The sequence below is a fragment of the Anomaloglossus baeobatrachus genome, chromosome 2, assembly GCF_048569485.1.
Source record: "Anomaloglossus baeobatrachus isolate aAnoBae1 chromosome 2, aAnoBae1.hap1, whole genome shotgun sequence".
Lineage (NCBI taxonomy): Eukaryota > Metazoa > Chordata > Amphibia > Anura > Aromobatidae > Anomaloglossus > Anomaloglossus baeobatrachus.
This window is the reverse complement of record NC_134354.1, coordinates 513,255,901-513,323,208: the sequence shown is the minus strand read 5'-3', so window position 1 is coordinate 513,323,208 and position 67,308 is coordinate 513,255,901. Positions and strand designations below refer to the sequence as shown.

The 67,308-nt window shown below is 47.7% G+C and overlaps 1 protein-coding gene across 1 annotated transcript; it reads right to left on the bottom strand.

Annotated features, from left to right (window-relative positions):
* Nucleotides 1-24,406: 24,406 nt before the first annotated feature.
* Nucleotides 24,407-43,476, bottom strand: RPL24 (ribosomal protein L24). Its single transcript, XM_075334295.1, has 6 exons — nucleotides 43,435-43,476; nucleotides 43,214-43,289; nucleotides 42,007-42,117; nucleotides 35,550-35,686; nucleotides 25,741-25,798; nucleotides 24,407-24,532 (listed from the first exon to the last, which is right to left on the bottom strand). The coding sequence occupies exons 1-6, from the start codon at nucleotides 43,437-43,439 to the stop codon at nucleotides 24,452-24,454; spliced, it is 468 nt and encodes a 155-aa protein (XP_075190410.1). The 5' UTR covers nucleotides 43,440-43,476; the 3' UTR covers nucleotides 24,407-24,451.
* Nucleotides 43,477-67,308: the final 23,832 nt, after the last annotated feature.

Genomic DNA, 67,308 nt, shown 5'->3' with positions numbered 1-67,308 from the left:
AAGATTGAGGGCACCAGCACAACGAGAGGGACAAGGTTTTTCCAGACACAGCGACCTACTAAAGTCCCATGTGCCAGCCCTTAAGAGCACGGCTACACTATACACAGTGAGCAGGGACCCCAACAGCTTCAAGCCACGGGGACCATCTATGGACAACAAATTGTGCACGGAGGCAGGCTCCGAATCACTAAGTGACACCGGTGAGACCGGGTACTTGGACGGGCTCCTGGCAGCGGCAGTTGTACGCAGAGAGATTGTTTTACCTACAGTGTGTGTGTCTCCTTTCTCCACCTCATCCAGCACCACGACTACCCGCAGTGAGCACCCTGCCCTCCCAAACCTACCAACACCCCTCAGCCCGGGGCCTTCCCTACCTGCGGAGGGACTGACACCTTGCTGCTTCACACCATCTGCCCCGGTCCTCCCTTCAGCAACGGCGGTACTCCTATTACCGAAACCCGCAGGTGGCGTCACAAACTTTTCCCCTGTAAATAACCCCTTTTACGGATCAGAGTGTCCGCCAAGCTGGGTCCGGACCCCTCGAGCCACGTTGATCCCACATCCGAGCATCCCGATTAACACCGTACAATAGCACAACAAAATTGACCCAGCAGTTTGTTCCCCAATTTCTTCTGAGCGCGCTGATATCACACATATACTAAGAGACCTCTGTTTGGACAAATGGGAGGCTTGGAACAGAATGAGCAATATTTGAATTATGGAACACACATTTGGCTGAAATAAATTGCAGGCACCATGTTACATTTGTAAGGTACCTAAACAGCAGAAATTCCCCACAAGTGACCACATTTTGGAAACTAGACCCCTCAAGGATTTCATTCAGGGGTGAGCATTTTGAACCCACAGCTACTTCACAGAATTTGATAAAAGTAGTTTGTTATGTTGAAACATTTAATTTCTTTTACAAAAATGTTGCTTTGGCCCCAAAAGTCTCACTTTTACAAGAGGTACCAGTAAAAAGTGGATCCCACAGTTTGTTACCCACTTTCTTACGAGCGTGATGATGCCCAAGCTGTACGGTAGTCAGAAAGTTCTGTTTGGACAAAGAGGAGAGCTCGGAATGGAAGGAGCAATATTTTAATTTTGTGAAGCAGCTTTGGCTGAAATAGATTGCGGGCACCATGTCGCATTTGCAGGTCCCCTAAGGTAGCAAAACATCAGAAATTCCACACAAGTGATCCTATTTTAGAAACTATACCCCTCGAGAATTTTATTTAGGGCTATAGTGAGCATTTTGAACCCACAGGAACGTCGCAGAATTTTATAATCTTAGGTCAGGGGTCTTAAACACGTGGCCCTCAAGCCGCATGTGGCCCCTCAGGCTGCTTCTTGGGGCAAGCCGGCATTTACCTACCTTGACGATTGTAGCTGGTACAGGGGCCGCAGCCATCAGTGCTTTATTTCAGGTGAACGTTTTACCGGTGGTGCGCAGAGTCAAGCTTTCTCTGCCTTACTATTCCAATGGCAGCTGCATATGACGTTAGGTGCTTGCCTTGGATTGGCCGGCAGCTGCCATTGGAAAATATCTGAATTTCAGACGAAGCGTTGACAACGGCTGCGATCGTCAAGGGAGCTCGTGCCTGCGGGCCACAAGCAGCAGGGAAGAAGAAGCCCAAGGAACAGAGGACAGGTGAGAAGAATGTTCTGGTGTGTGTGTGTGTGTGTGTGTGTGTGTGTGTGTGTGTGTGTGTGTGTGTGTGTGTGTGTGTGTGTGTGTGTATGTATGTATGTGTAGAATGGCACAATAGGGGACCAGGATGGGACATTACTACAAGACAAGGACCTGCATGGGCACATTAATAAAAGGGGACAAGGATGGGCACATTAGTAAAAGGGGACAAGGATGGGAACATTAGTAAAATGGGACAAGGATGGGCACATTATTAAAAGGGGACAAGGATAGGGCACATTACTACAGGATAGGGACAAGGATGGGGCACATTAGTAAAAGGAGACAATGATGGACATATTACTAAAGGATGGGCACATTACTAAGGGATGGGGACAATAATGGGTACATTACTACAGGATGGGGACATTAATACAGGATGGGGCAAGGATGGGGCACATTACTACAGGATGGGGACATTACTATAGGATAGGGCACAATACTACAGGATGGGGTACATTACTACAAGATGAGGACAAGGATGAGCACATTATATACGAGGGGCACATTACTGCAGGATGTGTACTTTACTATAGGATGGATACAAGGATGGGCACATTACTATAGGATTGGGACAAGGATGGGCCATTACTACAACAAGGGAACAAGGATGGACACATTACTACAAGAAGGGGACAAGGATGGGCAACTTACTATAAGAAGAGGATAATGAAGGGCAACTTACTACAAGAAGAGGACAAAGAAGGGCACATTACTACAAGAGGACAAGAATCAGCACATTACTATATAATAGGGAAAAGGATGGTGCACATTTCGTCAGGATGAGGACAAGGATGGGCACATTACTACAGGATGGGGGAAATTACTAAAAGATATTGGCCAAAATTACTATATGGTGCTAATTATTATAACATTGGGACATGTAACATTTTCCTGGTAAGAATTTAATTTATTGCACAATTTCTCCCGAACACGGTGATGCCCTATTTGTCATCAGAAACTACTGTTTGGCCACACGGCAGGGCTGAGAAGGAAGGAGCGCTATTGGGGTTTTAGAGCAGATCACCGTATAGATGGCGGTTCAGACTAGGATGTGTGGGGAGTATCTTTCACCCTCAGAATAATCTAGGACTTTAGGAACAGGACAGACTGTTATAAACGGTCTGGAATTGCATAGCCTTTGAGTCCTTATACATTCCATGTGAGGTGGTTTATTAACCTGATTTAGTCCATATGGACATTATCATTGCACTGAGAGAAGAAACTGTACTCTCTATAGGTGGTTATTGGGCATAAGCCATCGTTAGGTTTTTTCTATTACGGATTATGAAACAGCCTTCAATGCGATTCTAATATGAAGTTGATGGATTTATCTATAAAGAGGGAGTGAGGATCTTAGTCTTATGTCTTCTAGTGGATATAGGCATTCTTTCATCACGGGTACTATAGCTCGAAGTAAACAGACCTTGACAGTATTCCCATGGGAGCGGGTAGCACATATGTACCTCTATAGTCCTGTTCCTTATAAAGATGTAAAATATCTGTCATTGACCTTGTCTATTTGTACTACGACATTATTCATGTGATTATCGGTTATTGAGCATTTAGGCTAGAAAGTGTCCATTTTTTGCCATATCTATGTTGTTAAGAAGTTTAACAATGCATAGAATAGATATGAGATATGCATAGATGTTATGAAGTTTACATAATACACGTTGAGAACCTCTAGACACAGAGGCGAAACGCATCGGGTTTGGTTTCTTCATTGATCTGGGTTATTTGTTGTGGTGGAATGTTTTCCACTTCTGGACTATTTATTATAATTTTGATTGTGTATATTGTAGAGTGACAACATCCCACAGAGGGTTTGGTTAACTTATTTATTTTTTCCGCTTCTGGACTACTTATTATAATTTGATATATTCCAGAGACTGTACAGGTATGAAAAAACATATTGCTGCCCTCTTTACTCACATACCTGGACTCATTACATGCAGGGAAAGTCAGGGTCATTTAGGACCAGTTTTTGTTAAGTGGGGGGCACCAACCTATGCATATATCCAAAGGTGGTGACCCCGCTTAGAGGCATGTGGTCTATCAGAGGCATTTTTTTCTTGGGAAAAGACGGCTATTTGTCTATCTTGTCTTTTGTAAGCACTGTATTTGGATCTATACAATATTGACTTTTAGGTACTTTGTTTGTTTGTGGTATATATGGTTTGTGTATTCTGTATTTGTTTGGATTCAATTTTAATTGATAATAAAATATATGAATCTTTTATTTTTTCTGTGAGTCTATTTGGCTTTTAGAGAACAGAATTTGCTACAATAGTTTGTGGGTGACAGTTGCAGAGCTCCTGAAGTGCCAGAACAGCAGAAAAAAAAACCCAAAGTGACCCCATTGTAGAAATTGCACCTCTCAATTAATTTATCCATGGCTGCAACAACTATTTTACATATATGCCAGTTTAGTGCCCATACATTGTAATAATGCCACACACAAGGCCACTTACTGCGGTTTAGGCACAGGGGGGCTCAGGAGGGGGGCATTTGTATTTGAGAGCACAGATTTCACGGAATTTTATTTGGGGAGTGAAAGCCATCTCTTTTCCAGTCTTTGTTTTTTCAGTAGCATGGGACGCTCCTATATATGCAGTGACAGAAGATGGGCCTGAGTGGGGGCTCGCTTTGGCGTTTTATTGGTAACATTTTGGGGTACAGAATATTTTTTGTGTTCTGCGCTGAGCACTTACATCAGGTTTCTATGTAAATCCCCCAAAAATGTGATTCAGATGAAACCCCCAATGGAGCCACTTATTCTAATGATGCAGATGGAGACAATTTGGATTGTTTGCTGTCTGTTTTGCTGGTGTCCATCTTTTCAGTCACACACAGAGTTGGGATCGTCCACATTTGGGCGCTAAAAAGAAGCCTAAAATGATGGACCACTGCCGAAACAGAGACCAGACGAAGTCCAAAGTGTCTCCATCTGCCTCATTAGAGTGGTTTCAATGGGGGTTTTGTCTCAATCGTAGTTTGAGATTTACATGGAAACCCCATTGTAAGTGCTCAGCAGAGATAAATGTCAGCCGGGCCGTTTTCCAATGTTTGGGAGGTAGAATGAAGAAATAACAGTACAGGAATAGTTCTCACTTTTATTTTTGCACAGATTACTTTGTGGTATTAGTGCTAGGATGGATTTAGTCTGCAGATCGGTGCAATTACAGTAATACCACATTTATATTGTTTTTTTATGTTTTACTTCTATCACAAATAATATCTTTTCATAATTGTTTATAATAGTTTTTCTGTCACAGTATTCTGACAGCTGTAAGGCTATGTGCCCACGGGAAGAAATATCAGCGGATGTTCCAAACAAATCCCAGGTTTACGCAAGTACAGACACTCCCCATGTTATCCTATGGGATTTGGGGAGTGCTGTATCAATGCTGTGGTATTTACGGCTGCGGAAAATGCTGCGGATTTCCCGCAGCCGCACGTAACTGCATGTCAATTATTCATACGGATATTTCCGCACGATCTCTATACTTACCTTCCTTGATTGAAGACACCGGAGACTCTTCCTTCGATGTAGAAGATTGGGACGGAGCCAGCAGCGGGCTGCAAGAGGTGGGCGGGGCCTGCACGAGCTGCGGTCATGTGACAGCCGCAGCTCGTCCAGGCCCCGCCATCTTCTCCAGGAGTCGGCCGGAAACCAAGTTGCTGTGCGATACAGGTAAGTATGGACTCACCGATCACTCCAGCACTTGTTCTGCATTGAGGATACAGTGCCCAAGCCATGTTACTGTATCCTCAATGCAGAATGCCCGCACCATATCCGCACCAAAAACGCAGCACAACTCAGACAAAGCTGTGCTGCGTATTTCTGGGAGCTCCTGCGGATATATCCGCAGGACACTTTCCCCATAGGCACATAGCCTAAGGCCAGAATCACACTTGCTAGTGCCTCGCGTGTTTCCCGCGCGAGTCTATCATGGTAGAACCCGGCTTGGCCACACACTCCCCTGACAGGAGCGGGTCGGTTGCATGTATCTCTATGCAGCTCAGACGTTCCTGTATGCATAGTATGCGGCCAAGCCGGGTTCTACAATGAGAGACTCGCGCGAGAAACACGCGAGGCACTAGCAAGTGTGATTCTGGCCTTACTTTACTTTTTGGCAAACAGGGCTGTGTATAAAGGGTTATTTTTTTTTCTGCAACGAGTTGGAGCTTTTCTCTTTGGTGCCATTTTGGGGAATATAACATTTTTTGAACGCTTTTTATTCAGTTTTCAGATGATGAATGAACAAAAACCAGCATTTTTTTAATTTTTTTTTTTTCGGGCCGGTTTATTGTGCAGTAAAGGTGATAAGACCGATTCATTCTTTGGCTCAGTACAGTTAGTGATAGATTTATTTAGTTTTTTTTTGTTTTTGCATCGCCATATTCTGAAAGCTGTAACTTTATTGTTTTCAAAGTGAGCTATATTAGGGCTTGTTTCTTTTGTGGAACAGTGTTTTTATTTCTACCATATTTATTTACTTTTACATGGTACTTTTTTGCTTTACTCACTTTGTATGATAAAAAAAAGAGAATTTTGTTACTTACCGTAAATTCTTTTTCTTATAGTTCCGACATGGGAGACCCAGACCATGGGTGTATAGCTTCTGCCTCCGGAGGACACACAAAGTACTACACTAAAAGTGTAGCTCCTCCCTCCGAGCATATACACCCCCTGGATGACAAATCTAACCAGTTTAGTGCAAAAGCTGAAGGAGGACATCCACTCAAAAGTAGAGATAGAGTAAAACCCGGAATAACCGGAACCTCTGTCTACAACAACAGCCGGTGACAACACACGGAACAAGAACTGCCAACAGGCAACAGGGAGGGTGCTGGGTCTCCCATGTCGGAACTATAAGAAAAAGAATTTACGGTAAGTAACAAAATTCTCTTTTTCGTCATCGTTCCTTATGGGAGACCCAGACCATGGGACGTCTCAAAGCAGTCCATGGGTGGGAAATAAACAGAACTGAGAAGTAGGCAAAACCTAACTTCACAAATGGGCGACAGCCGCCTGAAGGATGCGTCTGCCCAAGCTCGCGTCTGCCGAAGCATGAGCATGCACTTGGTAGTGCTTCGAAAAGGTGTGCAGACTAGACCAAGTGGCAGCCTGACAAACCTGCTGAGCCGTAGCCTGGTGCCTGAAAGCCCAGGAGGCACCGACAGCTCTGGTCGAGTGCGCCTTAATCCCTGGCGGTGGGGGCACCTGAGAACATTGGTAGGCATCGGATATGGCCGACCTAATCCAACGAGCTAGTGTCGGTTTAGAAGCCGAGAGACCCTTGCGCTGACCTGTGGTGAGCACAAAAAGAGAGGTGCACCGCCTAAAAGCGGCGGTGCGTGACACATAGATTCAGAGCGCCCGCACCAAATCCAAGGTATGCAACGCTTTCTCAAAGCGATGCACAGGGGCCGGACAAAGGGAAGGCAATGAAATGTCCTGGTTAAGGTGGAAAGGAGACACCACCTTAGGGAGAAAGTCCGGAGTCGGCCGAAGAACCACCTTGTCTTGGTGAAAAACCAAAAAAGGTGACTCCGAAGAGAGCGCAGCCAAATCAGAGACTCTCCTGAGAGAAGTTATGGCCACCAGAAAGATCACTTTCTGTGAAAGTCGAAACAAAGGAACCTCCCTAAGAGGCTCAAAGGGGGGTTTGTGTAAGGCCGTGAGGACCAGATTAAGGTCCCAGGGATCCAAAGGCCGCCGGTAAGGAGGAATGATGTGAGATGCGCCCTGCATGAAGGTGCGCACCTGGGCCAGTCGGGCGATACGCCGCTGGAACAATACCGACAGAGCCGAGACCTGTCCCTTGAGGGATAGACCTAGCTGCAGACCGGACTGTAGAAAAGACAGGATGGTCGGCAAAGAAAACGGCCAAGGAGCATGGCCGGAAGAGCGACACCAGGACAGGAAAATCCTCCAAGTCCTGTGGTAAATCCTGGCCGAGGAAGACTTCCGAGCCTGAGTCATAGTGGAGATGACCTCGGAAGGAATGCCTGAAGCCATCAGGATCCAGGACTCAAGAGCCACGCCGTCAATCTGAGAGCCGCAGAATTCTGGCGGAAAAACGGACCTTGAGAGAGAAGGTCTGGGCGGTCCGGGAGATGCCACGGCATTTCTACGGACAGACGGAGCAGGTCTGGGTACCAAGCTCGCCTGGGCCAGTCTGGAGCAATGATTATAACCCGACGGCCCTCCATCCTGATCTTGCGCAGGACTCTGGGCAAGAGAGCTAGAGGGGGAAACACATAGGCCAGACGGAACTGGGACCAATCTTGAACCAGCGCGTCCGCTGCCAAGGCCTGAGGATCGTGGGAGCGAGCCACGTAAACCGGGACCTTGTTGTTGTGCCGGGATGCCATTAGATCCACTTCCGGAGTGCCCCACTTGCGGCAGATTGACCGGAACACTGCCGGATGCAGGGACCACTCGCCGCTGTCCACGGTTTGACGGCTGAGATAATCTGCCTCCCAGTTTTCTACGCCTGGGATGTGGACTGCGGATATGGTGGACTTGGAGTCCTCCGTCCACTGAAGGATGCGTTGAACCTCCAACATCGCCAGGCGGCTGCGAGTCCCGCCCTGGTGATTGATGTAGGCAACTGCAGTCGCGTTGTCCGACTGGACTCGAATGTGCTTGCCCGCCAACAGGTGGTGAAAGGCTACGAGAGCTAGAAGTACAGCCCTGATTTCCAGGACATTGATCGAGAGGGCTGATTCGGACGGAGTCCAAGTGCCCTGTGCTCGGTGGTGGAGAAATACTGCTCCCAAGCCGGAGAGACTGGCGTCCGTGGTGAGGATCACCCAGGACGGAGTCAGGAAGGAGCATCCCTGAGACAGAGAGAGGGGCCGAAGCCACCACTGAAGAGAGCTCCTGGTCTGTGGCGACAGAGCCACTAGCCTGTGCAAGGAAGAGGTCCGCTTGTCCCAAAAGCGGAGAATGTCCAGCTGCAGAGGACGCAGGTGGAACTGGGCAAAGGGAACCGCTTCCATTGACGCCACCATCTGCCCCAGCACCTGCATGAGGCGCCTGATGGAATGACGGCGGGGCTTCAACAGAGAACGCACCGCCAGATGAAGGGACTGCTGTTTGACTAAGGGCAGCTTCACAAGTGCCGGCAGAGTCTCGAATTGCATCCCTAGGTACGTAAGTTCCTGGGTCGGGGTCAGAGTGGACTTGGGCAGATTGACAAGCCACCCGAATTGAACAAGCGTGGCGAGAGTGAGCGAAACACTCCGCTGACAGTCTGCACTGGATGAGGCCTTGACTAGAAGGTCGTCCAGGTAGGGGATTACTGCCAACCCCTGGAGATGCAGAACCGCAACCACTGCTGCCATGACCTTGGTGAACACACGAGGGGCCGTGGCTAACCCGAAGGGGAGAGCCACGAATTGGAAATGTTCCTCTCCGATTGCAAAGCGTAGCCAACGCTGGTGTGAAACTGCAATTGGCACATGCAGATAAGCATCTCTGATGTCGATGGATGCTAGAAAATCTCCTTGGGTCATTGAGGCAATGACCGATCGCAGAGATTCCATGCGAAAGTGCCGCACCTGAACATGCTTGTTGAGAAGCTTGAGATCCAGGATGGGCCGGAAGGAACCGTCCTTCTTGGGGACCAGGAAGAGGTTTGAGTAGAAACCTCTGAACCGTTCCCGGGAACCGGAACAATTACTCCGTTGGCCTGCAAGGATGCCACGGCCTTTGAGAAGGCGGCGGCTTTGGAGCAGGGGGGAGTGGACATAAAAAATCTGTTTGGCGGGCTGGAAGAAAATTCTATCCTGTAGCCGTGGGAGATGATATCCCGCACCCACTGATTGGAGACGTGCTGAAACCACACGTCGCCAAAGTGGGAGAGCCTGCCACCGACCAAGGACATTGCTGGCGCAGCCAGATAGTCAAGAGGAGGCTGCCTTAGTGGCAGCGGCTCCTCCGTTCTTCTGAGGACGCGGCTTCGCGCGCCAGCTGGGTTTGCGATCCTTGGCTGAGTTAGTGGACGAAGCTGAGGGCTTAGAGGAACGAAAGGAACGAAACCTCGACTGGTTCCTGCCCTGGACAGGTTTCCTGGTTTTAGTTTGTGGCAAGGAAGTACTCTTCCCGCCAGTAGCTTCCTTAATAATTTCATCCAGTTGTTCACCGAACAGCCGGGACCCAGCAAAGGGGAGCCCAGCAAGATACTTCTTGGAAGAAGCGTCTGCTTTCCACTCTCGAAGCCACAAGATTCTGCGGATCGCGAGGGAATTAGCGGAAGCCACCGCCGTGCGGTGAGAAGCCTCCAGAATGGCAGACATGGCATAGGATGAAAAAGTCGAAGCCTGGGAAGTTAAGGCAACCATCTCGGGTATAGAGTCCCTGGCGAGGGAATGTATCTCCGCCAGAGAAGCAGATACTGCCTTAAGAGCCCACACTGCTGCAAAGGACGGGGAGAACGAGGCTCCTGCCGCCTCATATACAGATTTGGCCAGAAGGTCAACCTGGCGGTCAGTGGGATCCTTAAGAGAGGTGCCATCGGCCACAGATACGACTGTCCGGGCCGAGATTCTAGACACCGGAGGGTCTACCTTTGGTGAGTGAGCCCACTCCTTGACCACTTCTGGTGGAAAGGGAAAACGGTCATCAGAACTACGCTTTGGGAAGCGTTTGTCAGGACAGGCCCTGGGCTTGGTAACAGTGACCTGAAAACTGGAGTGGTTAAAAAACATACTCCTTGCTCTCTTAGGTGAGGTAAACTGGTGTTTTTCTACCAGAGAGGCTTGTTCCTCTGACGCTGGTGGATTGAGGTTCAGAACGGAGTTAATGGATGCAATCAAGTCACTAACATCCGCATCACCCTCAGATAAATCAATGGGGTACATAGAGGTAGCGTCTGAGCCCACAGTAAAAGTATCCTCCTCGCCCTGCAATTCAGCTCGTGAATCAGAGCCGTGGGACGAGTAAGGAGAAGAGTCCCTGCGTCTCCGTTTAGGAGGACGGGGTCCTAAAACATGCTCTGTTAACTCTGCAGAGCGAGTCGGAGCGGCAGAGGCGCCCTGAGAAGGGGGCTGATGCATGGTCAGCAGAGTCCGAGACAGCTGTCCCATGGAGTCGGCAAAAGACTGGGAGATAGCTCTGGAAAAAGATGCTACCCAAGCCGGGGGTTCTGCCACCGGGGCCGGAGCAGCCGGAGGGACCCCTGAGGAGGCTCCAGGCTGAGGCACCACCATGTTAGAGCAGGCATCACAATGTGGATATGTGCTCGGTTCAGGCAGAATGAGCTGACATGCAGTGCATATAGAGTACAGCTTTGCAGCCTTGCTCCTAGTGACAGACATGCTGCTGAGGTGGAGGCTCTGCAGTAAAGAATACACTCCTTTAGAATGACCCCCTGAGAGTGTATAATAAAGCCCACAACCAGAGGTTGTGGCTTACCAGACCGGTTTTTGTGTGCCCTCCGGATTCCACAGCTCGGACCCCCAGTGGATGCAGCTGCAGCAGCCAGCGCCGATCAGTGTGAGAACGCTGATAAAATGGTGCTGGAGTGAGGAGGGGGGGGGCGGGGATTAGCCCAAGAGCGGGAACCGGAGGGCCAAGGAGAGATACAGGGGAGGGAAACATCTCCTCAGAGAGGAGTGTCCTCCCCTCTGCTGAACGGCCGGTGGGCGGCGCCACACTGTTCCCCTGCATGAATGACATGCAGGGGAAGCTGAAAACGAAACTAGGCCGCAACTGAAGCCGGGGCCTAGATTTTTACATGCGGCCGACGAGCAGGCACCCTCGGCGCGGTTCTCAGGAAAAACCCAGAGAACCGGCCGGAAATCACAGCAAGGTTAACAAACACACTCCCCCCTCAATAAATGTACAAGGGACCCCTGAATAACGTCTCAATACTTAGCTTATGAGACGCAGGGCCATGTCCCTGGGGGGGGGTTGAGCGCTCCGTCCGGCAGGATCCTGACAGGGCTGCGGATGGAGACCGGTCTCCTGCAAAGCAGAGAGAACCGTGATGGCTCCCACTTCAAGCCAGAGCCTCAGGGGATGGTGAAGGAGCGCGGCATGTGAAGGCTTCAGCCTTGTAAAGTCAACCTTAACAGCACCGCCGACACAGTGGGGTGAGAAGGGACATGCCGGGAGTCCAGACTGGACCCGCTTTTCTTCCAAATCTTTGAAATCAAAAATCAAAAATCAGAGAATGCATGTGTGTGTGTGACCTCCTGAACACAAAGCATTGAAACTGGTTAGATTTGTCATCCAGGGGGTGTATATGCTCGGAGGGAGGAGCTACACTTTTAGTGTAGTACTTTGTGTGTCCTCCGGAGGCAGAAGCTATACACCCATGGTCTGGGTCTCCCATAAGGAACGATGAAGAAATGCCATTTTGCTGGGTTTTTTTTACGGTATTCACCATATGGAATAAGTAGCGCAACAGTGTTCTAGATCAGGAGCAGTACATCTTTGATCTTGTTTATAGGAGGGAGCCCTTTACACAGTCTAAAATAGGCTATATTGCACCAACATACCAAAGTGGGTTATTATTTTAACAGCTTTGCCCAGTAGTTGACCCCTTTTTGATAGCACCAGTGGGGCAGCATAACAAAGCCCCCCGTCACATTTAGCGACTTACCAGCGATCCCGAAAACGATGCGACCTGATAAGGATAGCTAGTAAGTCGCTGGTGAGATGTCACAGTCAGACCTTACCAACGACTCCGTAACGATCCAGGTCGCAGTAGCGACCTGTATAAACGATCTCTGCTGTCATTGGGACCCTATATAGGTAAGGATGGTTGACCTTAGGGAGATCAACATTTCAGCACCGCAGAGCACCATCACGTGTTTTCTCAACGCAGCGATTCTAGAGCAATGCCCCCTGGGAAATATGCAAAACAATGAGGGGCAAATACCCCGAAATAGCTGTCTGTGGATGGATACCATGTTTTGGTATAGACTGTTTCCTTGACTGGAGACTGCCCTTCCTGTGGTTTTTCCTTCCCGGTCAAAGACCTGGCTAGGTACCTGCCAGCGTTGAGAAACATGTGATTGTGTCTCCGCGGCTTCGTTGTTTTGCATATTTCCCAGGGGGAATTGCTCTAGAATCACTTCGTTGAGAAAACACGTGATAGTGCTCTGCGGTGCTGGATGTTGCTCTCCCTAAGGTCAACCATCCTTACCTATATAGTCTTCTACTAGGCATTGCTCCCACTAGCCAGTTTCCTACTCCACACTGATGAGGGGCAAATACCCCGAAACAGCTGTCTGTGGATGGATACCATGTTTTGGCATAGGTGGTTTCCTTGACTGGAGACTGCCCTTCTCGTGGTTGTTCCTTCCCGGTCAAAGACCTGACTAGGTACCTGCCAGCGTTGAGAAACATGTGATGGTGTCTCTGCGGCTTCCTTGTTTTGTCATTGGGACCCTGTCACACAGTGTCAAACATAGTGATGTATCCTACCCAGCAGGACATCACCTTTGAAGAAAATGGTCCAGGACATTCAGCAACGACCGGCGACCTCAAAGCAGGGGCCAGGTCGTTGCTGGATGTCACACATAACAAGATCTCTAGCGAGATCACTGTTGCGTCACGAAAACAGTGACTCCGCAGCGATGTCGCTTAGTGAGACGTGGCCTTTAGCTATACTTCGTTACCAGACTGAAATAAATCCTCTACCCGTGTAGACTGGTACACAACTAGATTGCTAAAGCCTTTACTATTTCCATCCCGTGACAATGCCTATAGCAGGAAATGTAGGGCTGAGATTCGAGCAACAAGGGTGCAGGAGGTATACAGGTTATTTTATGCTGCACTGTGGGACTAAGGAGTTATCTAATTGCAGACAACCCCTTTAAAAAGAGAAATTCTGGAGCTTCTCATTTTATCATCTGTGTTAAGCGTTGCAGAAGAAAATCAAAAAGGTCCGTGGAGCCTGTTAGGAGTCTCGACAGAAAATAGCCAGATATCCCTCTGGGAAAGACCTAGCCAAGGAGTAGCTCTTTTTAGGAGACCACCATATTAAGAGGCCTATTTAGTCAATATCCAACTATTTGACGAGTTTAACCCCTTCACCCCCGGCCACTAAAACACCCTAATGACCGGGCCATTTTTTGCAATTCTGACCAGTGTCACTTTGACAGGTTATAACTCTGGAACGCTTCAACGGATCCTGGCGATTCTGAGATTGTTTTTTCGTGACATATTGTACTTCATGTCAGTGGTAAATTTAGGCCGATATTTTTTGCGTTTATTTGTGAAAATTTAGGAAATTTGGCGAAAATTTTGAAAATTTCGCAATTTTCAAACTTTGAAAATTTATGGCCATAAATCTGAGAGATATGTCACACAAAATAGTTACTAAATAACATTTCCCACTTGTCTACTTTACATCAGCGCAATTTTCGAAACAAATTTTTTTTCCGTTAGGAAGTTAGAAGGGGTCAAAGGTCATCAGCAAATTCTCATTTTTCCAACAAAATTTACAAAATAATTTTTTTTAGGGATCACATCACATTTGAGGTGACTTTGAGAGGCCGAGGTGACAGAAAATACCCAAAAGTGACCCCATTCTAAAAACTGCACCCCTCACACTGCTCAAAACCACATCCAAGAAGTTTATTAACCCTTTAGGTGCTTCACAGGAACCAAAGCAACGTGGAAGGAAAAAATGAAAATTTTACTTTTTAACACAAAAATGTTACTTTAGCCATAAAATTTTCATTTTTACAAGGGAGAAAAGAGAAAGTACACAATACAATTTATTGTGCATGTTCTCCTGAGTACGCTGATACCCCATATGTGGTAAAAATCAATTGTTTGGGCGCACGGCAGAGCTCGGAAGGGAAGGAGCGCCATTTGAATTTTTGAACGCAAAATTAGCTGCACTCATTAGCGGACGCCATGTCGGGTTTGAAGACCCCCTGAGGTGCCTAACCAATGGAGCTCCCCCACAAGTGACCCCATTTTGGAAACTAGAGCCCTCAAATAATTTTTCTAGATGTTTGGTGAGCACTTTGAACCCCTGGGGGCTTCACAGAAGTTTATAGCGTTGAGCCGTGAAAAGAAAAAAAAAATTTTTTTTACCACAAAACGGTTGCTTCAACTAGGTAGCTTTTTTTTTCACAAGGGTAACAGGAAAAAATGCACCATAAAATGTATTGTGCATTTTCTCCTGAGTACGTAGATACCTCACATGTGGTGGAAAGTAATTGTTTGAGCGCATGGCGGGGCTCAGAAGAGAAGGAGCGCCATTTGACTTTTCAAACGCACAGACGCAGTGCACTGATCGGCCGCTGCAGGACGCACGGTCGGATGCGATAAAAAAAAGCGTCGGGGATACGTAAAAAAAAAAGTCACGCCAAAAATTGACCATGGATGCAGATAAGTTATGTGCATCCCTGATCAGCGCTCAGCGGAACGCACGGACGGATGCGATACAAAAAGCGTCGCAAATACGGAAAAAAGTCACGCCAAAAATTGAGCAGGGATGCCGATCCGTTATCTGCATCCCTAATCAGCGCTCGGCGGGACGCACGGACGGATGTGATACAAAAAGCGTCGTGAATACGGAAAAAAGTCACGCCAAAAACTGACCACGGATGCAGATCCGTTATCTGCATCCCTGATCAGCGCTCGGCGGGACGCACGGACGGATGCGATACAAAAAGCGTCGGGGATACGGAAAAAAAAGTCACGCCAAAAATTGAGCAGGGATGCCGATCCGTTATCTGCATCCCTGATCAGCGCTTGGCGGGACGCACGGACGGATGAGGTGTAAAAATGGACAGGGGATACGGAAAAAAAAAAAAAAAAAAAGTTATACTCACAGTACCCAGAGGACTAGCAGGAGGACCACTGACCAGAAGAGCTGCAGAGGAACAGATGGCAGAGAGATGGACAGCTTTACAGGAGCAGCAGGCAGATCAGCAGAATGCCCAGGAAGGACCCAGCGATGGACGCAGATGTGATCAGGCCGGTGAAGACAGGTAAGAGGACGTCAGGGGAGAGCATAGGGGGAGAGGGGGGGTGAGAGCAGAGGGGGGGTTGAGAGCAGAGGGGGGGGGGAGAGCAGAAGAGGGGGAGGGGGTAGAGCAGAGGGGGAGACCGGAGAGGGAGCTGCAGAAGCAGAGTGGAGATAATGGGGGAGGCAGTCAGATCGCGGGGGGAGCAGATCGGGATGTCGGGGGGGGGGTTGGGGGGAGCAGATCGCGGGGGGGGCACGGCAGGGGCTATCACGGCAGCGCGCAGGGGCACCACGGGAGCGCGCACGGGCTGCAAAGTGAGCACAGTACTCACGTGCAGCAGCAGCAGCGGTGACAACTACGGCGGCGGCGGCAGCAGCAGCGGTGGCGTGGTACCACAAGTACCAGCCACTGCACGCTGCAGCCATGTTGGGGGAGGGCTCGCAGGCCAGCACAGGCCTGGGGAGGGCGGCCACCGGCAGATCAGACCGCCCCACTGCACACTGATTGGAGCGATTGCGCGTCATAGCACGATCGCTCCAATCAGTGCTGCAGGGGCTGGGGGCGGCATGTTTGAGGTCCACCTATGATATGCTGCAGCAGCTGCGGCATCTCATAGCTGGATCTCACAGGATCGCACTAATTCGGGCATTATTTTTGCCGAAATTAGTGCGATCGATGTGGTTGGCGGTTCAGATTTGAACATCCAATCACATCGATCGTCGATAGGGGGTGGCGATGCCGCCCCCCCTGGGGTCAAGCAAAGGTCCCCTGCTGTAAGAAACAGCAGGGGACATCATTTGAAAGCCGTTGCTATGGCCACGGCAATCAAATGAAGTTTAGGTCGTAAAATTACGTCCCTGGTCGTTAAGTCACGTTAAAATAGGACGTAATTTTACTGCCCGCGGTCGTGAAGGGGTTAAAGATATGACAAGGGAAATACCAAGGCCAGGTATCCATCCACAGACAGCTGTTTCAGGGTATTGCCCCTCATCAGTGTGGAGTAGGATTCTGGCTAGGTGGAAGCAATGCCTAGTAGACCAGCAAGACAAAACAGTCACTGATCTCGGGGAGTTGCAGAAGATATTATGACCCCCACATATCAGCACAGACATGTACATGCTCATTGCATGGGAAATGCTTGCCAAGTGTATCGAGTAACCCGAAAGCCGTACTTTTCATCCGAGTAGCGAATAGTACAGCTTTTGGGTTACTCACTACTTAGGACTAACAAGTATCCTCAAACTCCTGTTAAAATACAAGTTTATTAGTAAATCCTTAAAAATCCCAATAGACACACAAACCATTAACAAAACAAAAAAGGGTCAGGTAAACCCTTGGATAAATTGATACTGAGATAAAGGGATGGGGAAGGGGGGCCTGGTAACCCTAAATAGAAAAAGGTGTCCCTACCCATCAACTGAGGGAATGACACCTTAAGTTTCCGGGCGCTCCTGTTCCACGTCGACTGTCCCTTTCCCTCACCCTAAATAGGGAGGATGACCAAGAGGGAAAGGGGAGGAGGGAGCAGTCCCAGAATAGTTAGGCTCTAACAGAATATAAAACAGGTGGAATAATCATATACAATACCTGACCCAAATGATATAATATACAACCAATAAAGGAATTTTTGGTACAAAAATATAAAAAAACAGTATCCTGCACAATTTAGCACATTAATGCCACCACAATGATGTCACAAAAGAGCCACCATAATCCTTATACATCCATGATAGGACTATAGTCAGAAAAATTACTACCACCCAATGATACTGTTATCCTAGAATAGATACCAATAGCCCTTGTCATAGGTAATACCAGACAAGGACAAAGGATAGCACAGGAACAAAGAAAAAAATAATCAACTTCCCTGAAAGAGCAGGTCTTCATCCCTGCCTGGCCTCTACGAGTTTCTCCTTTCCCATTAAACGTTCGTCAGGAGCCTTGGGTAGACTACAGCAAATCCTGTGAGGTACCGGTAGTGATCCATGGCTGTAAGCAGCGTTCATGAGATTCAATGGGCATTTTAAGTCATGGCGCCAGGAAGTGGTCAAAATCAAAAGCCAATGAAAGCTTTTGACCATTTCCTGGCGCCATGACTTAAAAAAGAGAATTTTGTTACTTACCGTAAATTCTTTTTCTTGTAGTTCCGTCATGGGAGACCCAGACCATGGGTGTATAGCTACTGCCTCCGGAGGACACACAAAGTACTACACTCAAAACGTGTAGCTCCTCCCTCCTAGCATATACACCCCCTGCTAGCCAGTCCTAGCCAGTTTAGTGCAAAAAGCTGAAGGAGGACATCCACCCACAAGAAGAGACCCGGAAGAACCGGAACCTCTGTCTACAACATCAACAGCCGGTGAAGACACACGGAACAAGAAACCTGCCAACAGGCAATAGGGAGGGTGCTGGGTCTCCCATGACGGAACTACAAGAAAAAGAATTTACGGTAAGTAACAAAATTCTCTTTTTCTTTAACGTTCCTATGGGAGACCCAGACCATGGGACATTCTAAAGCAGTCCATGGGTGGGAATAAACAGACAACTGAGAAGCAGGCGAAACCTAACTTCACAAATGGGCGACAGACGCCTGAGAGATGCGTCTGCCCAAGCCCGCGTCTGCCAAAGCATGAGCATGCCTTGGGTAGTGCTTCGAAAAAGTATGCAGACTAATCCGAGCTGCAGTCTGACATACCTACTGAGCCGTAGCCTGGTGCCTGAAAGCCCAAAAGGCACCGACAGGTCTGATCAAGTGTGCCCTGATCCCCGGCGGGGAAGGCACTTGAGTACACTTGTAGGCATCGGAAATGGCCGACCTAAGCCAACGAACCAGGGTCGGCTTAGATGCCGAGAGACCGCTACGCTGACTAGCGGTCAGCACCAGAGAGAGGTGCACCGCCTAATAACGGCGGTGCGAGACACATAGATCCGGAGCGCCCGCACTAGATCCAGGATATGCAACGCTTCCTCAAAGCGATGAACAGGAGCCGGACAAAAGGAAGGCAGGAAAATTGCCCCGGATAAGGTGGAAGCAGTAACCACCTTAGGGAGAAAGTCCGGAGTCGGACGGAGACCACCTTGTCTTGATGCAAAAGACCAAAAAAGGGAGTGACTCCGAAGAGAGTGCAGCCAAAACTCTCTGGCGGGAAATTATGGCCACTAGAAAGACTACTTTCTGTGAAAGATGAAACAAAGAAACCTCCCTAAGAGGCGCAAAGGGGAGTTTCCGGGAACCGTGAGGACCGGATTAAGGTCCCAGGGCTCCATAGGCCGCCGGAAAGGCGGAATGATGTGAGATGCGCCCTTGAAGGAGCGCACCGGAGCCAGCCGGACGATACGCCGCTGGCACACACTGACAGAGCCGAGACCTGTCCCTTAATGAGGGATAGTCCTAGCTGTAGACCGGACTGTGGAAGGGACAGGAGGGTCGGCAAGGCCAAAAAGGTCAAAGGACACTTTGGAGCTCGAGTCATAGTGGAGATGACTTCAGGAAGGATACCAGAAGTCGTCAAGATCCAGGACTCAAGAGCTACGCCGTCAGAGAGTCCAGAATTCTGGCGGAAAAAACTGACCTTTTGAGAAAAGGTCTGGACGGTCCGGAAGATGCCATGGCAACCCAACGGACAGAAGGAGCAGGTCAGGGTACCAAGCCTGCCTGGGTCAGTCTGGAGTATGAGAATGACCCGACGGCCCTCTTTACTGATCTTGCGCAGGACTCTGGACAAGAGCTAGAGGGTGAAATACGTAAAAGAGACGAAACTGGGACCAAACATGAACCAGTGCGTCTGCCGCAAAACCTGAGGATCGTGGACCACGGTTGGACAGCTGAAATAGTCTGCCTCGCAGTTTTCACATCTAGGATGTGGGCTGCGGATACGGTGGACTAGGAGTCCCTCGTCCACTGAAGAATGCGTTGAGCCGCCAACATTGCCAGGCGGCTGAGTGTCCCGCCCTGGAAGTTGATGTAGGAAAACGCTGTCACGTTGTCCGACTGGACTCGAATGTGCCTAGCCGCCAATGACAAGCCACCCGAATTGGTTAGAGTGGCGAGAGTGAGCGAAGCACTCTGCTAAGAGTCTGCACTGGATGAAGCCCCGACAAGAAGACCGTCCAGGGCAAAAGATCACTGCCAATCCCTAGAGGTGCAGGACCCTAAGCACAGCTGCCCCAATGAGAATACTCGAGGGGCCGTGGCTAACCCCAAGGGAAGAGCCACGAATTGGACCACTCCGATTGCAAAACATAGCCAACGCTGGTGTGAAACTGCGATTGACACCTGCAGATAGGCATCTCTGATGCCGATGGCTGCTAGGGAATCTCCTTGGGTTCTTGATTGATCCGGTGAAAAAAAACACACGGAACAAGACCGAGACTCCATGTGAAAACGCCACACCTGACCATGCTTGAAAAGCTAAAGATCCAGGTCGGAAGGCACCGCCCTCTTCGGGAACTAGGAATAGATTTAAGCAAAAATCTCAGAACCGTTCCCAGTCGGGAACTGGTACAATTACTCCATTGGCCTGCAAGAAATGCCACGGCCTGTGAGAAGGCGGCGGCCTTGGAGCCGGGGGGAGTTGACAGAAAAAAATCTGTTTGGCGGGTGGATAGAATTCCATCCTGTAGCCATGAGAGATATAATCCCACCCCCACTGAACGGAGACGTGTTAAAACCATACGTCACCAAGTGGAGAGAGCCTGCCACCGACCAAGGAGGTTGTTGGCGTGGCTAGATAGCTCGGAGGAAGCTGACTCAGTGGCAGCATCTCCTGCGGTCTTCTGAAGACGCAGCTTCGAGCGCCATTTGGGTCTATGAACCTTGGCCGAGCTAGAGGACGAGGCCGAGGGCTTAGAGAACGATCAGATGGAGGAACGGAAACAACCGAAACCTCAACTGATTCCTGCCCTGGACAGGTTCCCTGGTTTAGGTTTGTGGCAAGGAAGAACTCTCCCCGCCAAGAGCTTCCTTAGTTTCATCCAGTTGGTTCCGAAGAGACTGGTCCCACAAAAGGGAGCCCAGCAAGGAACTTCTATAGAGGCATCTGCCTTCCATTTCCGAAGCCACAGGAGCCTGCGGATAGCGAGGAAAGTAGCCAAGGCCACCGCCGTGCGGTGTCCAGCATGGCAGACATGGCATAGGATGAAAAGACTGAAGTCTGGAAGTTCAGGCAACCGTTTCGGGCATAGAGTCCCTGTGAGGGAATGCATCTCCTCTAGAGAAGCAGAGAAGGCTACAAAAAAAAACGCACTGCTGTAACGCTGAGGAGAACGAAGCTCCTGCCGCCCCCATACAGATTTGGCCAGAAGGACAACCGGGCGGACCGCAAGACCTTAAGTGAGGAGCCATCAGCCACTGACATAACGGTCCGGGCTGAGCCACCTGAGGTGAATGAGCCCACTTCTTGACCACCATTGGTGGACAGGGAAAAAAAACAGTCCTCAGAATCACGCTTCATGGGAAGCGACTGTCAGAGCGGACCCTGGACTTGGTCACAGTGGCCTGAAAACTGGAGTGGTTAAGGAACACACATTGTGTTCTCCTAGGCAAGGTAACTCCGGCGGATTGAGGTCCAGTACAAAATTAATGTACCGTGGGATCCTTATAGAGGTGCCGTCAGCCACTGATACAACTATCCGGGCTGAAAGTCTAGACACCGGAGGGACCACCCTTGGCGAATGAGCTCACTCCTTGACCACCTCTGATGGGAGGGGAAACAGGCAGCAGAACCCCGCTTTGGGGTCTGACAGGACAGGCTGTGGGCTTGGACACAGTGGGCTGAAAACTGGAGTGGTTAAGGAACACACTCCTTGTCCTGTTAAAGGTATACTGATGCCTTTCTGCCAGCGGGGAATACTCCCCTGATACAGGCGGATGGAGGTCCAGTACAAGTATAATGGACGCAATCCCATCATTAGCATCTGCGTCACCTACGGACGGATCAATGGTACATAAAGTAGCGTCCGAGCCCCTGGTAGAGACATCCTCCTCGTCCAGTGAGTCAGCTCGGAATCAGAGCTGCGGGACGGGGAGGACAGGGGACCCTGCGTCTCCCTGTCAGGAGGACGGGGTCTGAGACCAGAAGGAGAGCCCTCTGTGAGCTTTGCTGAGCGAGCTGTAGCAGAAAACGCCCTGAGAAGGGGCTGCATGCTCAGCAGATGCCGGGACAGCCGACCCCTGGAAATAGGATTCCAGCCAAACCAGGGGTCAGCCACCGAAGCCGGAGCAGCTGGAGGGACCACTAATGAGCCTCCAAGCTGAGGGGCCACAGTGGTTATGAGCTCGGTACAGCCGTACGAGACTACCTGCAGTGGATAATAAAAACAGCCTGCAGCCTCGCTCTGTGAGACATGCTGCAGAGGTGGGGGCTCTGTCTAGAATGGCCCCCAGCATATATAAACAGATAAAATAAGCAGCTGCACAAACCGGAGGTTGTGGCTGCCAGATCGTTTAAACAGACATGTCTGTGCCCTCTAGTCCCTCAGCCCAGGCCCCCACTTGTCACAATGTGGAATCTCTGTGCCTGTGCAGGCACAGAGAACGCTGAAAAAATGGCGACCGGAGCGAGGAGAGGGGGCGGGGCCTACTCTGAGAGCGGCAAATGAGGTAGCCAGGGGAGGGAATCCTTCCTCAGTGAGGAGTGTCCCTTCCCTATGCTGCGCAGCCGCTGGGCGGAGCCACACTGTCCCTCTGCCTGACTGACATGCAGAGACAGTGGAAACCGAAACTAGGCCTCAGGCGAAGCCGGGGCCTAGAGTAAAACATGCGGCCGGCGTGCAGGCACCATCGGCGCGATTCTCCAGTGAAAACTGGAGAACCGGCCGGAAACGTTAACACAAAACATAAAACACACTCCCCCAATAAATAAATATAAAGGACCCCTGGAAAGACCACTTTCTGTGGTAATAACGTCTCATATACTTAGCTTGTGAGACGCAGGTTGCCAGGTCCCTGGGGGGTGATAGCTCAGTCCAGCAGGATCCTGAAAAAGGGCTGCGGATGGAGACCGGTCTCCTGCAAAGCAGTGAGAACCGTGTTGGCTCCCACTTCAAGCCAGAGCCCCAGCATGGGATGGTGAAGGAGCGCGGCATGAGAAGGCTCCAGCCTTGGAAAATCAACCTTAACAGCACCGCCGACACAGTGGGGTGAGAAGGGACATGCCGGGAGTCCAGCTGGACCCGCTTTTCTTCCAAATCTTTGATCCAGAAGGAAAAATCAAAAATCAAAATCAGAGAATGCATGTGTGTGTGACCTCCTGAAACACAAAGCATTGAACTGGCTAGGACTGGCTAGCAGGGGGTGTATATGCTAGGAGGGAGGAGCTACACGTTTTGAGTGTAGTACTTTGTGTGTCCTCCGGAGGCAGTAGCTATACACCCATGGTCTGGGTCTCCCATAGGAACGTTAAAGAAATGGCCATTTAAAATCACATGAATGCTGCTAAACTTGTCTGAACATGTTTGATCCATGTCTCTTGTAGAGATTTCTGTCTGCACTTCAATAGCAAACATTACAGTTGAAGCTACAACTCTGCATGTTTGTACTGTGTCGTTTTATTACTTCTGCGATCTTACAAGTCCCTTTTTGCGACGTATATTTGAAGCATGAGTAATCAGAGGGGTCTGACAAGTGATGACATTTTGAAATATCTTCAGAATTACTGTAACAATTAATGTAACAAACCAGTTTGTGGAAAATGCACTGGGAAAGTGAAGAAAGTACAGTTTGTGTTAACTGTTGGACACCACATGCTAGGACCATGTAAAAGGAAAATGCGTTTAAACTGCTGTACTTGATCTTAACACTGTCCTACTAAGTTAAAATAAATGTTCTTTAATTTGTTGGAAACAAAAATGTTATTTTTACTCCAGAGTCAGTACTTTTGAATGGGGGTCAAAATGACCCCTAATGGTAGTTACAGGTATTATGAAACATGCGGTAGTTCTAGTGTTAATTAGTCTCACGCATAGTTATGCATGGAGTATATTCTCACAGTCCTTCAATGGTTTTTGCTTGCATTTGTCACTTTGTGCCTGTACAGATTACTGAATCCTGACAGCATGCAGTGCATATGCTGTCAGGATGGGCAGGTATTGCCAATGAGCAGGCAGTCACATAACCACATTTGTTTTGCAAATCGCTTATCCCTTCTAGACATGTATGGCTTGTCCCAATTCACTTGTACTGAGAATCCAGGCATGTCTAGTTGGCATATGAATGGAAGCATGCGATTCTCAAACTTGCAGTCACAATACCCACTTTCACAGTGAATAGTGGATCCCCACAGTGTGTGCATTGCACGCTGTCAGGATTCTGCAGACTACCAGTACATTAAGGGACTGCAGACTTATCAGATGAATGCACAAACCCATTAATGTTGACAAGGTTCTCAAAGCCCAGGACTATGCTTGTCTGCAGCCATATTTTAAGTTAAGGCTGTGTGCACACATTGCAGAAATTTTCTGTGAACAGCACTTTAGAATTCTCATCAACTTTGCAGGCAAAAGGATAGACTGGCAGATTTGCGCCACAATCGACCAAAACGGCATAAAAAAAAAAAAAAAAACCCGGTACGCACAAGGACAAAGATTGTGTGCCCTACGATGCACGAGTGTTAAGAACAAATTGATAACCAATCACAATAAACCAGTAGTTCACTGTATAGAATGCTTAAAAAGGAACATTGTTAACTATGTAAACAAAAAAAATAAAATAAATAAATTATGTAATGTGGCAAGTGGACAATCCAAAACACATCAAGTCTTAGATTTTTCGTAACCAATTTATTAGCTTGTCCAAGAATAACACATTGCTTAGCGCTTGCCACCAACACGGGGAGCCTGCATCTTCACTGTCTTGGCTATCTTTTGTTTGGATGTAGTCTTTGCTGGTGCCTAAAAAAAAAAAAATAAAAGAAAAAAAAATATATATATTAGTTTATTAGTCATCAGTTCACTCAAGGTGTGTGTTCTGAGGCTCAAATACACTTGCTCAGGTCATCTACATACAGTACATGCAAGAACTAGCAGCTAGTTTTAGCCTTTACAGTGTGAAGCCAGATGTGAGTAGTGTGCTGACATTATGCCCACATACCACCCCTGAAAGGCATGCACGATGCGGTATCCTGCACGCATTCTGTTCACTATGTAATATATTACTTACACATATGCAATAACATTGTATTCTGACTACAATATCCTTGTGTATGAGAACAAGCAAAAAAATGATAGTGGATTATGCCTTAACCTTTTCCCATCATGGGGGGGGGGGCATTCAAAATAATCTGAGCTCATTTGTCCCCTGGCAGGGGACATCAATATTTGATACGCATTTTACTATCCCAAGTCCCTTCTAGCGTCCCTTTTCTAAGCATAGTAGGCAGGACTTCACGCATAGTGATATTTTAGCAGCCAATGGTTGCACTGTTCTTGACGACCTTTGAACCACCCCAGTTTTGTTTTCTTGTTTTACAAGTGAAAATGGCTCAGATCTCAAAACAAAGGTGCGTGAATCCGGACGAAGTAAGGCAGCGTGTAATCGATACTAGTGAAAGTAGTAATAGTGAGCGATTCGGACAATGGAAGTAAAGTAGTAGAGTCGGAACTGAGTGATTTTGAAAGCGTTTTTTTTTTCTACCGATGTCAGCGACGAAGATGACGAGGGTACAGAGGGCGATGCCGATGGGTGGCAACGAATGTAGTCTGCCAATGGGTTTGAGTAGATTCCGTTTTCACTACCGAATGCTGGAATAAATATACCTGATGACGACCTATAATAGGTTTTCAGTGGGCGAAACAGGAAATTGTGTTGGATAGCAAAAGGTTAAAGAGGAGAAAAACGAAGTCCTGTTGGCATGTCCAGCACAAAACTGGATTATTCCCATCCATTGCCTGCCCACATGCCAGGGGTTCAGCACAAAGTGGGCGCTTGGTGTGTGGTCAAACTGTTCCGTGCACTTTCCCACCCCTCTCTACCCACTTTGCATTAATTTGACAGCTCTGGCTTTACAGAAGCCAACCCCAGCACAGATGAATGTAGATGGGAACATGCATCAGTCTAGCCTCATGTCTTTAGCAAGTGACTCCATCTACAGAAAACTCACCTTGACAGGAACAGGCTTTTTGGAAGCTTGCTTAGCCTTTTTTGCCTCTTTGGCAGCCCTAAGGAGGAAGGAAAAAAAATAAATAAAAAAAAAAAAAAAAAAAAAAAAAAAAAAAGATTAAAGTCATTCTGTTATTAAACTCAATATGGGAATTAGATTACAAAAGCAGTGGTTACAGCATTTATGGGGAAGGCAGGAATAGCATCTGATAGACATCCAAACTCATGAGAACACAGGTACTGCCATGTGTGAACAAAGTCCTCTGGATCCTCCTTGTGGATCAAGAGGAATTCTACAACACAGCTTTATGGACTTGAGCGCGACGCAGATCATCATCAAGAGCAGCGTTTTTCACACCAGTCTTTAGGCATACTGGAGTCAGACGCTGTGGATGAATTAGAGGCGCACACCTCAATGAATCCGGTGTCTGAAAAGTGGCAGCCTTTGTGTGCACCTTGCCACAAATCTTACTCTAGTTGAAGAGTGGAGTAAGATCTGTGACATAAGGGATGTCGCTGCTTCTGCTGGACATGAACTTTCCGCACCCCATACATTGTCAGAGCTTAGAGAAAATGGAGAGACCGCCAATTCACAAAATGTTAGTGCAGCCTCTACACCAGAACTGATTTTGCCAAGCTTTTTACGCCAGAATTAAAGCATAAAAGCTTTGATGAATCAGGCTTCAGGTTTCTACAGCATAATATACAAAATCTATGTTTAACTGAATTAGATGGACCTAGGTTTTTGTTTTTTTTTCCCAAGCTTTGTAACTATTATGAAAAATGCTAACACATTTGGCCATCAGTCAGAAGTCTTGTGCCCATGACAAGTAAATTTAAACTTATGTAGGAATTTATTAAACTTTAATCACAAGTTGACCCTAAACCTGTTGCCATGCAATAGGAGGATTGCCCCTTATACACAAAATTATTGTATTTAAAAAAAATTTAAGGGTATATGTGCACAGCAGGAGCATAAACTTAAAGGGAACCTGTCAGGTGTGATCTGCACCCGGAACCACGAGCAGTTCTGTGTATGTATTGCTAATCCCTTTATCTATGCTACTAGATGCAGGGATCTTTAGAAAAAGTAAAAGTATTTCTAAAGATCCTATATGATATGCTATTGAGGGACTAGTTGCAAGGCCATTAGTTCCTGAGCGCATTCCACCCTGTTCGCATGGCAGCAACGCCCACAAGGGCATGCCAACATGCTATTCAGTGCCCACTGCCAACATCACCAGTGGCGACACGCCTACCTGTCCGTTGCTAAAGCCTCAGATGCCGGGCACTGCGCATGATCAGAAGTCCCGGGCACTTCTGGTCATACACAGTAGACCTCTCTTAAGCCAAGACACGTACACCAGTCTTCATAGTGTGCATGACCGCAAGTGCCGGGGACTTTTTTTTTAAATTTTGTTTATCAACAGACTCGAGCAAAATATACAACCCACACTGTCATGTATACAGAATCAACAATATATAGAAAGAATCACTGAACATGCCATAAGACCTGATAAGCAAATCAAACCTCTCAGGCCCAGGTCTGTATTTTAAAACTTAATACAATGTGAATAAAGAAAAGAAATTCAGTAAGAAAAAGGAAAGAAAAAAAACCCCCACCATAACAGAAAAACACTCGGGACGACCAAAGGTAACAGAGGAAAAGATAAGGAACGATAAAAAGAAGAGGGAGCGGTGGAAGGGAGGGGGCTCCACCCAAGGGATATCCTACGCATATCAACCCCAGTAGGCTGTCTGCAGTCAGGGTAACATAATCCGCCGAGAATTTGAAGTCAAACCATGAAAACCAGGTCCTATAGAAGCGTTCATGACTGATAAGAGGACGTCATATCTGCCATTTGCATGAGGTCATAAACCCTGCAGGCCCACAAAGCCAACATGGGGAATTGGGGGAGAGAAGGGGGGGCGCAGACTTCCATCTCCAGACATCTTCCATTCCAGACGTCGATCAGACTTCCATCTCAAAAGGGATACAAGCCTAGCAGCCATTACCAGAAATTTTAGCAGGGAATGTTTGTAGGATTTGACTGACTACTCAGACAGCTGCAACAGAAACAACTCCAGACCCAGCTCCTGAGTTGTGCCCGTCACCTGTCTGACCACCCTCCCCATCTCCGACCAGAACCCCTGCATGGCTGGGCAAGCCCAAAAGAAATGTTCCTCCCCATTGCCGCAACTCCAGCAAAGAGACAGCTCTCGGGAACATCTGGTGTAGTTTGGTAGGGACCTGATACCATCTTGTGAGTAATTTAAAATTAGATTCTTGAAGTCTACAACAAAATTGAAGTCTTATGAGCAAGAAGAAGGGAATTTTGTTTACTTACCGTAAATTCCTTTTCTTCTAGCTCCAATTGGGAGACCCAGACAGTGGGTGTATAGCTACTGCCCTCTGGAGGCCGCACAAAGAACTACACTTAAAAGTGTAAGGCCCCTCCCCTTCTGGCTATACACCCTCCCGTAGGAGTACAGATTCCTCAGTTTTAGTACCAAAGCAAGAAGGAGGAAAGCCAATAACAGTTTCAAAAACAAATTCAATCCGATAACATGATCGGAGAACTTAAGAAACAACATGAACAACATGTGCACCCGAAAAACGAAACCCTAAGAACAAATAGGGCGGGTGCTGGGTCTCCCAATTGGAGCTAGAAGAAAAGGAATTTACGGTAAGTAAACAAAATTCCCTTCTTTTTCGCTCCTAATTGGGAGACCCAGACAGTGGGACGTCCAAAAGCAGTCCCTGGGTGGGTAAAAAGATACCACATGAACGGGCTGTCAGACAGCCTCTTCCTACAGGTGGGCCACCGCCGCCTGAAGGACCTGTCTACCTAGGCTGGCATCTGCCGAAGCGTAGGTATGCACTTGATAGTGTTTGGTAAACGTGTGCAGACTCGACCAGGTAGCCGCCTGGCACACTTGCTGAGCCGTAGCCTGATGCCGCAATGCCCAGGACGCACCCACGGCTCTGGTAGAATGGGCCTTCAGTCCAGATGGAATCGGAAGCCCAGCAGAACGGTATGTGTGAAGAATTGGTTCCTTGATCCACCGCGCCAGGGTGGATTTGGAAGCTTGCGATCCCTTATGCTGACCAGCGACTAGGACAAAGAGCGCATCAGAACGGCGTAGAGCCGCCGTGCGAGAAATGTAAATCCTGAGTGCTCTCACCAGGTCCAACAGATGTAAACCCTTTTCAAATTGGTGAACTGGATGCGGACACAAAGATGGTAAAGTGATATCCTGATTGAGATGAAAGGAAGAAACCACCTTGGGAGAAAACTCTGGAATTGGACGCAGTACTACCTTGTCTTGGTGAAACACCAGGAAGGGAGATTTGCAAGATAACGCCGCTAGCTCGGACACTCTTCGAAGAGACGTGACCGCCACAAGAAAAACTACCTTTTGTGAAAGCCGAGAAAGGGGAACCTCTTTCAAAGGCTCGAAAGGCGGCTTCTGGAGAGCAATGAGAACCTTGTTCAGATCCCAGGGTTCCAATGGCCGTCTGTAAGGAGGAACGATATGACAAACTCCTTGGAGAAACGTGCGTACTTTAGAAAGCTGTGCCAAGCGCTTCTGAAAGAATACGGATAGCGCGGAGACTTGACCCTTAAGAGAGCTAAGCGACAAACCTTTTTCCAACCCAGACTGCAGGAAGGAAAGAAAAATTGGCAATGCAAATGGCCAGGGAGAAAACCCTTGAGCCACGCACCACGCTAAGAATATCTTCCACGTTCTGTGATAGATCTTAGCTGAGGATGGTTTTCTAGCCTGTCTCATTGTGGCAACAACTTCATGAGATAAACCTGAGGCCGCTAGGATCCAGGACTCAATGGCCACACAGTCAGGTTCAGGGCCGCAGAATTCAGATGGAAAAACGGCCCTTGAGACAGCAAATCTGGACGGTCTGGTAGTGTCCACGGTTGGCCTACCGTGAGATGCCACAGATCCGGGTACCACGACCTTCTTGGCCAATCTGGAGCGACGAGTATGGCTCGATGGCAGTCGGACCTGATTTTCCGGAGAACTCTGGGTAACAATGCTAGAGGTGGGAACACATAGGGGAGTCGGAATTGCGACCAATCCTGAACCAAGGCGTCTGCCGCCAGTGCTCGGTGATCGTGAGACCGTGCCATGAAAACTGGGACCTTGTTGTTGTGTCGTGACGCCATCAGATCGACGTCCGGCGTCCCCCAGCGGCAACAGATCTGCTGAAACACGTCCAGGTGAAGGGACCATTCTCCTGCGTCCATGCCCTGGCGACTGAGAAAGTCTGCTTCCCAGTTTTCCACGCCTGGGATGTGAACTGCGGATATGGTGGACGCTCTGCTTTCCACCCACGTCAAAATCCGTTGGACTTCTTGAAAAGCTTGGCGACTGCGTGTTCCCCCTTGGTGGTTGATGTACGCCACCGCCGTGGAATTGTCCGACTGAATCCGAATCTGCTTGCCTTCCAGCCATTGTTGGAAGGCTCGCAGGGCAAGATAGATTGCTCTGATTTCCAGAACATTGATCTGCAGGGTGGACTCTTCCAGAGTCCACATCCCCTGAGCCCTGTGGTGGAGATACACCGCTCCCCACCCTGATAGGCTCGCATCCGTCGTGACCACTGCCCAGGACGGGGGAAGGAACGACTTTCCCTGTGACAATGAGGTGGGGAGAAGCCACCAACGCAGAGAGTCCTTGGCAGTCTGAGAGAGGGAGACAGTCCTGTCGAGGGACGTCGATTTCCCGTCCCATTGGCGTAGAATGTCCCATTGTAGAGGGCGCAGATGAAACTGCGCGAACGGGACTGCCTCCATTGCTGCTACCATCTTTCCTAGGAAATGCATGAGGCGTCTCAGTGAGTGCGACTGGCTCTGAAGGAGAGATTGCACTCCAGTCCGTAGCGAGCACTGCTTGTCCAGTGGAAGCTTCACTATCGCTGAGAGAGTATGAAACTCCATGCCAAGATAAGTCAGAGATTGGGTCGGGGTTAGATGAGACTTTGGAAAGTTGATAATCCACCCGAAACTCTGGAGAGTGTCTAGTGCCACCTTCAGACTGTGTTGGCATGCCTCTTGAGAGGGTGCCTTTATAAGCAGGTCGTCTAGATACGGGATGACCGAGTGACCCTGCGAGTGCAGAACAGCTACTACTGCTGCCATGACCTTGGTGAAGACCCGGGGGGCTGTTGCCAGACCGAAAGGTAACGCTACGAACTGCAGGTGGTCGTCGTGTATGACGAAGCGTAGGAAACGCTGATGCTCTGGTGCGATCGGCACGTGGAGATACGCATCTTTGATATCTATTGATGCTAGAAAATCTCCTTGAGACATTGAGGCTATGACGGAGCGTAGGGATTCCATCCGGAACCTCCTGACTTTTACGTGTCTGTTGAGCAACTTTAGATCCAGGACGGGCCGATACGATCCGTCCTTTTTTGGGACCACAAACAGATTGGAGTAAAAACCGTGACCTTGTTCCTGAAGAGGGACGGAGGTCACCACTCCTTCCGCTTTTAGAGCGGCCACCGCCTGCAACAGAGCATCGGCTCGGTCTGGTGGGGGAGAAGTTCTGAAGAAACGAGTTGGCGGACGAGAACTGAACTCTATCCTGTACCCGTGAGACAGAATATCCCTCACCCAACGGTCTTTGACGTGTGACAGCCAGATGTCGCCAAAGTGGGAAAGCCTCCCACCGACCGCGGGTGTGGGAATCGGAGACCGCAAGTCAGGAGGACGCCGTCTTGGCAACGGTTCCTCCGGCTGCCCTTTTTGGGCGTGACTGAGACCTCCAAGAATCTGAGCGTCTCTGGTCTTTTTGAGTCTTTTTTGACGAGGCGAATTGGGACCTGCCCGGTCCTCGAAAGGACCGATAACCAGACTGACCCTTCCTCTGTTGGGGTCTGTTTTGTCTGTGTTGCGGTAAGGATGAGTCCTTACCCTTGGAGTGTTTGATGATTTCATCCAAACGCTCTCCAAACAATCGGTCACGAGAAAAAGGCAAATTGGTTAAGCACTTCTTGGAATGAGAATCTGCTTTCCAATGTCTCAACCACAGGGCCCTACGCAAAACAACGGAGTTGGCTGACGCCACTGCCGTGCGGCTTGTAGCGTCAAGAACAGCATTAATCGCGTACGACGCGAATGCCGCCATTTGCGAGGTCAATGGTGCTACCTGCGGGGCAAATGCACGTGTGACGGAGTCAACTCGCGCAAGCCCGGCTGAGATAGCTTGGAGTGCCCATACGGCTGCAAAAGAAGGCGCTAATGACGCTCCAATCGCTTCATAGATGGATTTCAGCCAGAGCTCCATCTGCCTGTCAGTGGCATCTTTAAGTGCCGCTCCATCTTCAACTGCAACCAAGGATCTAGCTGCAAGCCTGGAAATTGGAGGATCCACTTTTGGACACTGGGTCCAACCCTTGACCACGTCAGGGGGAAAAGGATAGCGTGTATCTTTAAGCCGTTTAGGAAAACGCCTTTCAGGATAAGCGTGGGGTTTCTGGATTGCGTCTCTAAAGTCAGCGTGGTCCAGAAAAGTGCTTAAAGTACGCTTAGGGTATCTGAAGTGGATTCTCTCGTGCTGCGAAGCTGACTCCTCCACAAGAGGAGCTGGTGGGGAAATATTTAACATCTTATTGATGTTAAATATAAGATCATTAACTATGGCGTCACCATCTGGTGTATCTAGATTGAGAGCGGTCCCAGGATCAGAATCCTGATCAGTTACGTCCGCCTCATCACCCATAGATTCATCTCGCTGGGATCCTGACCATTGAGATGAATGTGAAGGCCCGTCATAGCGAGCCCGCTTAGGCTGCCCGGGGCCATCGTCCGAGTCAGAGTCTTCACCCTGAGGTGTATATGCCCGTCCCGGAGCTTGGAGCTGAGGGGGACCAGGGGGCAATGATTGCACAGTGTCCGTGGCCTGAAGTACAGGCCTAGCTCGCAATGTGTCAAGAATTTGTGACATAGTGAGAGACATTCTGTCAGCAAAAGCTGCAAACTCAGTTCCTGTCACCTGGACAGCATTCACAGGTGGTACACCCTGGGTCACGTCCAGCAGAGGTCCCGACTGTGCAAGCGCCGCAGGGGCCGAGCACTGCACACAATGGGGGTCCGTGGAGCCTGCCGGTAGAAAAGTCCCACATGCGGTGCAGGAAGCATATAATGTCTGTGCCTTGGTACCCTTGCGTTTTACGGACGACATGCTGCTGGCTCTCTGAATGTGAGAGAGTCTATAGCCAAAGGGCGACCAGCGCTATGCAGTACAAAGTATTTGCAGGAACAAAATACTAATAATACTACTGGCACAAGAGGGGTGAGCCCTGAGGGCTGCTTACCGCCCGCTGAATAGCGGGTAAGAGGCTGCAGAATTCCTTGTCTGGGTCTCCCCGGCTCCCCTCTGCAGCTCAGCGTGTCAGCAGGAATGGCTGCCGGCGTCTGTGGAGAGGGGCGGTCCGTGGGAGTTCCCAAACAAAAGTGCGGGAAACAGTGTCCCCTCTGTGCCGATTGTGAGGGCTGGAGTATGTAAAAACGACTCCAGCCCTCAGCGCTGATGCACTGGCCAGCGTCCCGCCCCTCTCCTGACTGGCAGGTCTGGGGGCGGGAACGAACGGAAGCAGGCCGCAAAAGCCGGGGACTCGAGTTATCAGCGCGGCCGCCGTAAAAGCGCGGGCCGCGCTGAAGTCCCCGGCGCACCACAAGTGCCAGCCGCGCCGCAGTCCCAGCGGCCGGCATGACCGATTGCTAGACGTGGCCAGCGTCCCGCCCCTCTCCTGACTGGCAGGTCCGGGGGCGGGAACGAACGGAAGCAGGCCGCAAAAGCCGGGGACTCGAGTTATCAGCGCGGCCGCCGTAAAAGCGCGGGCCGCGCTGAAGTCCCCGGCGCACCACAAGTGCCAGCCGCGCCGCAGTCCCAGCGGCCGGCGCGACCGATTCCTGGAAGTGTGCCTGCTTCAGCTAAGCTGAATGAGGCCATGGCACAAGCGCCGTAGCGCTGATGTCCCCCGGCGCACTACAACACCCAGCATGCTGCGGTGTGAGCGCCAAATGCACGGGGACACAGAGTACCTTGAGGAAGCAGGGCCATGTCCCTGATGTACTCCGCTCCATCCAGCATCTTCTCCAGGGGCTGTAGATGGAGCCCGGTCTCAGTGCCTGGAGACCAGTAAATCCCACTTCACCCAGAGCCCTGTAAAAAGGGATGGGGAAGGAATCAGCATGTGGGCTCCTGCCGCCGTACCCGCAATGGGTACCTCAACCTTACAAACACCTCCGACATACAGTGGGGTGAGAAGGGAGCATGCTGGGAGCCCTGTTAATGGGCCCTCTTTTCTTCCATCCGACATAGTCAGCAGCTGCTGCTGACTAAAAACAATGGAGCTATGCGTGCGTGTCTGACCTCCTTGCGCACAAAGCTAAAACTGAGGAATCTGTACTCCTACGGGAGGGTGTATAGCCAGAAGGGGAGGGGCCTTACACTTTTAAGTGTAGTTCTTTGTGCGGCCTCCAGAGGGCAGTAGCTATACACCCACTGTCTGGGTCTCCCAATTAGGAGCGAAAAAGAAACAGGATCTTCCCTATCTGTTCGTCGATAACATGACCCCAAGGTCCCTTTCTACTGTTGTATGTACCCCGGGGTGGAGTGTCCACTGGGTTAGCCAACATGGCATAGACCAAGGAGAGAGAATGGCGTACAACCACCTCACCCATACAAATCTTTCCAAATACAGTTGGGGGGCCAGCAAAGTGGTCAAAAGTAGGTAGAGAACCAAGAAAGTGCCTGAGTTGCATGGATCTCTACATCCTCAGCGGCTCAGGCAACGCAACGACCAGAAGGTCGGACAAGGAAGGCCACCCACCCACCCCCAACCCCTAGCTGACAAGCCCTAAACCTATTGCTTAAAATCCAACTTCTGAAGACAGGGTCTGTGAAACCGGGGTGAACTCAGGGGAGCCTATTATGGTGAGAGCGGAGAGGGTGCAGGAAGCAGGTACCTACGGACAGTACTTTGCAAACAGCACTCCAACGTTGCACCGATAGTTGGAAAAGACCCCAAAGACAGGAGGATTTTAGCAAGCCAAGGGGCGGCTGGGAGAAAGATGCTAGAAAAGCTCCGCTCCACGGACATCCAGGACTTAATCGAGGCATGCAGACACCAGTTCACCACTAACCAAATGGGAAGACCAATAATATAGCTTCAAGTCCGGGATGCCCAAACCCCCCCTCCCTTTATGTCTGCTTAACAGGGAGCGAGATAACCTCGCTGGCTTTTTAGCCCAAATGAACTTTGTTTCTTTAGGGAGGTTGCGTCCCTACAAACAACCAGGGACTCATATCAGAATTTTATAAGTATTCATCTTTATCTAACTCAAAGATAAACATCTCCTAGGCTCTAAATGCCTGCCTGAAAGAGAAAAAAGGCGTGAAACGACATTCATTTTAAAAAGGTCACATCTCCCAAACCAGGTCAACAGGCCCGTAGACCACCTCTGGCAGTCTTCCTTAATAGTCTGCAAGGAGTGGGTGTGTAAAGTTAGTGTATACTGGTGTGCATAAAAACTTAAGGCCCCCCCATTCACCCAACCATCTAAATGGGCCATGGAGCTACAGACTGTTGGTCTTATGTCAAAGGACATAAGCATCAGGTGGACGGATTTTAAAGTTGTCCAATTTATTTGTGCAGCAAGAGATAAGCAGCTGCCAGATGTGCCTGGTCGAGTCTTTCCGTGTATGGGCAGTTCAAAGAGAAGGCAGCTTGTCACATTCTCAATTTGACTGACAGCTAATGTTTATGGCCAGCTTTACCTGATTGCCTGTTCCCGCTGAGCCTTTCGCACTTCAGGCTTCTGGTTTCTCTTGGCCATAATTTCAGCCAGAGAGGCACCAGTAATGGCTCTCTGGAACTTTACAGCGCGACGAGTACGTTTCTTCTGGACTTCTTCCTAAAAGGGGAACAAATCACTAAATATTAAAATCAACAGTTTGACTGCTTCAACTCATCAAAACAGTTCTAGAAAGAGAAAAGTAAAGAAAATACACAATTTTAAAGAGGAAATGCATCAGAAATCACGGGACCTGTTACATATGTTGGATTTAGGCAGTGTGTGTATTCCACAGTGAAGTCCATGAACTTAGAGGACCTGTCAGCACAATTTTGTAAAGTAAAGACATGGGTGTAACACAAAATAGATACCTTTGGTGAAGAAATCTGCTTTGGTGTTCTTTAAATCACCATTTGAAGTTTTCTGCTAATTAGATTTCAGTGCACAGGGGCCGGACTGTGCACCAGATCCCCCCCCCCCTCCCTCCTGAGATTACCCTGTTCCGCCTCCTGCCTCTGATCTGTATGCTCTGCCTCCTATTTGAAATCTCAGCAGTGGCCTGTCATTCACAGATCTGTGACAGGTGCAGAGTTTAAGGAATCACAGACAGGGAGAAGACCCAGTGTACCAAAAGCTAATTAGCAGATAAGTTCAAATGCTGACTAAAAGATTTCTTCAAAGGTATCAATGTAATCCGTAATGCTGCCGTGTCTTTGCTTTAAAGAGAACATGTCAGTATGATTTTGTGATGCAAGTTCACGACAATCATCCCTACACTTTCAGGAAGAACAAGTCCCTGTGTGCACAGTGCAGTTTACTGCCCAAATCTGCATGTCTATTCTTATCACTGCAAAGTCTATGAGAAATCAAAAGCTGTGCGCACGTAGCTGTTGCCTTGCAATTTTTGGTGCAGTAAAAATAAGCAGCATGTCAATTGTTGGATCTGTTTTCCTATATTTTTTTTAGCCCTTCCAGCACCAAAAACAAAATGCATTTTTGGTGCCTTTTTAAGCCACAAAGTGTGCTTTTTGGTGCAGAGAAAGGTCTGTCTAATCTGCAGCGGTCGCATGTAACCAATACAAAAAAAAAAACCAAAACCCAAAAACACACAACTGGCCGAAGTATGAAGGGACACATCCTTTTACTAGTCACTCACTGACAGTCACTGTAGAGACACCAAGTGCTAACAGTTAAGGCTAAGTTCACACTTCAGTTGTTTTCAATCCGTCGTCAGGTCCGTCAGCAACGGATCAGTTGTTTTTTAGATGTCAACTGATGCAACTGATGTGTTTTTCACAGGATTCCTTTCACAGGAATCCTGTGAAAAAACGGATCAGTTGCGTCCGTTAGGCTAAGTTCACATTTCCGCTAAAATCTATCAGTCACAATCCGCTGCTCTTGTAAACAGCGGAATCCGTTTAGCGGATTCCGCTGCTCCCATAGACTTGCATGAGCAGCGGATTGTGACTGATGATGCTGCGTTGCACCCTCCGCCCGACTGATCAGTCGTGGAACGACTGACCGCCGGGCGGGGGGAACGCAGCATGTAACGTTTTTTGAGCAGCGAGATCCGTCGGATTTCGCTGCGCATGCTCTCTGGCTCCCTGCACACATCACCAGCTTTGGTTGGTTACCCGATATTTACCCTGGTTACGGTGCAAGGAGCCAGCGCTAAGCGGTGTAGGCCCGTAACCAAGGTAAATATCGGGTAACCAAGGTAAACATCGGGTGCTTTGCTGTTACCCGATATTTAGGCTGGTTACGTGTGCAGGGAGGCCGACACTTCCCCGCTCGGCCCCGCCCCCTCCCGCACTCCGCACATGTATGTACACACACACACACACACACACACACACACCTGTCCCCAGCCATGCAGACAAGCACTGCCACTGACACCCTCGTCTGGCCCCGCCCCCTGCTCGGCTCCGCCCCCTCCCGCACTTTGCATGTGCACACACACACATACATACATGCACATACACACACTCACTCACACATACACTCACCTGTCCCCAGCCATGCAGACCGCAGCACTTCTACTGACATCCTCAGCGCCTGGCCCCGCCCCCCGCTCGGCTCCGCCCCCTCCCGCACTTTGCATGTGCACACACATACATACATACACACATACATGCACATACACACACTCACTCACAGATACACTCACCTGTCCCCAGCCATGCAGACCGCAGCACTTCCACTGACATCCTCAGCGCCTGGCCCCGCCCCCCGCTCGGCTCTGCCCCCGAACTCCGCCCCCCGCACACAACGGAATCCGACAAAGAATTCTGTTCTTTGTCATCCGTTGTACAGCGTTGAACAGCGTATCAGTCACATGCGTCAAGCGACGCATGTGACTGATACAAATCAACGGAAATGTGAACTTAGCCTTACATCCGCTGTGCGTCCGTTTTTTGACGGATCAGTCATGATCCGTCTGTGTTTGGGACAGCCCAGTGGGCGTGCCAAGCATGCTGGGCATGCTCAGTAGAGCATGACGGAATCCTGCGCTGGATTCCGTTGTAAGACGGATTACGACGGAATCCAGCACCATAGACTTGCATTACAAGCTTGACAGATGGCGACGGATTCCTGCGCGGCGCGTTAATTTTGACGGCCCGAAAAACGTTACATTCTGCGTTGCTCCCCGCTCGGCGGTCAGTCAAAAACGACGGACCGCGACGCAGCGGATGCAACGCAGGGTCATCAGTCGCAATCCGTCACTAATAGAAGTCTATGGGGAAATACAGGATTCCTGCAAAATATTTTGCAGGATTCCGTAATTCCTCAAGGCTACGGATTGTGACTGATGCAAAACACAGGATGTGTGAACTTAGCCTAATTCAAATTCCTAAGAAAGATACAAGGGCAAAAAACAAAACTTTTAAGAAAAGGTGCTCCAGAAATTACCAACATGCAGGCCAGGAGAGCATCATGTCTCAAGTCATATGTAACACCAGACAAGAAATACTGTTGTACGCTTATGCCCTTACTCACTAACCAGAAAGAAAGTGTCAAATGTAATTCTAGTTAGCCAATACAGGAATCCCTCGAACAGTTTTTTTTGTCAATACAAATAGAAAGGAATTAGACTCGTGATGGTTGTCCATTGCCCGATTTCAAGTATTCATTGGGGGGGGGGGGGGGGCAATGTCTAGAATGTATTAGGCCTCACTCAGATGTCCGCATATCATGGACCAATTACGGACTGTGATGCAGAGCAGGTCTTCTGCTACCGCATACATGCTTGACAGGTAAGCTCAGGTCACGACAGCTGCAGCCTGTGTATACTCCGATATCTGAACTCAGCACAGAAATTTAAAACAAAACCATTCCTGTCCTGTAGCAAGATAATTGTGCCATTGGTTTCACGTTACACAAGACATAAGCCTGGACTCATCAACAGCAGAGATTTCATCACCAGTCTACATAAAGGGGCGTGTTGGTGTTAGACACTCCTGATACAGAGGTGCTCACCTCGTCATGTATCTGGAGCATCTGACCAGCGGTGTACAGCTCCGTGCACTACTCCAGAGGTTGTCCTCCAGTCAGGTACTAGAGACGTCGGGCGTACGAGAGGTCATACCTTGTCATAAGTATGACGAGCTGTGGTCATGTCCTCCACCCGTTTCAGCAGAAAAATTGCCCCAAACAAGTCACCAACTTTCATCACACCAAACTATGCAACGTTTACACCACTCAAGTAAAAACTGATGAATCGGGGCCAAGGTATAAACCTACAAACTACAGCCACCAAATCTGCATCTCCAAAGAGTGCATGCAACAGGTCTTTTGGAATTTTAGGTCACATACAATAAGGACGAACGCCTTAGCACCAGATTGTCAGTATGAATACCCATATCTGAAAGGCACTATGAGAAGGTAATAAGCGCTGCTGGCACTGACCCAAAGGATGCAATTAATGACAATAGGTGAGGAACACAAGACCTGGAGAAGGGCAGCTAAGAGTAGTGCCCCTTACCTCACAATGCTGAAGATGCAGGCTATCCTGGGTCAGTCTTTAAGCTGGCAATATACATTAGACATATGAAAACCATGTCCAGTAAACAAGTGTGAACTCTGACAGACGTGGACATATCAATATCCAGCATGCTTAAAGGGAATCTGTCACCCACTTTGACTGTTTTAAGCTCTTTTTTGGGCATACAGGTAATAGGATGGTGTAAGTAGGAAGGATAATGCAGCACGAAGGTGGGGATTTCTTACAGGGAAGCAACCGCCCAGTACTCGAAGCACAACACCCAGTAGCCCATTAGATCGCTATATGCAAATTAGCCTAAAGTAATATTTGTGGAACAAGGCATCTACTATGAGGCATACAGGCAAGACTAGTTTCACCATCCTATTACCTGTATGCCCATAGTAAGAGCTTAAAACTGTAAAAGGGGGCGACATTCCCTTTAATGTTACTTTCCAAGCAAAGGATGTTGAACCAAAATGGCTGGCTGTGCAAAGCGTGACAACTAGTGGCGAGCGAGCACTACCATGCTCTGGTATATGTAACGGGTAGTCAGATGCTCACAGGCTTCATTCATGGAACAAATAAAATGGAAGTCAATGGGGTACTAGTGTTTTTCAAGAAGAGCTTGCGGAAAAATCCTCAAATCTGCAGTTTACTCTTTACACGAGTCGTGCCCATCCGACTGCTCATTAGGAGTACCAAGCAAGATACTGCTGACTCATCACTAGTGACAATACATTACCTACAGGGGAGTGGGGGGAATAAAAAAGTGACAATTACAACAGTATAAAGAATTACTGAGGGTATACGCCAATAATACCTAAAGGTTATCAAAACAGCCATTTAAAAAGGTCCTATACTCATTAGGAAATGTGTCAGCCAATCATGTCGTGTACGTGACCACAAGACTGCCCCCAACAGGTTATGCAGGGACAAAAATGTAAAGAGACCCGCAACACACAGTAGGAACAGGTAGTAAAGCCCTGAAACAAAAAAAAGCAAAAACAAAACCCCACAAGGAGTAAGCTTGGCAAAATATGCATAAATCAAAAATTTACAGCACCCAGAAATAGATGAAAAAGAATTAAACTTCTTTAAACGCCCTACACCCCCAGGAGATTCAAGTTTTTTTTCTCTCACTTTTCCAAGCTCCATAGTTTTTTTTTTTTTTTTAATTTTCTGTCCACACAGCCATATGAGGGCTTGTGTTTTTGCAGGAGGAGTTGTACTTTTGAATGACACCATTCATTCTACACCATGTTGTACTGGAAAAGAACTGCGCTTTTGTCTCAGTTTTCTAAGCCCCGTAGCGTTCTCCTTTTCCAGGCTCTGGGGCTCAGTGATTGCTTATATTTTGCATCTTGAGTGGACATTTTAAATTATAACAGATGTTATGTTTTGATCACCTGTAATTGCATTTTAACACAATGTTTGAGCGACAAAAAACAAAAAACAAACTAAATAAATAAATCTGTAGTTTTGCAATTTGGTACACAGCTTAGCGAGAAAAATTTCAATCAGATTAACTGGTTTTATGTTTTGATAGATCGGGCATTTCTGAACCTGGCGATATCAAATGTGTATTTTTTTATCATTTTCAATAGGGCAAAAAGAGGGGTGATATGAATTTATTTTATTCATTTTACTACTCCCCTTAGGGGACTATCAATGCACAGTTCAATCACTTCTCCTGATCAGAGTGATGCTTCAGCAGTGCTCTGATCAGCAGAACTGCTGTTACTGTGGGTGCTGGCACTGTCGGCATTCACAGGAAACACATCTTGACAGCGACAAGTGTCATCAGCTAACCCTGCAATGCCAACCCAATGGAGCCCGTGACTGAGCTACAGGTCTGGCAACGAATAGTGTGACCACCACCAGAGTGCTTTACATGTCGCTGTCAAACTAACAGCACAATCTAAGGGGTAACAGGCGCAAGTGGATCGGAGATGCACATCAGGTCAGCAAACGTGCGTGGAATATTATGGGCTTGCCGAACGGGCCTACATTAAAGGGACAGACACCGCCAAGGACAAACTGGCAGTCGTGAAGGAGTTTAGCCGCCATAAAGTGTGACGTTTCAACCTTACATAGATCAAGCAACATAAAATGCGATAAGACCTATGTAAGGTCGAAACGTCACATTTATGTTGGATTAAAGAAGGTCGTGTGGCGACATAAGGATTGGGTGGTTGGGATTCAATCACCGGACCCTTATTTTTGGTACAGAGCAGCTCTGAGTTCAGGAGTGCTGGGTTGACCATTCCTGTGTACTGGGGAGAGGGAAGAAGGTTGGTGATTGTATATGGGGGCTGCATAGTGGCCCGCACAGTGTTTATGGGGGCAGATGTCCAGACACCACAAAGGTTATGAAGGCAGAGAGCAGCATCCCCATCACTGCATATCAGACTGTAGCCATTAGTGCAGGTACATAAGCACAGATCTGCACAGTACATACCGACTGCCCCTTCTTGTGCTTCCTCCGGTACAGGACCGTCCAGTTGATCTGACGCGGGTTCCTCTTGGACAGGAACGCGGACTCGCATTTTGCATTAAGGAACTGGAACACCTGATGAGAACAGAGCAAACGTCACAATAATATAGATATAGCAGAGCAGCCATGGCTGTCAGTGTTACTGGACTGCAGGGGGTCCCTACACCACAGCCGGCTCCCCCCACAACACAGCCTCCTTCAGGCCCTGGCACCTCCAGGCCCCCATACCACAGCCACCTCCAGCCTAGGGCCCCCACACCAGTCACCTATGTCAGGGAACACCCCACACCACAGCCGCCTCCAGGGGACACCCCACAACTGCTTCAGGGTACCCCACAACACAATCTCCTTCGAGCCCAGCCAACTCCAGCCCAGGGCCCCCATACCAGTCACCTAAGAGGCAGGGAACACCCCACAACACAGCCACCTCGGGGCCCTCACATCACAGAAGAGCCACCTCCAGCCTGAGGCCCCCCAAACCACAGCCACCTCGGGGCCCCCAACACCTCAGCACAGCCGCCCCCGGCCCAGGGCCCCCATACCAGTCACCTAAGAGGCAGGGAACACCCCACAACACAGCCACCTCGGGACCCTCACATCACAGAAGAGCCACCTCCAGCCTGAGGCCCCCCACACCACAGCCACCTCCAGCCTAGGGCCCCCACACCACAGCCACCTCCAGCCTAGGGCCCCCACACACCACAGCCGGCTCCCCCCACAACACAGCCTCCTTCAGGCCCTGGCACCTCCAGGCCCCCATACCACAGCCACCTCCAGCCTAGGGCCCCCACACCAGTCACCTATGTCAGGGAACACCCCACACCACAGCCGCCTCCAGGGGACACCCCACAACTGCTTCAGGGTACCCCACAACACAATCTCCTTCGGGCCCAGCCAACTCCAGCCCAGGGCCCCCATACCAGTCACCTAAGAGGCAGGGAACACCCCACAACACAGCCACCTCGGGACCCTCACATCACAGAAGAGCCACCTCCAGCCTGAGGCCCCCCACACCACAGCCACCTCGGGGCCCCCAACACCTCAGCACAGCCGCCCCCGGCCGGGCCCAGCAGTCACACAGGTCTGTACATCGATTCCACAGTCAGGTCACGTGTTGCGGACAGAGGCGCCAGAGCACCACAGCTCCCGGACTCCCCAGCGGCAGCCATACCTTCCCGTCAGTCCTGGCGTACCGCCGCCCGTGCCCCGGGTAGATCTTGTAGCCGCTGAAGCTGCATAGCTCGACCCTGCAGACAGAAAATGAAGAGCGGTCAGAGACCGGAGGAGCCGGCGCCGCACCCTGCCCGCAGAGGACAGCACGAGGCCGGGCGCAGCGGGCAGGATGGCGGCAGATTCACACGGGACATGTCCCAGGCTCAGGGAATCACTTACTTCATGGCGCCGGCAAAGATGGCGAAGAGAAAGAGGATTGTGGGTAATGCGTTATATGAAGTGACGCTGAAGGGCGTGGCTCCGTTGTAACTCGTTCACTGCCGCTTCAGGTCACAAAACATTGCGAGAAACTGAGAGGCGCAAGCTGGAAAAGAGCTGTAGTGTATAGCCGGACACTTCCGGGAGGGACACCGGCCACCTCCGGCGGGGACACGGAGCTCCAGGAGTGCTGCACACCAGGCTGCATACTGCTGTGCCTCAGGAATACCGGCGTCATGTAGAACGGTGATAGCCTGGGAGTAATGGCAGATAGTGCTCTATGGCAGCAGCACACGGCGCAGGAACAATGCCTCTCTCTGCTGTGTAGTAATACTGCCGCCTGTGTCCTCTGGGCCTTAGCGCAGAGCTCCAGCAATGCCCCCTGTGCCCCACAATGCACCTGCTGTCCGCTGATGTGCCGAGCAGTGTGCACATAGGACTGTCCAGATCTGCGCCAGCACCATGGACGCTGGAGCTCGGCTTAACCCCTCCACCCCCGGGGGATTATCCATGTTTTCCTCCCCTTCTTCCAAGAACCATAACTTTTTTTTATGCCAGTATAGCCAAACGTTTGAACACCGCCATTCATTCTGCCACATATTGTACTGGAACATGGGAAAAACATTCCAAGTGCGGTGAAATTACAAAAAAAAAAAAGTACAATTGCACGATCGTTTTTTGAGTTATTTATTTACCATGTTCACTATATGGTATAACTGACCTGGCATTATAATTCCTCACGACAGTGCGAGTCCGTAAACACCAAACATGTATACTTTTAGTTTTATCTAAGCGGTAAAAAAAAAAAATTCAGAAATTTGTAAAAAAAAAAATTGCGTTTTTGTCGCCATTTTTAGAGACCCATAGCGTTCTCATTTTTTGGGATTTGGCGCTCAGTGAGGGCTTATTTATTGGGTCTTGAGCTGATGGTTTTCATTACACCCTCTGGGTAGAGGTGATGTTTTGATCGCCTATAACTGCATTTTAGTGCAATGTTGTGGTGACCAAGAAACGTAATTTTGGATTTTTTTTCTCAGTACACCGTGTACCGATCACATAAATTGATTTTATATTTAGATAGATCGGGCATTTCTGTATGCAGTAATACCAAATATGTTTTTATTTTAAATTGGGCAAAAGGGGAGTAATTTGCATTTTTAGGTTTATTTCATATTTTTAAAATCTTTTTTTTTAATTTATTTTACCAGTCCACTTAGGGGACTTTATACCTGTACTATCTGATCGCTGGTGCTGATCAGAGCAATGCTTCACAATCCCTCTGATCAGGAGAAATGCTATGTTCCTGTGCATGCCGGCACTCTGCTGACATTCACAGGTAGCACATCATCACAGCGGCAACCCCTTGTTGCTCCATGATCACATCACAAGCTTGCCTCTTCCAGATCTCTAAAGGCTGCAGTCGAACTCGATTGCGGCATTTAGGGGATTAAACATCCAAGGATGGCGCAGGCACCGCTCCTGGCTGTGAGAGCTGGAGCCTGGTTGTCAGGAAAGCAGAATCCCCGGCAGCGATCGTGCTGCACACAGCTCCTGTGCCCACACGATTGCCAGGATGTACACAGTGAGAATTGCAGCACAGAGTTCCAAAATTGGCGCTGCCAGCCATCATCGATTACACGGTCTACATCTTGGTATCACTTTGCAGTCACCAACAAAAGTTTTCTGCCTTGTGATCCTAAACTTCATTATCTCTTATCCTCTTTCAAATACCCAGGAGGGCATGAGTGACATCAAACACATGCGAACAGATCCTGCCCACATTTACTGCAGTTGTAATGTGAGCTAGTAGGACACTAAATTTTTTTTTTAAAGTAGAACATATACAAACTTTAATTATGTTTAATATGTTATACCATTAATAAATATTAAAAAAAAACACTACACTTTTTTAATTGATGAAAAAAATATATTTTTGGATAATACATTCCCTTTAAAGTCCATTTCCACTGCATGATCAGGAACATTCATTTCACGATAATTGTGAAGTCTAAACCAGCTGCCAATTAACCAATGATTAAGCAAAATGCTCATCCGTCGGGTGAAATTACCTTCAGGTTTACACATTAGATCACTGTTCTCAGCAGCACATTGTCTTCTCCAAACAGGACCGGTGCTTCCGAGAATATTGCCAATCTATGCACACTGAACAATCTGTAGGCCTCCATACATATCACACTACAGTTGACTGAACCCACCAATATCGATGTGTTTTAGTTGACTGTTTAATGTGTATGGGGCACCAACCGACTAATGATGGGGAAAGCTGTCAATCGCACATATCTGATTTCGAACACAGAGGTTCACATTATTGCCCTGGAGAAAGGCCACTGAAAAATGTGTCAGTTGTCAGCTTTCTCATGAACAACACCGTCACGTGACCAAACAAGCTATCTTGTGGGAGAGTTGGCTAAGATGGCTATCAGCCGAACGATTGGTCAAAGTTTTGTTTGGTAGACAGCCATCTAATGTGTGAGGCCATCTTATTACTGATTGTTCATTGCACTTCTGATGCGGGATCAGCCTGTGTAAACGACATAACCCCTTAACGTCCAATGACAGATATAGCATGTCATGAGCAGGTGTCAGTTCCCGAATCATGATGTGCTATGTTCTTCATGGATTAAAACTGACTGTGTTAAACACACAGTGATGTCTGTGCTGACTGTAGTCATTGACAGTTGACTGGCACAGCTAGATATGGGTTTGTGGACCCATTTCAGCAGTCCCCACTCTAATCACTTTATTTGGTAAGTCAATCTGACTGACCAATCACAGCATGAACATGCAGGATGTCATGAAATATCAGCACTTCCCGCACGATCACCGCAGGAGCTCGGCTCAGCTGATAGCTGAGCTACTGCACTAACAGCCAACACCGACCCTGGCTGGTTAACCCTACGGATGCCACGAATGAAAGCCTTTGTGGCATTTACAAGGATGTGGAAGGGGGCTTCCTTTCCCACCTCCATCGCCACCTCCATGACGAAATCATGGGGAGGCACTCTGAGGTCAAACAATGTCCTCCTGATGTGTCAGGTATGGTGGCCTGCTAGACCCAGCCATAGGCAGGGTCTAATAGGTATTCTGTCAGCGTAATCTGACAGGTCTCGTGAATTGCAATACATGTCTATTGCAATGCATGAGACCAATAAAAGTTAAAGTTCCATAGAGGGATTAAGTAAAAAATGTTAAAAAAATTGTAAAAATTTAAAAAATAAAAACAAAAAATAATTTACACCAATAAATACTAAATATTTATGTGAAAACAGAAATAAACTAAGTACACATACAGTGCCTTGCGAAAGTATTCGGCCCCCATGAATTTTTCAACCTTTTCCCACATTTCAGGCTTCAAAGATAAAAATTGTAATTTTATGGTGAAGAATCAACAACAAGTGGGAAGTTGATCAAAATTTATTGCTGATTTTAAACTTTAAAAAAAAATAATAAAAACTGAAAATTGGGGCGTGCCATATTATTTGTCCCCTCTAAGTTAATACTTTGTAGTGCCACCTTTTGCTGCGATTACAGCTGCAAGTCACTTGGGGTATGTCTCTATCAGTTTTGCACATCGAGAGACTGAAATTATTGCCCATTCTTCCTTTGCAAATAGCTCGCACTCAGTGAGGTTGGATGGAGAACGTTTGTGAACAGCAGTTTTCAGCTCTTTCCACAGATTCTTGATTGGGTTCAGGTCTGGACTTTGACTTGGCCATTCTAACACCTGGATACGTTTATTTGTGAACTATTCCATTGTAGGTTTTGCATTGTTTGGTATCATTGTCTTGTTGGATGACAAATCTCCGTCCCAGTCTCAGGTCTTTTGCAGACTCCAACAGGTTTTCTTCAAGAATGGTCCTGTATTTGGCTCCATCCATCTTCCCATCAATTTTAACCATCTTCCCTGTCTCTGCTGAAGCAAAGCAAAACCATGATGCAGCCACCACCATGTTTGACAGTGGGGATGGTGTGTTCAGGGTGATGAGCTGTGTTGCTTTTACGCCAAAACATCGTTTGGCATTGTGCCCAAATAGTTCGATTTCTTCAGCGCTCTATTGGGAGACCCAGACGATTGGGGTATAGCTACTGCCCTCCGGAGGCCACACAAAGCACTACACTAAAAAGTGCAAGGCCCCTCCCCTTCTGGCTATACCCCCCCGTGGTATCACGGGTTCTCCAGTTTTCAAGCTTTGTGCGAAGGAGGTCAGACATCCACGCATAGCTCCACAGATTTTAGTCAGCAGTAGCTGCTGACTATTTCGGATGGAAGAAAAGAGGGCCCATATAGGGCCCCCAGCATGCTCCCTTCTCACCCGTGGATGGTGTTGTAAGGTTGAGGTACCTATTGCTGGTACAGGGGCTGGAGCCCCACATGCTGTTTTCCTTCCACATCCCCTTGTAGGGCTCTGTGGAAGTGGGATCCTGCCGGCCTCTAAGCTCTGACGCCGGGCTCCATCCACAGACCCATAGCACCTGATGGATATGGAGCAGGAGTACAATCAGGGACAAGGCCCTGCATCATACAGGTACTCTGTGTCCCCGGCAGGCACAGACACACTCCGGGCTGGCTGGGTGTTGTAGTGCGCCGGGGACCGTAACGTTGGAGTTAGTGTTCCTACAGTTTACTGGGGGACTTTGTGTTGTGGGAACGCAGCGCCGACCCCCACTGGATCGGGCGGCGCTGCTGTGACTTGTGGTGCGCCGGGGACACGCCGACCGCGCTTTTACGGCGGCGGCGTTTATAAATCCAGTCCCCGGCTTTTTGCGGCCTAGCTCCGCTTCGTTCCCGCCCCCACCCTGTCAATCAGGGTAGGGGAGAGACGCTGTTTCGCAGCAGCGACGAGGGCTGGAGCCTGATTTACATGCTCCAGCCCTCTCACTAGGCACAGAGGGAAGCAGGCTTCCCGCTCTTAGCCAGGAACGCCCAGGGCCCGCCCCCCCTCCTCTCCCAGGACGCCGGCAGCCATTACATGCAGTCTGGCTAGAGGAAGGACGCAAGGCTCTGGGAGACCTGGACTAGGGGGCTTTTGGAGACCACACACCCGCTCTTAAGCGGGCGGTAAGCGGCATTTCAGCTGGCCCCTCTAGTGCCTCAGTGTGTATTGGTGTACTGTGTCACCAGATATATATATTTATTTATTTCTTGCACTGTGAGGTCGCTTCCTGGCTGGATACCCCAGATCGCTCTGAGGAGGCAGCAACATGTCATCCACAAAACGCAAGGCTGCCAAGGCTAGGGCTGTGTACACTGCGTGTGCTGCATGTGGGGCTGCTCTACCAGCAGGTTCCAAAGACCCCCATTGTGTGCAATGCTCAGATCCGGTGCTGCTTCGCCAGCCGGAGTCCGGAGGGGTAGTGACCCAGGCTGAGACGCTTGTAAGTCCTGCCCCGGTGTCAGGGACAGACTTTGCAGTTTTTGCTGATGGAATGTCTGTGACTATGGCAAAAATCCTTGAAACTTTGCAATCCATGGCTGGGGCTCAGTCTATGGACACGGCGAGGTCTCTGTCCTCTAATCCCCCTCAGTTGGAATTAATCCAGACTACAAGGGGGTCCTCGGCTTCTCAGGCTGAGTATTATGACTCAGATGATAGCCCCAGCCACCCTAAGCGAGCTCGCTGGGAAAGACCCTCAACGTCACACACTGCTCAGGGTCTCAGCGCAATCAGTCGCCCTGTGATGCGTCTGAAGAGAGTGATCAGGAGTCTTATCCTGGAACCCCTCTCAATCTGGATACCCCGGATGGGGACGCCATGGTAAACGATCTTATCTCAGCCATCAATAGACTGTTGGATATTTCTCCCACAGCTCCTTCTGCAGAGGAGGCAGCTGCAGAGCAGGAGAAGTTTCGTTTCCTCTATCCCAAGCGTAAATTGAGTGCTTTCTTGGATCACTCTGACTTCAGAGAGTCAATCCAGAAACACGACGCTCATCCAGAAAGGCGTTTCTCTAAACGTTCTAAGGATACACGTTTTCCTTTCCCCCCTGATGTGGTCAAGCGCTGGACCCAGTGTCCAAAAGTAGACCCCCCGATTTCCAAACTTGCAGCTAGATCCATAGTTGCAGTGGAGGATGGCGCTTCACTTAAGGATGCCAATGACAGACAGATGGACCTTTGGTTAAAATCTGTCTATGAAGCTATCGGCGCGTCGTTTGCTCCAGCATTCGCAGCCGTATGGGCACTCCAAGCTATTTCAGCTGGTTTAGCAAAAGTGGATGCTATCATACATCCAGCGGCGCCGCAAGTGGCGTTCCTTACCTCGCAGATGTCTGCGTTTGCGTCTTACGCTATCAATGCGGTCCTAGAATCTACCAGCCGCACCTCAATGGCGTCCGCCAATTCGGTAATTTTGCGCAGAGCCTTGTGGTTAAAGGACTGGAAAGCAGATGCTGGTTCCAAAAAATGTTTAACCAGCTTGCCTTTATCTAGAGATAGACTGTTTGGCGAGCCATTGGCTGACATCATTAAACAGTCCAAGGGTAAAGACTCTTCCTTACCCCAGCCCAGATCAAGCAAACCTCAGCAGAAAAAATGGCAGCAGAGGTTTCAGTCCTTTCGAGGTTCGGGCAAGACACAATTCTCCTCGTCCAAAGGGACTCAGAGGACGCAAAGAGTCTCAGATTCCTGGCGGGCTCACGCACGCCCCAAGAAAGCAAATGGAGGAACCGCTTCCAAAGCGGCTACCTCATGACTTCCAGCCCCCCCCCCTCCGCATCTCCGGTTGGGGGCAGGCTCTCCCGCTTTTCCGACATTTGGATGTCACAGGTCAAAGACCGGTGGGTGACAAACATTTTGTCTCGCGGGTACAGAATCGAGTTCAGTTCTCGTCCTCCAGCTCGGTTCTTCAGAACCTCCCCACATCCAGACCGAGCAGATGCCCTGCTGCAGGCGGTGGACTCCCTAAGAGCGGAAGGAGTAGTGGTTCCTGTACCGCCTCAGGAACAAGGGCGAGGGTTTTACTCCAATCTCTTTGTGGTTCCAAAAAAGGACGGCTCGTTCCGTCCTGTTCTGGATCTAAAGCTGCTCAACAAACATGTGCACGCCAGACGGTTCCGGATGGAAACCCTCCGCTCTGTCGTTGCCTCAATGTCTCAAGGAGACTTCCTTGCCTCAATAGACATCAAAGATGCTTATCTCCACGTGCCAATTGCTACAGAACATCAACGTTTTCTACGTTTTGTGATAGGAAACGATCATCTTCAGTTCGTAGCTCTGCCATTCGGTCTGGCGACAGCCCCCCGGGTCTTCACCAAGGTCATGGCGGCGGTGGTAGCAGTCTTGCACTCTCAGGGACACTCGGTGATCCCTTACCTAGACGATCTACTTGTCAAGGCACCCTCTCAAGAGGCATGCCAACTCAGTCTACATGCTACGCTGGAGACTCTACAGACGTTCGGATGGATCATCAACTTTCCAAAGTCGAATCTGTCACCGTCACAGTCGCTAACGTATCTTGGCATGGAGTTTCATACTCGAGCAGCAAGAGTGAAGCTTCCGCTGAACAAGCAGCGGTCCCTACAGACAGGGGTGCAATCCCTCCTTCAAGGCCAGTCGCACCCCTTACGGCGCCTCATGCACTTCCTCGGGAAGATGGTGGCAGCCATGGAAGCAGTTCCCTTTGCGCAGTTTCATCTGCGTCCACTTCAATGGGACATTCTCCGCCAATGGGACGGGAAGTCAACGTCCCTGGACAGGAAAGTCTCTCTTTCCCAGACGGCCAAGGACTCTCTACAATGGTGGCTCCTTCCCACCTCATTGTCTCAGGGAAGATCCTTCCTGCCCCCATCCTGGGCAGTGGTCACGACAGATGCGAGTCTGTCAGGGTGGGGAGCAGTGTTTCTCCACCACAGGGCCCAGGGGACGTGGACTCCGCAGGAGTCCACCCTTCAGATCAATGTTCTGGAAATCAGGGCAGTGTATCTTGCCCTACTGGCCTTCCAACAGTGGCTGGAAGGAAAGCAGATCCGAATCCAGTCGGACAACTCCACAGCGGTGGCATACATCAACCACCAAGGAGGGACGCGCAGTCGGCAAGCATTCCAAGAAGTCCGGCGCATTCTAATGTGGGTGGAGGACACAGCATCCACCATATCCGCGGTTCACATCCCAGGCGTAGAAAATTGGGAAGCAGACTTCCTCAGTCGCCAGGGCATGGACGCAGGGGAGTGGTCCCTTCACCCGGACGTGTTTCAGGAAATCTGTCGCCGATGGGGAGTGCCGGACGTCGACCTAATGGCGTCCCGGCACAACAACAAGGTCCCGGCATTCATGGCGAGGTCGCGCGATCAAAGAGCTCTGGCGGCAGACGCATTAGTTCAAGATTGGTCGCAGTTCCGGCTCCCATACGTCTTCCCACCTCTGGCACTCTTGCCCAGAGTGTTACGCAAGATCAGATCCGATTGCAGCCGCGTCATACTCGTCGCCCCAGACTGGCCGAGGAGATCGTGGTATCCGGATCTGTGGCATCTCACGGTCGGTCGACCGTGGTCACTGCCAGACCGACCAGACTTACTGTCCCAAGGGCCGTTTTTCCATCAGAATTCTGCGGCCCTGAACCTGACTGTGTGGCCATTGAGTCCTGGATCCTAGCCTCCGCAGGATTATCTCAAGGAGTCGTAGCCACAATGAGACAAGCTAGGAAGTCAACGTCTGCTAAGATCTACCACAGAACGTGGAAGATTTTCTTATCCTGGTGCTCTGCACAGAGAGTATCCCCTTGGCCATTTGCATTGCCCACCTTTCTTTCCTTCCTGCAATCGGGGTTGGAAAAGGGCTTGTCGCTCAGCTCCCTTAAAGGGCAAGTCTCGGCACTATCTGTGTTTTTTCAGAAGCGTCTAGCACGTCTTCCTAAGGTGCGCACGTTCCTACAGGGGGTCTGTCATATTGTGCCCCCGTACAAGCGGCCGTTAGATCCATGGGATCTGAACAGAGTACTAGTTGCTCTGCAAAAGCCGCCCTTCGAGCCTCTAAAGGACGTTTCCTTTTCTCGCCTGTCACAGAAAGTGGCGTTTCTCGTAGCGATCACATCGCTTCGGCGTGTGTCTGAGCTGGCAGCTCTGTCATCCAAGGCTCCCTTCCTGGTGTTCCACCAGGACAAGGTAGTGCTGCGCCCCATTCCGGAGTTTCTCCCTAAGGTCGTATCCTCGTTTCATCTTAATCAGGATATATCCTTGCCTTCCTTTTGTCCTCAGCCGGTTCACCGGTATGAGAAAGACTTACGTTTGCTAGATCTGGTGAGAGCACTCAGAATCTATATTTCTCGCACGGCGCCTATCCGCCGTTCAGATGCACTTTTTGTCCTTGTCGCTGGCCAGCGCAAGGGGTCGCAGGCTTCTAAAGCCACCCTGGCTCGATGGATCAAAGAACCAATTCTGGAAGCCTACCGTTCTGCTGGGCTTCCGGTTCCTTCAGGGCTGAAAGCCCACTCAACCAGAGCTGTGGGTGCGTCCTGGGCTTTGCGACACCAGGCTTCGGCTCAACAGGTGTGCCAGGCAGCTACCTGGTCGAGTCTGCACACTTTCACCAAACATTATCAGGTGCATACCTATGCTTCGGCGGATGCCAGCTTAGGTAGAAGAGTCCTGCAGGCGGCAGTGACATCCCCGTAGGGGAGGGCTGTTTTGCAGCTCTAACATGAGGTATCTCTTTACCCACCCAGGGACAGCTTTTGGACGTCCCAATCGTCTGGGTCTCCCAATAGAGCGCTGAAGAAGAAGGGAATTTTGTTACTTACCGTAAATTCCTTTTCTTCTAGCTCTTATTGGGAGACCCAGCACCCGCCCTGTTGTCCTTCGGGATTTTTTTGTTGTTTGCGGGTACACATGTTGTTCATGTTGAACGGTTTTTTCAGTTCTCCGACGTTATTCGGAGTTAATTTGTTTAAACCAGTTATTGGCTTCCTCCTTCTTGCTTTGGCACTAAAACTGGAGAACCCGTGATACCACGGGGGGTATAGCCAGAAGGGGAGGGGCCTTGCACTTTTTAGTGTAGTGCTTTGTGTGGCCTCCGGAGGGCAGTAGCTATACCCCAATCGTCTGGGTCTCCCAATAAGAGCTAGAAGAAAAGGAATTTACGGTAAGTAACAAAATTCCCTTCTTTGGTTTCATCTGACCTGAGCACCTTCTTCCACATGTTTGGTGTGTCTCCCTGGTGGCTTGTGGCAAACTTTAAACAACACTTTTTATGGATATCTTTGAGAAATGGCTTTCTTTTTGCCACTATGCCATAAAGGCCAGATTTGTGCAGTGTACGACTGATTGTTGTCCTATGGACAGACTCTCCCACCTCAGCTGTAGATCTCTGCAGTTCATCCAGAGTGATCATGGGCCTCTTCGCTGCAGCTCTGATCAGTCTTCTCCTTGTTTGAGATAATATTTTTGAGAAACAGCCAGGTCTTGGTAGATGTGCAGTGGTATGATACTCCTTCTATTTCAATATTATCGTTTGCACAGTAATTCTTGGGATGTTTAAAGTTGTGCAAATCTTTTTGTAATCAAATAATATTGCATGACCCAATTTTGAGTTTATTTCTTTTAAACGTTTATAATGAGCAATATATTTCATTCAACTTCACAATTGTGTCCCACTTGTTGATTCTTCACCATAAAATTTAAATTTTTATCTTTATGTTTGAAGCCTGAAATATGGGCAAAAGGTTGAAAAATTCAAGGGGGCCGAATACTTTCGCAAGGCACTGTATTTAGTATCACCGCATCCAGAACGAAATAATCTATAAAACTATCACACTATTTAACCCCTACAGTGAACACCATAAACAAAAATATACAAGTGGCAAGAAACAATGCTTTTTCATCAGAACTCTGAATTAAAAGTAGAATAGAATGGAATTAAAAAGATGAATATAAATAAAAGTAGTATAGCTGAAAACGTCATCTTGTCCCACAAAAAAAACAAGCTGTCAAACAGCTCCATCAGTGGAAAAACAAAAAAAAGTTAAAGCTCCCAGAATACAGCAATGCAATACCAATACTTTGTCTATATTGTTATTTTTATTGTGTAGAAGTGGAAAAACGTAAGAAAAATGATAGAAATGTGGTATACCTGTAACTGTTCTGACCCGAAGAATAAAGATTTCTGAATTTCTGGATTTTGTCCATTATGCATCTCCAGAATTGGAATAGAAAGCTATTAAAAAGTATTATGTGCCTGAAAATTATACCATTAAAAACATCAACTCATCCCAAAAAAAACCCAGACACAAACATGACTGTCCGCAGAAATATAGAAAAATTATAGCTCTCAAGATAAGGAGATGCAAAACCTTTTTTTTTGTAAAAAAAAAAAAAAAATTTGTTTGTTTTTTTTAGCGTGTGATAGTGGTCAAATATAAAATTATATATATATATATATATATATTTTTATTATATATATATATAAAAAATATCAGGTATCGTTGCAATTGTACCGACCCAAAGAATAAACCAGTCTAATCACTTATACCGCATGGCAATTGGCGTGAAAAATAAAGGAAATTCTTGACCTGCTGTTTTGTTAATTCTGCCTCCCGAAGATATCAGTAAGGCGCTTCTCATATTTATCCTGCACTCTACGCTAAGTGGTTACACCAGGATTTCCATGTAACTCTCTGAAATACGTGATTCAGACAGAACTCCAGACAGGTGGATAGTGTTGCTGACACTTGGCTCTTTCCCTCAGCATCCAGGTTTCCCATGATCTGAAATCCCTCTTTCTATCAGCACCCAGCTTTCCTATGTTCTGATATCCAACTTGTCCTCAGCACGTACCTTCGCCATGCTCTGCTATTCATCTTTCCTTTAGCACGCAGCTTTCCTATGCTGTGATATACATTTTTCCTCAGCACCCAGCTTTTCTATGGTATCAGAGATGTGGGAAAGCTGGGTGCTGAGGGAACGATGTATAGCAAAGCCTGTTTCCCTCAGTACAAATCTTTTCCATCCCATGCTTTTTATCTTTACCCCCCCCTCATAGATAGCTCTCCAAATACTATAATGGCCCCCACATAGCCTTCCATATAGTTTAATGGGTTCCACATAACCCTTCATATATTAGAATGCACCCCCATAGTCCTCATGTATTATAATGCACCTCTCATAGTACTCTATGTATAAGATAACTCTCCAATTATTATAATGCACCACTCATAGTCCTCCATGTATTATAATTCAGCCCATAGTCCTCCATGTATTATACTGCACCCCATAGTGCTCCATGTATTATACTGCACCCCATAGTCCTCCATATATTATACTGCACCCCATAGTGCTCCATATATTGTAGTGCACCCTATAGTTATTCATATTGTATTATGCAGCCCACATACTGTTTAATGCACATCAATAGTCCTCCATATAATATAATGCACCCCCATAGTTCATGTATAAGGTGTCCTTCATTTTATATTATGCATCCCCCCATACCATTTAATGCACCCCACAGGCCTCCATGTATTATAATGCACCCCCATAATCCATCTATAAGGTGTTCTTCATATTGTATTATGCAGCCCACATACCGTTTAATGCACCCCCATAGGCCTATGACCACCATGTACTCCCTTATTAAAAAAATAAACAAGAACTCACCTCTCTTCTTTGCCCCGCTGCTGTGGTCAGTGTCCTGCGCTCTGCAGTCTCAACTCAGCAGCGCGCAGAAGTGTCGTCACAGCATTCTGCTGCACTAAGACGTCAAGCACAGGCACACGGGGAGAATGATGAAGGATGGAGCGGAGCACTCCGCTCCATCCTCCATCATTACTTTGTGTGATGACGGACAAGGGGGCCCCGGTGCTGCCGCTGGCACTGGGTCCCCATGACTCACGGACCTCATAGGGATGCATGGTCTGCCACTGAACAGCGCAGGTCCTCTCTCACAGAGGAGCCGGCTGCTTCTCTGCAGGTTGAGTGCCGGGCCTCTAACCCTGCCAGGCCTGGTCACAGTCGCGATCTCCGTGACGGTGGTCGTTATGCCCCTGCTTAGAAGCCACACAGTCAAGAGTAACTTTGGTGCCTTATTAGTGAATGGATCCATCTGGGGTTTCATCTGAATCACGTATTTTGTAGATTTAGATGGAAACCTACAGGATAAATGTGAACTGATCCAAAATGTTCTGTACACCCAAAAAAATCTTCAACTCAACCCAGAAGAAACACGTCCCCAATCAGGTTTATCATCTGTTAACAGAAATTTAGGGGGTTTACCCAGTACTAGTAGCACAAAGGCTTTGGAAAAGAGCTGTGGCTCCTTGCCCCTCAAAAGGAATCCAGTGAAATCTTCCCTCTGAAATCCAAATGCACCCTTCTCTTCTGCTCCCCACAGTGTGACTAAACCGCAGTTAGTATATACATGTTTGGAAAGCCCGCTTAATTTACGAGCTGCAGCTCTCCAGAAGCTCAAGCTCGGTACAAGGTACAGGCACTATATTCACTCTGCAACATCCATTGTTGCTTGTTTCTAGAAAGCACACATGGGAGTCAAAATCATCACTTCACCTGTAGATAAATTCCAAAAGGATTATAATTTCCATATTGGGGTCACTTGAAGGAGCTTTCTGCTCTTCTGGCACTTAGGGGCTCTGAATATCGAGTTCGCAAACTATTCTAGGAAACTCTGCGCTCCATAAGTCAAATAGCACTCCTTTCTCCCTGAATGTGGGAAAATGGTACTGTACAGTCACATATGGGGTATTGTGATGTTCACAAGAAATTGTATAATAATTATGCGGTCATTTTTATTTATTTTCCCTTGTGAAAATGTAAAATCTGAGGCTAAAACAACATTATAGTGGTAAAAATGTTTAACATTTTGTGAAATGTATGTGGTGTCAATATGCTCACTGCACCGCCAGATGACTTAAGAGATGTAGGTTATAAAATGGGATCGCTTATAGGGGGTTCTGCTGTTTTGACATCTCAGGGGCTCTGCCAATGTGACAAGGCACCCACAAATCATTCAAACCAAATCTGTCCTCCGATATGGCGCTCCTTTCCTTCTGAGCTTTGCACTGTGCCTGAAAAGTAGCTCCAATCACGACAACTGCAACATAGTGTCTAATCTATCCCAGACAATTTTGCAGTTCAAAAATCAAATAGCGTTCCTTCCCTTCCAAGCACTTCCGTATGCCCAAACAAGAGTTTCTGACCACATATGGAGTATCGTGTGCTCAGGAGAAACTACACGACAAATTATGTGGTCCATTTTCTTCTGTTGCCATTGTAAAAATGAAAAAATTGGGGCTAAAACATTTTTTGGGAAAAAAAACCCTTAATTTTTCATTTTCATGGTCCAATGTTTTAAAATTCTGTGAAGCACCTGCGTGTTAAAATGCTCACCACACTTGTTATCTCCCAAATGTTGAAGCTAAAAACACCAGCCTGTGTGTTGTCAGTAGATGAAGAGAAGGCCTTTGATAGGGTCAGTTGGCCATTCCTTGGGCATGTGCTTGAGCGGGCAGGTTTCGGTCCAAGCTTTAGAGAAAAGGTTCTAGCATTGTATACTCTCCCTACAGCCAAGATTCGCTGTAATGGAATTTTTTCAAACTCATTCAATATCAGAAATGGGACTCGACAAGGATGTCCTCTGTCCCCCCTTCTGTATGCATTGGTGATGGAACATCTAGCCATAGCCATCAGGAAGAACCCTGATATTCATGAGATCTGCATAGGAAAAAAAACCTCATAAACTGGCCCTATATGCGGACGACCATCTCCTCTACATCGTGAACCCTGAAACATCTCTCCCATCTATCCTGAAGAAGTTTGAGCGGTATGCTGTGGTTAGTAATTTCAAGGTAAATACCTCTAAGTCGGAAATCCTAAATATCACCCTTCCCGCTAAACGTAAATCCTCTCTGCAAGAAGCCTTTCCCTTTAAATGGTGTGCCACTGCTCTGAAATATCTAGGGCCTTATCTATCGCCGGACCCTTCACATCTATTTAATTTGAACTACAAACCACTACTGCAGCGCATTGCCGCCGATCTTCAGGCTTACAATTTGCGGGCTCTGTCCTGGTTTGGACGTATCAACGTTTTAAAAATGGATGTCCTCCCCAAACTCCTTTTTCTTTTTCAAGCAGTTCCTATAGCCGTACCCAGATTCTTCTTTGCCCATCTTTGACGGATCACAACAGTTTTTGTATGGAAAAAAAGTAAACCCCGACTGGCCTTTAAATACTTGACAAGACGTAAGACAAAAGGGGGCACAGGACTTCCAGATTTTCGCTTATATCACACATCAGCTATCCTCATCAGAGTAGTAGATTGGTTTCATGGGGCCGAGACGAAGCAGTGGGTGGATATTGAAGCTAATCTTTTAGATTGGACCTTGACCTCCTTGCCCTGGATCACGAAACATAGAAGACCTAAGATTTGAACTCCCCTCTGACAAGGGACTTACTCATTATTTAGGACAGAACTAATGCTCATTTTAATCTATCTGAAGCATGGGGCCCCCTGACACCCCTTTTTGATAATCCCGACTTCCCGCTGGCTGTTGGTGTTAACAGGTTTATGACCTGGTCTTCATCCCAGAGGCCTAGGGTTGGCGATACCCTGCTGGGAACGCCTTCTCTGCTAACCTTACAGCATTTCCGAGCCGCCTTCCCTGATCAACAAATCCAGTGGTTTATGTATTTGCAGTTGCAATCGTTCATCTCCTCTGCTCGCTCAGCCTCTGACCTGGCCAGGGTCTGTACCAACTTTGAATCCCTTTTGATCCAACTAGAATCTCCATCCCATGTAATCTCCCAGATTTACTCCATTTTGATTTACCCAATTGATTCGGATCCAGTCTGGTATGTGAAATCCTGGGAGAAAGATCTGGGGAGTGCTTCCTCTGACGTGGATTGGGCAAAAGCTTATATGTGTGTACATAGGCGTCCCTTGCCTTGTAAAGTGCATGAAAAAACCTTTAAGATCATTTCCCGTTGGTATAGGTGTCCGAAGGAGCTACACAAAATCTTCCCGACCGCCCCTGACACTTGTTGGAGATGTAATGCTGCTGAGGGATCCATGCTACATATCTGGTGGTCCTGCCCGATAATTCAGGAATTGTGGCGTAAAGTTTTCCAAATTCATAACCACATAACGGGGCGGACAATCACATGCTCTCCGCAGATCGGTCTCTTGTCCATGATGCCTGGAGCTTTCAAAGAGGTCAAGCATGGTCTTCTCCGTCATTTTGTTGCCGCGACCAGAGCAATCATCCCGAGAAAGTGGAAGTCGGGTGTAACCCCGACGATTCTGGAGTGGTTGGCGAAAATGGATCACATTTGCAGGATGGATAAACTATCCTCCCACTTTGAGCTCCAACTGAGCATGTTTTTCAGCTCTTGGGACGCCATGGCTTCTATTTAGAGAATCAACTGATTTCGAGGTAATCCTTTCCTCTTAGGAACCAATCGCTTAATTTTTGCTCGGTTCGTGCTGAGAGGTGGAGTGTAGACCGCCTTAAACCGGTTGTGTTCCAAGGGAGACCCCAAGTCCCTCCTTCCCCTCCCCCCCTTCTGTCCCCCCCCCCTTGTCTTCTCTTTCTTTTTGTGTCTTTCCTCTCATTTGAATTCTTCTTTGCTTCTTCTTAACGTTCTTTTTTCTTTCCAGTTTTTTATGAATCTAAATTTAGTGCTTCAGAAATCAACGTTCTTATTTTCATTGACTCATTACCAAAGTCCACATGGAGAATTGTGTGTACTTGATCTCTTATTGAGATTGTCTTTATTTCCTCGATATGTGGAAGTATTCATGCACAAACTGAAAATGTGCCACTATGTTACAGAGTTACTTATACTTCATTTTGTATATTTTCTCTTTTTCAATAAACATTTTTGAAAAAAAATGCTCACCACACCGCTAAATAAATTCCTCAAGGCTTGTAGTTTCCAAAACGGAGTTACTTGTGGGGGTTTCCACTGTTTAGGCACATCAGGGGCTCTGCAAACACAACATAGCATCCACTATCTATTACAACCAATTTTGAATTCTAAATGTCAAATGGCGCTCCTCGTATTCTGAGCCCTGCTGTGCGCACAAACAGGAGTTTTATATCATATATCCGTGTACTCAGGAGAAATTGCACAACATGGAAACTCTGATGCAACAGTCAGCGGAGATCGCAGGATAAATATGAACCCAATCTTATTCTAAATTTTGGGAGGTAGAATGAAGAAATAGACAACATTACAAGAATAGCTCTTATTTTTATTATTGAGCAGTTCATCATGCGGTATTAGTGATGGGACAGATTTATTCTGCGAGTCGATTACAGATTGTTATTGGGGTTTTTTTCTGCCTCTATCACACAGTAAACATGCTCTTTTATAATAAATCATTTTTCCGTCACCATGTTCCGAGAGCTGTAACTATTTTTTTCGTCAAACAGGGCTGTATAAGAGCTTACTTTTTGCACAATGAGTTGGAGATTTTTTAGAGTACCATTTTGGGGAACATAACATTTTTTGATCACTTTTTATCCAGATTTTTCAAATGAAGAATTAACAAAAAACAGCAATTCACTTAGTGTTTTTATTTTATTCTTCATGGTTCACTGCACAATAAAAGTGATGACTGTTTTATTATTCGACTCGGTACGGAAACAGCCATAAACTATTTGTCACTTCTTTATACTTTGCTACTTTTAAACACTAAAACTATATTTTACAAAAATAAATTTAGTTTTGAATCATCATATTCTGAGAGCTGTAACTTTTGTTTTTCTTCCGAATGAGTCATATTAGGGTTTGTTTTTTGTGGGACAGTTTGGCGTTTTTATTTCTACCATTTTTCTTACATATGATTTTATTTATCGCTTTTTATTCACTTTTTTGTGTGTCAGTATGATGAAAAAAATGCCAATTTTGGAGTGCTTTTTTATTTATTTTTTAATGATATTGGCCATATGGAATAAGTAACTTGATATTTTTATAGATTAGATCATTCCGTCGAAGTGATCCTAATTATGTGTACGCTTTTAGTGGCAAAATGGGTTTTGGTAGTTTGTGTTTTTTAAGTTTTTGCATATTTTATTTAAAGGGAACCAACCTCCAGAATTTTGCTATATGAAGTAAAGGCAGTGCCATACTGGCACTAGGATTCTGTACCCAAGCATAGCTTTTGTTGAGAGATCGGATGCTTGATTGCTGAAAAATCTGTAATCAAAGTTCCAGAAATGCACTGCACTGCACTTTGATGATTTGTGGGTCAGGTCCTCTGTGTATATTCTTCCTCCTGCGTCTGGTATTGCATGCCACTTTTTTTTTTCGATATTGAGCCACGCCACCATTGCTGCTGTTGGTGGCGTGTGCGCATTGCCACAATAATGTCTTCATTAAAATGCAGTGCATTTTTGGAACTTTGATTAAAGATGTTTCAGCAACCAAGCATCCGATCTTTCAACAAAAGGTATGCTTGGTTTCATATGGTAAAATTCTGGTGGTTGGTTCTCTAACTTTTCTTTACCTTTTCACTTCGTCCCACGGTGGGGCATGAATATTTTTAACTCTGATCACTGATAGCAGGATGTTACAGGCCTCTGTACCCTGAGGTCATCAGATGACCCCAGGGTACGTTGGCAACGATTATAATCTCGGAAGGCCGATCCTGCCATAGGGGTCTTTTAAACCCCCATTTAAGCCTTTAGATATCGCTGTTGCAATTGACAGCAATATTTATGGCCTTAATAGGCCTTGATTGGTTCCAAAACCGGTTGGGTCCAATGCCCGCAGGTATGAGCTGCCATGTACCACTGTCACCTGCAGAGTTTAAATCTGCGGGGCAGCACTATTTACTTATTCCTTAGTGCTGTTAAAAAGCGCCGCTGATGAATAAGGCACCTGAATGACCGCCATTAAAACGAATATTGGCGGTCGTTAAGGGGTTAATCTAATTCAGACTAATAGGCAATTGTTAATGTAACGTGTCACCAGGCTTTCCCTATGTAAACTAAATCCACCACCTTTAAGTCATCTTGAACACAACTCCGGCTCCCCATATATCTAAGAAAGTACCTTTTATAATTCTCCGCGCCAAATGGTAATTGGCGCAGTCCGGACTAATGGGTGTCACTGGTCTGTACTCTGTGCCTCTTCTCTCATTCGCTGGCCCTCCTGCTTTGGTCAACACGGCTGACGTCTCTTATGTCATCCACATTCTGATCAAGTTTCGCATGTGTATAGCACGGAACAGGAGCTGCGTAGGAACAAAACACTGAATGATGACAGCCACATTAATCAAGTCAGGCCAGCAATTTCAGGGAGAGAAGATGCACAGTGCATACACCAGTAACACCCATTGGGTCAGACAGTGTCGATTAGTATATGGCATAATAGAATTATACAAACTATTTTCTTAGATATGTAAGTGAGCTGGACACTTATTAAGAAGTTAGTGGGTGCTATTCAAGTCAACTTGGTGGTAGATTAAATTTATATAGGGAAAAGGAGGTTAACAGGCTCCCTTTAATACCGAGCAAATTGCTAATCAGTACCTTACTTATGCTTAAAACGTGGCGATTGCTGCCTTTCACTTGGCATAACTGCGAGTATCAGGTATTCCCAGTATTACATTATTAAAAATGAGATATTTCCAACATGATGGTACTATAATTTTGGGTTTTCCGGATTATGAATCGCTCTGTCATTGGTGTGCTAATATATATCACGTGATGTCAGAGTCACACTATGCTTAACCATACACTATAATTATATGGAATATATTTAGCATGGAAGACTTGAATCATTCTAGATTGTGACACCCAAGAAACACTTATTGATTAATGTAACCTGGAGATATGATGCAAGTGGTACCTGTACTGGGACATTAAAATATTTTTTTTCTTTACTGCAAAGGTGACAAAGATACACCAAGGTTACTTACCGGTAGCCGGTTTTTCCAGAACCCATGACAGCACCATGTGAGACAGGGATCCGCCCAGCAAGGACAGGAAACCATTCTGAAATAAGAGGGTGGTACCTCTCCCCCTCTTCAGTTGTCTTCCGAGAATGAGAGGACCTCCAACAATTGTTAGTAACTTAACTCCGTCACTACTAATACACACGCACACACACTATTATACACTCCCTGACAGAAGTTCTGTCGCCTATCCATGTTATGTAAATAATAGCTTATAACCTGACTTTAAATTCATCCATTGGTTTTATAAATTACTTTTTTGAAGGCTGAAACCCTCCAAAATTTGGTTTAGGTTATGAAAATAAAGCTGCTTCAAAACTGAAATATTGATAATTTAATGAACACAGAAAGGTCAGATTTTGGCAAGACAAAAGTTTTGTCGCTATGTCATATAATGCACCCAATCCTAGTTTACATCCTCACCTGTGCTTACTAAATGATTGGTTAATTAGTGGGTGTGTATAAAAAGAAACCCAGCACCCCAGACCTTCACTTGAACTGCAACTTGACCTCTGACAACATGCTAAAAATCCACCCTGTGACCAAAGCCTTTATTATCAAGAGGCTGAAGACCAGATCCACTGCAGAGGTGGCTGGCACCTTTAATGTGTCTCAGCATCAAGTACAAAGAATGAAAAAAAGATTTGAAGAGACTGGAGAGATTTTTGACAAGCCCAGGTCCGGCAGACCCCGCAAAACAACTGCTCAGGAGGAACGTTTGTTGGTTAGAAAATCCAAAGCCAGCCTCTCTTCCACTGCAGCAGAGCTCCAACAGGCCTGGTCACCTCAAATCCCTGTATCAACTAGAACAGTTTGTAGAATTCTGTCTCGAAATGGCCTCTATGGTCGAATCAGTGCCCAGAAGAAAGCACTAAACAAAAGGCAAATAAAAAACCGTGTGGCATTTGCCAAGTCCCACAGCCTGCTAAACAGATGGACGCTGGAAAAGTGGCAGGTGGTGGATTTCTCTGATGAATCTTCAGTTGAATTACACCACAGTCGCCACAAATACTGCAGGAGATCTACTGGAGCCCGTATGGATCCAAAATACACCCAGAAAACAGTTAAGTTTGGTGGTGAAAAGATCATGGTCTGGTGTTACATTCAGTATGGGGGTGTGCAGAACATTTGCAAGGTGGAAGGCAATATCAATAGCCTAAAATATCAAGAAGTATTAGCTACCTCTTACATTCCCAATCATAAAAGGGGTCACATACCACCCATAATCCTGGTAAATAGCCACCAAAGAATATATTTTCCAATGATGTAAGGGTGAGGAACAAGCAGAAATAAACACAAGGCTCCAACAGCTTGATGTGCAATATTAGACTATCCACAGCAGTTGATAACACACACAGGGGTTAAAAAAAACAACACAAAACACACAATATGCAGTAAAAAGGTATCCAAAATAAGAAATAACATACACAAATTTGTAAGTAGAGATGGCAAACTGTGGCATGTGCCACAATAAATAATCTAGCTAACAGATCAATATGTCAATTAGGTTTGTGTGGAAAGCACAAATATAAATATGCACTGTGCAAAATTAAATATCTGAGGTAGAGGATAATAAACACAACTTGACAGAAAATGATATACAGTATGTCAGCGATAACAACAAGACTGCCAAATGGATGAAGGGCAAAGAAAGGTGTACGAGTTGCCACATGCAATATTATTGCATGCAAGTAGGTAGAGCGCATGTGCTGGCGTCCAGGGCCATCTCCGTGTCATGCCGAATGAATAGTGAAATCATCCTATTTGTTCATGTGATTGCTACACAGGTGGTAAGCAGGATCTATTTATGTTTAGTTATTTATACCTTTACTTTTGGAAACTCGTACACCTCCTTTCTTCACATGGGGGCTGCACCTATCCTGGCCACCCTTAACCCTACTCTATTCAGCTATGGCGTAATTTTGCACCAGCATTTGATTTGCATGGATAGGCAGTCCGCATATTCCACAGCACACTGTACTCCTGCTTTTCTTCTATATTGTGGTTTGTGCTTCTTCTATATGATCAGTACATCCATTGCTGAACAAAAATATTGTTCAAGCAGATATAAAGTTTGCTGAACAACATTTAAGCTGGGTTCACACATAGCGACAACGACATCGCTGTTACGTCACCATTTTCTGTGACGTAACAGCGACCTTGTAAGTCGCTGTTATGATCGCTGCTTAGCTGTCAAACACAGCGACACAGCAGCGATCATAACGTCGCTACATGTGCAGAGAGCAGGGAGCCGCGCACACTGCTTAGCGCTGGCTCCTTGCTCTCCTAGCTACAGTACACATCGGGTTAATTAACCCGATGTCTACTGCAGCTACATGTCACAGTGCAGAGAGCAGGGAGCCGCGCACACTGCTTAGCGCTGGCTCCTTGCTCTCCTAGCTACAGTACACATAGGGTTAATTACCCGATGCGTACTGCAGCTACATGTGCACAGAGCAGGAGCCGGCACTAGCAGCAAGAGCGGCGGAGGCTGGTAACGAAGGTAAATATCGGGTAACCAGGGAAAGGTCTTCCCTTGGTTACCCGATGTTTACCTTGGTTACAGCTTTCCGCAGCTGCCAGATGCCGGCTCCTGCTCCCTGCTCGCTTCATTTCGTCGCTCTCTCGCTGTCACACACAGCGATATGTGCTTCACAGCGGAAGAGCGACGACGAAAAAATGAAGCTGGACATTCAGCAACGAGCAACGACCTCACAGCAGGGGCCAGCTCATTGCTGGATGTCACACACAGCGACGGAACGTCGCTGCAACGTCACAGAAAATGGTGACGTAGCAGCGGCGTCGTTGTCGTCGTCGCTGTGTGTGACACCACCTTTAGACAAGCCTGTGAAATGCTGTGAAAATAAAGTCTGGTCAGATAAGACCAATATTGAACTCTTTAGATGCCATAATACACACCATGTTTGGAGGCCAAAAGGCACGGCATAATGTGGCCACGTTTGTTGGGTGTGAACTGTTCTTAATTAGGCTAGACGTATGGGTCCTATTGTTTGTTGACTCAAAGAAGTTAACCTTTGTTTCTTCCCAGACTGATTGGAGCCTTATTGTCTGTAAATGTGTATTGCCTCAGCTCCTCTGACTGCCTAATCCAGAGGAAAATTATGCAGTTAAGATTGAACTTGCGACAAATGAGAAAGCAGCCATCTCCAACCAATCCTGTAAGACCGAATACCCTGAATAGAAAACTGAGTGGTATAAAAGGGCCTTGCTTCTGTCACCAGGGTTAGACTGTACATGACCACAAGCTGAGGAGCTTCGGTTCCAACTGAGGAAACACAGAACGGCTTCACTTCAGATATACTACAGGATTTTAGCTTAGGATCCACGGTTCCAGCTTAAGATTTGTAGAACTGCTTCCTAAGCTTGCCACTATCTCCTCTCAGTGAGTGCCCGCCAAAAGCGGGATTCTGCTGGACTGGGATAATTGCCCTGGAAGCCTAGAAGTCTCTAACCCCTGACGGCCCAGTGGAATGGTGACACTCTTTTGCTTGTATCAGCTTGTGTTCTTGCTAAAAATGTACAATATGGTTTTGCCTGTTGTTGAACCATTAAAATCTTACCAATGTGTGGTTCACTCACCCTGTGTTGTCTGAGTAGTATTTTGCCCACGGGGAAAGAGTGTTCAGTGGGATAAGGCTCTGTGCGCACTGGGAAATGGAATTTTCTTGTGAAAATTCCGCATCCTCTCAAAGATTACCGCACCCGCGGTAAAAAACCGCGGGAAACCGCATCCGAAAACCGCATGCGGTTTGCCGCGGTTTTACCGCGGTATTATTCACGGTATTGCCACGCGGTTTTGCCGCGTGCGGGTTGGGATGTGCTTTATTGCATTCAATGCAATAAAGCACATTGAAAAAAAAAAAAAAAAGAAAAAAAAAAAGTCATTTAAT

Coding starts and splice junctions, on each gene's coding strand:
- RPL24 (XM_075334295.1), bottom strand. Junction 42,118..43,213: donor ACGCCAGGACTGACGGGAAG/GTATGGCTGCCG, acceptor TGTTCTCATCAG/GTGTTCCAGTTCCTTAATGC. Junction 24,533..25,740: donor AAAAGCCTGTTCCTGTCAAG/GTGAGTTTTCTG, acceptor TTTTTTTTTTAG/GCACCAGCAAAGACTACATC.